This window comes from Delphinapterus leucas, chromosome 8, assembly GCF_059928025.1.
Source record: "Delphinapterus leucas isolate spDelLeu-1000000601 "Yukka" chromosome 8, BTC_Dleu_Yukka2, whole genome shotgun sequence".
NCBI classification, from domain to species: Eukaryota; Metazoa; Chordata; class Mammalia; order Artiodactyla; family Monodontidae; genus Delphinapterus; species Delphinapterus leucas.
Window position 1 is genome coordinate 47,148,536 of NC_143136.1, and position 63,299 is coordinate 47,211,834.

A 63,299-nucleotide genomic window follows, 5' to 3' on the forward strand; every position below is an offset into this window, starting at 1 on the left:
CTTGGGCACTGCAGGTATGAACTCAGTCTGCCAAGATTCGTGTGCTGATAGTAGCATGCCCCTCCTCCCTTCTCCATCACAGTCAGAGTACCAGTGGTTGAGCCCCTGCAGATTTGACTACAATCCCTGTGGGATGAGATCAGAGTAGGGGTTCTCACAAAAAGGCCCACAGTGCTGTGGGGAGGTGACTAGTTGTTCCTCTGGGTTCTCTTTTCCCACTGGAGGAACAGAGGCTCAGGGAGACCTCTGCTTATGGGGCTGTGCTGGCCTGGAGAAAGGGCAATATGGTCAACTTATGGCTGCTTCTCTTATCCTTCTAATGCAGTCTGTCTTCATGTCTGTGGTGCAGGGGGTGCTTCAGTCTCACCTCTGTTTTCTAGGATTCTCTCAGAGGTGCCTTGTCCCTGAAAAATTGTTAGTTGTTCCTCTTGTGAGGGGAGCAAAGTCAGAAACAGCCTATGCCGTCATCTTGGTGAAATCACTCTCCTAAAGCTTGTCTTGTATCTATAAAAGTAGAATTCTATTAGATTAACTCATATCCACTACAATAGTTTCATAAAGATCAATGATATTCCTTTAACATTTTTTATTATTCTTATTGCTATATTCTATTCTTCCTGGCAAAAGACCTTGGAAATTCAATAGCATCATTGCACGTGAAATTTTTAATCTAATTATCAAGTCTCTTCCTTAACTGGGAAGGGGGCCAGAGGATGAGGAAGATGAGGAGCAGAAAGAGGAGGTGAAGGTAGAGGCATCTAGTAGACTCAGCAGTAATAAAATGTAATGTCTTTGGATCCAAGAGGACACAGAGTAACATTCCTAGGGACCATGATAACTACTCACTAACAAATTATTCTTTGAACTTGCAAGATTAACTTTGTCCTTAGGACCAAGTCCTTCTTTATGTATGCTGAAATATCTGCTCCATAATTCAAAGAAAGTCAGTGGCAAGTAAAATTAGGAGTGTTTCAAAATGTATTTTTAGGGGCTTCCCTGGTGGTGCAGTGGTTGAGAGTCCACCTGCCGATGCAGGGGACACGGGTTCGTGCCCCAGTCCGGGAAGATCCCACATGCCGCGGAGCGGCTGGGCCTGTGAGCCATGGCTGCTGAGCCTGCGCGTCCGGAGCCTGTGCTCCGCAACGGGAGAGGCCACAACAGTGAGAGGCCCGTGTACAGCAAAAAAAAAATGTATTTTTAAATAAAATATGAGGGGTTTTTTTTACAATTACAATAGTCAGTACTATAATATAGCATCTGTAAAACTTTAAATTTAAAAATTAATATTGCAGAAATGTAGACTTCTTTAAACTGATACTAAGTTTGAGATTCCTCTTTGATATAAAACTACTGATATATATCATTTGTTAATAGATTTCTAAAAGCAAGTGAAACATGTTGAAACTGCCTGACAACTACAAATTGCACATGTATAATACCAAGAAGAGGCAAGCCCTATTTTAACATTTAGGGTGAACAGATCAGGTTACCAACTTACCTTGAGGGATTACTTTTGAAGTTTCTCAGGGTAGGGGCGGAGTTAGAAATAGTGTACCACTGACTAGGCACCATCAGACCTAAGAGCTCTGAGTATAAGCACTCCACCCACAAACAGCTGCATGGCCCAATTTAAGCATGTGATTTTGAGAGGGAAACGTTGGGAAAAAACAGAGTCAAAGATTGCACAATTCAGGAGATTTTTGCCAAAGTGCTCCCCAGCTTGCCTGAGACACCCTGGATCTGGCTCTCAGACATGCTGAAAGGGCTTTCCTTGATCTCCACAAAGCCAGAAGCAAGGCCGCTGTAGCAGCCAACTGATTCTCCTGGGTCACTCAGACCCAAGTTCAACAGCCTCGTAACATCTGGACTACAGCAGAGAAAGATTCTTCTCTTTTTTATTGTGTCCAACATCAGCACAGAACAAAACTAAACTAGCTAAATAATATTCTGTCTGCCTTTTGATACTTCCATGTGTGATTATCCTAAATAAAAATAAGGCAGAGTTTGTTTTTTAATCAAGTTTTAGTACTAGGCTCCCTTTTCTTTATATTGTGCTTTTCTTAAGAAAAAATTTTTAAGAAAAATTTCTCACAATAAAACATTAACTATACTTATTCAGTGGTAAACTAGTTGAAAAAATGGCCATAAATTTAAAAAATGGAATTCTTCAATGGTAAAACCTGATAAGATCAACAGAAAGTTAGAGGCAGAAACAGAATTATTAAAAACATCATTGTTCCCATGAAGATAGAAATGACCCTTTATTCTATGTTATACTCTCCATAGCAATAGATACTTAATAGCTTCAATATATTTGATTTTTTCTTTTTTAATCTGGTTGTCAAGTCCTCTTCTCTAAACAAAGAGAGTGGCCATGGGGGAGAGAAAAGAACCCAAAAAAAGAAAAAAGGAAGAAAAAGAAAACGAAGAAAGAAGGTGTAAAGCCATAATAAGATTTCCTTTCTTTAGTATCAGAGGGCTTGCAGAGAAGCTCCTGGGGATGATGACAAGCGCTTTGATAAACTATGGTGTGCTTTAGGACTTTTGTGTTTGGTTCTTCATAAGCAATAGAGAAGATGATCAGTGTATGGCTATCAGAATTGTCCTGGGGTCCTAAGAGCAAAAATTCACAACCAACATAGTTTTTTCCAGCACAAATAGGTATGTAAATATCACATATGGGAATTTCCTGGTGGTCCAGTGGTTAGGACTCAGTGCTTTCACTGCCAAGGGCCCGGGTTCAATCCCTGATCAGGGAACTAAGATCCCACAAGTCACATGGCATGGCCAAAAATAAATAAAGAGTTAAAAAAAAAAAGATGTCACATATGGCCGTAGTGTATTTTGTTTAAAATACAAAAATGCACTTTAAGACACTGATTTTCCAGTACCATTTTTACTTATTAACCCTGGTATTATCTTAAACATGAGTTTTCTCTGTCTGCACTTTGGCAGGGAACCAGCTTATTTCTCCTCTAATGGATGCCTGGATGATAGATATTTTAAGCTTCTTCAGCAATCTACAGCCTCTGCCTGCTTGAATCCAAACTGGAAATGGCTCTTGTATTTGTATAGAACCACGACACTTCCTGTGTAACACAATTAACTTTCCCCTGGAGACAGCTTAATATTTTAACATTTAATTACTTTATGCTAAGGGCATGTGCTTTATAATAGATTCACTAAATCCAGTAGTTGATCCACATGACATGGGTCTTCCTGATCATGGCCATAAGAAGATAAAAGATATAGGGAGACACTGTCTCTAAGGTAACCAGAAGATTTAAAGGAGTTCAATAAAGATATTTGTGCATCCCATACAGTTGTTCACTAATAAATAATGACTTGTTCAATCAATGAAACCTTATGTAGTCACTGAAAATGAAGATTATAAAATATACAAAAACCATGAAAATGTGTATTCTATAATATTAATTTTTAAGAAAAAGTTATATTCAAAATTAAAAGTACATATATATGTGCACTGGGTATGTGTGTGTATATACACATTTGATTGCAGTCTTGAAAATATATTGAAAAACATACAGGGAGAGAAAATGAATCAAAATGTTCACAGTGGCTATGTCAATGGTGAAGACTATACACTATTATTTTTGTTCTCTCCAGAAGTTTCGATAATTCATTTTTTTAACCTTTTTGAAAAGAAGGAATGTGGAAACCATTGTGAAAAACTTCTCAAATTATTTTTTAACAAATCCAATATGGCTCAAACAATAGGTTTTATCACGTTGGTAGATAACTCTAAAATATACCCACCATGATTCAAGTAACACTTTTTTTTAAAAAACACCTTTATTGGAATATATATAATTCCTTTACAATGGTGTGTTAGTTTCTGCTTTATAACAAAGTGAATCAGTTATACATATGTTCCCATATTTCTTCCCTCTTGAGTCTCCCTCCCTCCCACCCTCCCTATCCCACCCCTCTAGGTGGTCACAAACCACCGAGCTGATATCCTTGTACTATGTGGCTGCTTCCCACTAGCTGTCTATTTTACATTTGGTAGTGTATATATGTACATGCCACTCTCTCACTTTGTCACAGCTTACCCTTCCCCCTCCCCATATCCTCAAGTCCATTCTTTAGTAGGTCTGTGTCTTTATTCCCGTCTTACCCCTATGTTCTTCATGACCTTTTTTTTTTTCTTAGATTCCATATATATGTGTTAGCCTACGGTATTTGTTTTTCTCTTTCTGACTTATTTCACTCTGTATTACAGACTCTAGGTCCATCCACCTCACTACAAATAACTCAATCTCTTTTCTTTTTATGTCTGAGTAATATTCCATTGTATATATGTGCCACATCTTCTTTATTCATTCATCTGTTGATGGACACTTAGGTTGCTTCCATGTCCTGGCTATTGTAAATAGAGCTGCAATGAACATTTTGGTACATGACTCTTCTTGAATTATGGTTTTCTCAGGGTATATGCCCAGTAGTGGGATTGCTGGGTTGTATGGTAGTTCTGTTTTAGTTTTTTAAGGAACCTCTATACTGTTCTCCATAGTGGCTGTATCAATTTACATTCCCACCAACAGTGCAAGAGTGTTCCCTTTCCTCCACACCCTCTCCAGCATTTATCATTTGTAGATTTTTTGATGATGGGCATTCTGACTGGTGTGAGCTGAAACTTCATTGTACTTTTGATTTGCAGTTCTCTAATGATTAGTGATGTTGAGCATTCTTTCATGTGTTTGTAGACAATGTGTATATCTTCTGTGGAGAAATGTCTATTTAGGTCTTCTGGATTTTGGATTGGGTTGTTTGCTTTTTGGTATTGAGTTGCATGAGCTGCTTGTAAACTTTGGAGATTAATCCTTTGTCAGTTGCTTCATTTGCAAATATTTTCTCCCATTCTGAGAGTTGTCTTTTGGTCTTGTTTATGGTTTCCTTTCTTGTGCAAAAGCTTTGAAGTTTCATTAGGTCCCATTTGTTTAATTTTGTTTTTATTTCCATTTCCCAAGGAGGTGGGTCAAAAAGGATCTTCCTGTGATTTATGTCCTAGAGTGTTCTGCCTAGGTTTTCCTCTAAGAGTTTGATAGTGTCTGGCCTCACATTTAGGTCTTTAATCCATTTTGAGTTTATTTTTGTGTATGGTGTTAGGGAGTGTTCTACTTTCATACTTTTACATGTACCTATCCAGTTGTCCCAGCACCACTTATTGAAGAGGCTGTCTTTTCTCCACTGTATATTCTTGCCTTCTTTATCAAAGATAAGTTGACCATATGTGTGTGGGTTTATCTCTGGGCTTTCTATCCTGTTCCATTGATCTATATTTCTGTTTTTGTGCCAGTACCATACTGTCTTGATTACTATAGCTTTGTAGTATAGGCTGAAGTCAGGGAGCCTGATTCCTCCAGCTCCATTTTTCGTTCTCAAGATTGCTTTGGCTATTTGGGGTCTTTTATGTTTCCATACGAATTGTGAATTTTTTGGTTCTAGTTCTGTGAAAAATGCCAGTGGTAGTTTCATAGGGATTGCATTGAATCTGTAGATTGCTTTGGGTAGTAGAGTCATTTTCACAATGTTGATTCTTCCGATCCAAGAACATGGTATATCTCTCCATCTATTTGTATCATCTTTAATTTCTTTCATCAGTGTCTTATAATTTTCTGCATACAGGTCTTTTGTCTCCTTAGGTAGGTTTGTTCTTAGATATTTTATTCTTTTTGTTGCAGTGATAAATGGGAGTGTTTTCTTAATTTCACTTTCCGATTTTTCATCATTAGTATATAGGAATACCAGAGATTTCTGTGCATTAATTTTGTATCCTGCTACTTTACCAAATTCATTGATTAGCTCTAGTAGTTTTCTGGTAGCATCTTTAGGATTCTCTATGTATAATATCATGTCATCTGTAAACAGTGACAGCTTTACTTCTTCTTTTCCAATTTGGATTCCTGTTATTTCTTTTTCTTCTCTGATTGCTGTGGCTAAAACTTCCAAAACCATGTTGAATAATAGTGGTGAGAGTGGGCAAATTTGTCTTGTTCCTGATCTTGGTGAAAATGGTTTCAGTTTTTCACCATTGAGGACGATGTTGGCTGTGGGTTTGTCATATATGGCCTTTATTATGTTGAGGAAAGCTCCCTCTATGCCTACTTTCTGCAGGGTTTTTATCATAATTGGGTGTTGAATTTTGTCTAAAGCTTTCTCTCCATCTATTGAGATGATCATATGGTTTTTCTCCTTCAATTTCTTAATATGGTGGATCACATTGATTGATTTGCCTATATTGAAGAATCCTTGCATTCCTAGAATAAACCCCACTTGATCATGGTGTATGATCCTTTTAATGTGCTGTTGGATTCTGTTTGCTAGTATTTTGTTGAGAATTTTTGCATCTCTGTACATCAGTGATATTAGCCTGTAGTTTTCTTTCTTTGTGACATCTTTGTCTGGTTTTGGTCTCAGGGTGATAGTGGCCTCGTAGAATGAGTTTGGGGGTGTTCCTCCCTCTGCTATATTTTGGAGGAGTTTGAGAAGGATAGGTGTTAGCTTGTCTCTAAATGTTTGATAGAATTCACCTGTGAAGCCATCTGGTCCTGGGCTTTTGTTTGTTGGAAGATTTTTAATCAAAGTCTCAATTTCAGTGCTTGTGATTTATCTGTTCATATTTTCTATTTCTTCCTGATTCAGTCTGGCCAGGTTGTGCATTTCTAAGAATTTGTCCATTTCTTCCAGGTTGTCCATTTTATTGGCATAGAGTTGCTTGTAGTAGTCTCTTATGATCCTTTGTATTTCTGCAGTGTCAGTTGTTACTTCTCCTTTTTCATTTCTAATTCTATTGATTTGTGTTTTCTCCCTTTTTTTCTTGATGAGTCTGGCTAATGGTTTATCAATTTTGTTTATCTTCTCAAAGAACAAGCTTTTAGTTTTATTGACCTTGGTATAGTTTCCTTCTTTTCTTTTTCATTTATTTCTGATCAGATCTTTATGATTTCTTTCCTTCTGCTAACTTTGGGGAATTTTTCTTCTTATTTCTCTAAATGCTTTAGGTGCAATGTTAGGTTGTTTATTTGAGATGTTTCCTCTTTCTTAAGGTAGGATTGTATGGCTATAAACTTCCCTCTTAGAACTACTTTTGCTGCATCCCATAGGTTTTGTGTCGTCATGTCTCCATTGTCATTTGTTTCTAGATATTTTTTGATTTCTTCAGTGATCGCTTCGTTATTAAGTAGTGTATTGTTTAGCCTCCATGTGTTTGTATTTTTTACAGATCTTTTCCTGTAATTGATATCTAGTCTCATAGCATTGTGGTCGGAAAAGATACTTGATACGATTTCAATTTTCTTAAATTTACCAAGGCTTGATTTGTGACCCAAGATATGATCTATCCTGGAGAATGTTGCATGAGCCCTTGAGAAAAATGTGTGTTCTGTTGGTTTTGGTTGGAAAGTCCTATAAATATCAGTTAAGCCCATCTTGTTTAATGTATCATTTAAAGCTTGTGTTTCCTTATTTATTTTCATTATGGATGATCTGTCCATTGTTGAAAGTGGGGTGTTAAAGTCCTCTACTATGATTGTGTTACTGTCAATTTCCCCTTTTATGGCTGTTACTACTTGCCTTATGTATTGAGGTGTTCCTATGTTGGTTGCATAAATATTTACAATTGTTATATCTTCTTCTTGGATCGATTCCTTGATCATTATGTAGTGTCCTTCTTTGTCTCTTGTAATAGTCTTTATTTTAAAGTCTATTTTGTCTGATATGAGAATTGCTACTCCAGCTTTCTTTTGGTTTCCATTTGCATGGAATATCTTTTTCCAACCCCTCAGTTTCAGTCTGCATGTGTCCCTAGGTCTGAAGTGGGTCTCTTGTAGACAACATATATATGGGTCTTGTTTTTGTATCCACTCAGCCAGTCTGTGTCTTTTGGTGGGAGCATTTAATCCATCTACATTTAAGGTAATTATCGATATGTATGTTCCTATTCCCATTTTCTTAATTGTTTTGGGTTTGTTATTGTAGGTCTTTCCTTCTCTTGTGTTTCTTGCCTAGAGAGGTTCCTTTATCATTTGTTGTAAAGCTGGTTTGGTGGTGCTGAACTCTCTCAGCTTTTGCTTGTTTGTAAAGGTTTTAATTTCTCCATCAAATCTGAATGAGATCCTTGCTGGGTAGAGTAATCTTGGTTGTCGGTTTTCTCCTTCATCACTTTAAATATGTCCTGCCAGTCCCTTCTGGCTTGCAGAGTTTCTGCTGAAAGAATAGCTGTTAACCTTATGGGGATTCCCTTGTGTGTTATTTGTTGTTTTTCCCTTGCTGCTTTTAATATGTTTTCTTTGTATTTAATTTTTGATAGTTTGATTAATATGTGTCTTGGCATGTTTCTCCTTGGATTTATCCTGTATGGGACTCTCTGTGCTTCCTGGACTTGATTAATTATTTCATTTCCCATATTAGGGAAGTTTTCAACTGTAATCTCTTCAAATATATTCTCAGTCCCTTTCTTTTTCTCTTCTTCTTCTGGAACCCCTATAATTTGAATGTTGGTGCATTTAATGTTGTCCCAGAGGTCTCTGAGACTGTCCTCAGTTCTTTTCATTCTTTTTTCTTTATTCTGCTCTGCAGTAGTTATTTCCACTGTTTTATCTTCCAGGTCACTTATCCGTTCTTCTGCCTCAGTTATTCTGCTATTGATCCCTTCTAGAGTATTTTTAATTGCATTTATTGTGTTGTTCATCATTACTTGTTTCCTCTTTAGTTCTTCTAGGTCCTTGGTAAATGTTTCTTGCATTTTCTCTATTCTATTTCCAAGATTTTGGATCATCTTTACTATCATTATTCTGAATTCTTTTTCAGGTAGACTGCCTATTTCCTCTTTATTTGCTAGGTCTGGTGGAGTTTTACCTTGCTCCTTCATCTGCTGTCTGTTTTTCTGTCTTCTCATTTTACTTATCTTACTGTGTTTGGGGTCTCCTTTTCGCAGGCTGCAGGTTTGTAGTTCCCTTTGTTTTTGGTGTCTGTCCCCAGTGGCTAAGGTTGGTTCAGTGGGTTGTGTAGGCTTCCTGGTGGAGGGGACTAGTGCCTGTGTTCTGGTGGATGAGGCTGGACCTTGTCTTTCTGGCAGGCAGGTCCACATCTGGTGGTGTGTTTTGGGGTGTCTGTGGCCTTATTATGGTTTTAGACAGCCTCTCTGCTAATGGATGGGGCTGTGTTCCTGTCTTGCTAGGTGTTTGGCACAGGGTGTCCAGCACTGTAGCTTGCTGGTCGTTGAGTGAAGCTGGGTCTTGGTGTTGAGATGGAGATCTCTGGGAGATTTTCGCTGCTTGATATTACATGGAGCTGGGAGGTCTCCTGTGGACCAGTGTTCTGAAGTTGGCTCTGCCACCTCAGAGGCACAGCACTGACTCCTGGCTGGAGCACTAAGAGCCTTTCATCCACACGGCTCAGAGTAAAAGGGAGAAAAAATAGAAAGAAAGGAAGGAAGGAAGGAAGAAAGAAAGAAAGAAAGAAAGAAGGATAAAATAAAATAAAGTAAGATAAAATAAAATAATTAAAATAAAAAATAATTATTAAGAAAAAAAAATTTTTTAAGTAAAAAAGAAAAAACGGACGGACAGAACCCTAGGACAAATGGTGAAAGCAAACATATACAGACAAAATCTCACACAGAAGCATACACATACACACTCACAAAAAGAGGAAAAGGGGAAAAAATAATATATCTTGCTCCCAAAGTCCACCTCCTCAATTTGGGATGATTCGTTGTCTATTCAGGTATTCCACTGATGCAGGGTACATCAAGTTGATTGTGGAGATTTAATCCGCTGCTTCTGAGGCTACTGGGAGAAATTTCCATTTCTCTTCTTTGTTCGCATAGCTCCCGGGGTTCAGCTTTGTATTTGTCCCAGCCTCTGCGTGTAGGTCGCCTGAGGTCATCTGTTCTTCGCTCAGACAGGACTGGGTTGAAGGAGCAGCTGATTCGGGGGCTCTGGCTCACTCAGGCTGGGGAGAGGGATAGGTACGGATGCGGGGCGTGCCTGCGGCAGCAGAGGCCTCTATAACGTTGCACCAGCCTGAGGCGCGCCGTGCGTTCTCCCGGGGAAGTTGTCCCTGGATCACGGGACCCTGGCAGTGGCGGGCTGCACAGGCTCCCGGGAGGGGAATTGGGAATAGTGACCTGTGCTCGCACACAGGCTTCTTGGTGACGGCAGCAGCATCCTTAGCGTCTCATGCCCGTCTCTGGGGTCTGCACTGATAGCTGTGGCTTGCGCCAGTCTCTGGAGCTCCTTTAAGCAGGGCTCTTAATCCCCTCTCCTTGCTCACCAGGAAACAAAGGCAAGGAATAGTCTCTTGCCTCTTCGGCAGGACCAGACTTTTCCCAGATTCCCTCCCAGTTAGCCATGGCGCACTAACCCCTTCAGGCTGTGTTCACGCCGCCAACCTCAGTCCTCTCCCTGGGATCTAAGCTCCGAAGCCCGAACCTCAACTCTCAGCCCATGCCCGCCCCGGGGGTTGAGCAGACAAGCCCCTCAGGCTGGTGAGTGCTGGTCGGCACCGATCCTCTGTGCGGGAATCTCTCCACTTTGCTCTCAGCGCCCCTGTTGCTGCGCTCTCCTCCGTGGCTCCGAAGCTTTCCCCCTCCACCACCCGCAGTCTCCGCCCACGAAGGGGCTTCCTAGTGTGTGGAAACCTTTCCTCCTTCACAGCTCCCTCCCAGTGGTGCAGATCCCATCCCTATTCTTTTGTCTCTGTTTTTTCTTTTGCCCTACCCAGGTACATGGGGAATTTCTTGCCTTTTGGGAGGTCTGAGGTCTTCTAACAGCATTCAGTAGGTGTTCTATAGGAGCAGTTCCACGTGTAGATGTATTTCTGATGTATCTTGGGGAGGAAGGTGATCTCCGCGTCTTACTCTTCTTCCATCTTCTCAAATCACTCAGGTAACTCTTTAACAACAGATGTATACCCCAATTAAAATATACAAAATAAAAATCCCTAAATGAAATGAGTTTTTTAGTTTACAAAAGGCACAAAGTCTTTATTTATGACAAAAGTTTAGCCACGAAATGGAAATTCCCTTTTCTTCTGAAATAAGAGAATACAATTGGAATTTTTAACATACATTGCAGATGAAAACAATTTTTAAATTATTAAGAAATGTTTAATTGTATGTTTTGAAAAATTGTGTTATTTCCTGACATAACTTTTTAATTTAACCATTATTTTCCCATTTTTAAAAAATGGAGGTCATCAGTCCAAAGTGAAGAAGATAAAATGGCTACTTTTATAGAGTTTTTAATGTTTAAGGATTTCTAAGCATTTTATGCTGAAGGCTAATCCCATATCTCCAGTTCTGTCTATAATATTATCAGATATCTCCAGTTCTGTCTGTAATATTATTAGCATAATATTCTCTTAGCACAGCTTTACCAGATTGTAACCTGCCTGACACTTTTCCTGTATTTGTGCTCTGTTTAACACAGGTAAGCCTGAAGCTTCCTGTGTGATGGTGATAACATATGCCTGGCTTTGTTGTTGGCTGCTGGAGTGAAAGGGAAGACAATGCCCTTTAACCTGTGCAAAGTAGAATAAGGCTTATCAGATCCTCCCCAGATATCATTAAAGGAAATGGGCTATGAAGGTTGCCTCTGTTAGGAAACATATATTTTAGAAAACTGTCACTGCTTATCTTTTTTGTTTGGGCACTAGAAAATTACTTCTACAAATTTCAGTCCTTGTAGACAACGAAACCATACCAAGATAAACTGAAGAAAGTAACAAGAAAAGCATAACAGGCAATAAATTTTCCTCTTGCAATCACTATGGCAAATGCTCTTTACCAAAAGAATTAACTCACTATGACTATTGGAAATTAAGTCTGAAATCCATTGTGTTTAAAAAGTAAGAACTAAGGCAAATTTTTATAAACTTGTTTATAAAGTACAAATGTATAATTTTACTTATATTTAAGTTGCAGTTTGTTTATTCCCAACTAAGTTTATTTAGTCTCTCAGGATATTCTGTTAGGCAGTATATTGATGGTTGCACATTCAAATCTCCTTGCCCCCTCCCCATTTCCATCTTCACATACACAAGAATATTGTTAGTCCTAATAAACAAAGTCAGTAAATTTGCAAGACAGAAAATCAACATACAAAAATCAATTGTGTTTCTTTCTACTAACAACAAGCAGTCTGAAAGGCAATTAAGAAAACAATCCTATTTATAATAGTATCAAAAAAGGATGAAACACTTAGGAATAAACTTAACCAAGGAGGCAAAAAAACCTATATACTTAAAACTACAGAACATTGCCGAAAGAAATTAAAGTAGATGCAGATAAATAGAAAAAGATCCCATGTTCATGGATCAAAAGACATACATTGCTAAAATCTCCATCCTACCCAAAGTTATCTACAGAATCAATTCAATACCCATCAAAATCCCAATGCCATTTTTATAGAAATAGAAAAAACAACCCTCAAATTCATATGGAACCACAAAGGACCCCAAGTAACCAGAATAATCTTGAGAAAGAACAGATCAGATGCTTCCACCTTCCTGATTTCAAAACATATTGCAAAGCTACAGTAATCAAATAGCATGGTACTGGCATAAAGACAGACATATAGATCAACAGAACAGAATAGAGAGCCCAGAAATATACCCATGCATATACAGTCAACTGATTTTCAACAAAGGTGCCAAGAATACACAATGAGGAAAAAATTGTTTTCAACAATAGTTGTTGGGAAAATTAGATATCCATATGTGAAAAAATAAAATTGAAACTTTATCTTACACAATACACAAAAATCAACTCCAAATGGATTAAAGACTTAAACATAAGACCTAAAACTGTAAAACTCCTAGAAGAAAACATAGGGAAAAATCTTTGTGACATTGGTCTTGGCAATGATTTCTTGAACATGACACCAAAAGCACAGTCAACAAAAGCAAAAATACACAAGTGGGACTACATCAAACTATAAAGCTTCTTCACAACAAAGGAAACAATCAACAAAATGAAAATACAACCTATGAAATGGGAGAAAATGTTTGCAAACCATCTATCTTATAAAGGGTTAATTGCTAAACTACATAAGGAACTTCTAGAACCTGACAGCAAAAAATACAATAAAATTAGTAACCTGATTTTAAAAGTGGGCAAAAGATTTGAATAGATATTTCTCCAAAGAAGACATACAAATTGTCAACAAGTATATGAAAAGATGCTCAATATCACTTATCATCATGGAAATGCAAGTCAAAACCACAATGAGATATCACCTCACATCTGACAAAATGGCTATTACCAAAAAAAAAAAGGAAAGAAGAGAAAAGAAACCCAGAAAGCAGAAAATAATAAATGATGATGTGGAGAGTGAAAGACTTGTGCACTGTTGGTAGAAATGTAAAATGGTGTAGCCTATGGAGGACAATTTGAAAGTTCCTCAAAAAATTAAAAATAGAATTACCATATGCTCCAGCAATCCTACTTCTGTGTACAGTATTTATCCAAAAGATCTGAAATCAGGATCTCAAAGAGGCCTCTGTACGTCTGTATTCATTACAGCATTGCTCACAGTACCTAAAGTGGAAACAACCTAAATGCCCATCAGTAGATTAATGGATAAAGAAAATGTAGTATATGCATACAATGGAAAATTATTCAGCCATAAAAAAAGAAGGCAATCCTGTCATATGCTACAACACGGATAAACTTTAAGGACATTATGCTAAGTGAAATAAGCCAGTCACAGAAGAACAAATACTGTATAATTCGACTTACATGAAGTAGCTAGGTAGTCAAACTCATCAAAGCACAGAGTAGAATGGTGGTTTCCAGGAGCTGGGGGGAGGGAGAACTGTGGAGTTGCTATTTGATGGGTATAAATTTTCAGTTTTACAAGATGAAAAAGTTTTAGAGATCTGTACAATATTGTGCTTATAGTTAGCATTACCGTACTGTAGACTTAAATTTTTAAGAGGGTAAAAAAAATACTGTACTTGGGTAGCACGCAGATCATTTTGCTTAATGATATGTTTGCAATCCAAAGATGTTATTCAATAAATAATCATCGGAATAGCATTTGTATCCGTTTGTTCAATTTTTTCATAAGAATTACTCAGGTAAAATATCCTCTGTGTCATGTAATGTATAGTACTCAACAAATTTTGAACATCTTTCGAGTGTCTAATAATAGCACAGCCCTTTTTTATTGGAAAGCTCCTCCAATTGACACATCACTCCACCCCCTGCTCTTAAATTCCAGAACACTTTAAAATTCTGAGCATAAATCTGGCACACATCCATTCTAAGAATTTCTAGATTTTCAACATGATCTGGTTATTTATAGATCCTATTCTGTCCATCCTTGCACTGTTTCTGTAATCCAGATCTCTTACCTCCAGGTAGAGATGGCTTTGTTAAAATGTTACCCTGTCTGTATTTTACATTTTATATAAATAACTTCAATGTCCTGTTCGTAAAACTCTCTGTAATCTCTACTCTCAGCCTCTGTTGTCCCAACATTTAGTAAAGGATTTTGTTTGTTTCTTTGTTTGTTTGTTTAATGAACAAACAGCTCATGTGAAAAGGTAGAAAAAGGACTTCCCTTATGGTGCAGTGGTTAAGAATCTGCCTGCCAAGACAGGGGACACGGGTTTGATCCCTGGTCTGGGAAGATCCCACATGCCGCAGAAGAACTAAGCCCATGCACCACAGCTACTGACCCTGTGCTCTAGAGCCTGCGAACCACAACTGCTGAAGCCCATGCGCCTAGATCCTGTGCTCTGCAACAAGAGAAGCCACCACAATGAGAAACCTATGCACCGCAACGAAGAGTAACCCCTACCCCCCGCAACTAGAGAAAGTCCACTCGCAGCAATGAAGACCCAACGCAGCCAAAAATTAATTATTAAATTAATTAATTAATTTAAAAATAAACATCTTTAAAAAAAAGGTAGAAGGGCTTCCCTGGTGACGCAGTGGTTGAGAGTCCGCCTGCCGATGCAGGGGACGTGGGTTCGTGCCCCGGTCCGGGAAGATCCCACATGGCGTGGAGTGGCTGGGCCCGTGAGCCATGGCCTCTGAGCCTGTGCATCCGGAGCCTGTGCTCCGCAACGGGAGAGGCCACAACAGTGAGAGGCCCGCGTACCGCAAAAACAAAAAAGGTAGAAAAGAAGGTATGTGATGAATCTCACATATCCCCAAAGCATGAAGAATACATAGATTTATGGAAAGCCAAACCTAGAAACTGGAAAGTTATTAACATAAGGTTGTTCTCCATATCTCTGCTTTTCTCATTGCTTAGGAATGTGGGCCTTGAGTCACACTACCTAAGTCTAAAATCTTGTTCCACCATTTGCTAACTATATGACTTTAGATTAACTATTTATTATACCTAAGCCTTATTTTCACCATCTAAAAAATGGGAACAAAAAAGTACCTCTCTAATAAAGATATGGTGACATTAGAGATGTAAAGTTCTTAGAATAATACTTGTAGTTATGTAATAAGTGTAAGTTCTCATATTATCTCTGCTTCTTTCTTTGTGTACACTGAATCACTCAAGTTCAACATGGCTGCTGCCCAAACTCTACAATCACAACCACCTGGTCCTTCTCCCCAACTAATTCATCATCCTATTTGAGCAATACGACACAATGATATGGCTAATATTGGGTCAACTGTCCTCTGTTGCTTAAATAATTGTTGCCCACAGCTAGTCTTTTGAGGCATGAAGGGTAGCCCTGTCTAGGAGATGTGAGCATGCTGAATTCACATGGCAATGGGTCTTGGACACTGTGTCCTGAGTCTGTAAACTGCATACTCTAGGTAAGTTATTGGTCATAGTTACAGTCATTTTTCTGTTGCCGTTTCCAACAAATTGGTGGCACTTATAGGGCCAGATCCAAAGTGTACTGATTTCTACCTGAGGATTTTTTCCTCTACCCTATGCCTCTAGATAGTTATTTTATACTAAGCAAGTTATTTCACTTCTTTGATCACTGAATTTCTCAACTATATAATGTGATTTTTTTTTTTTTTTTTTTTTGGCCACGCCACACGGCTGGCAGGATGCTAGTTCCCCAACCAGGGACTGAACCCGGGCCATGGCAGTGAAAGTGCCGAGTCCTAACCATTGGACCGCCAGGGAATTCCCATATATAGTAATTTATACAGATCAGTGTTTCTCAAACTATCTCTGTGCAGCCATGGCAGATGGCAGCTCACAGGCACAACACTCTTGAACAGATGAGATGGACAACAGATAAGGAGAAATTCCTGGTACTTTCTCTATAACTTTACCCCTTTTCCTACAACTCAAAAAATATATGCATATTGGTGGGTAAATCAGGGCACTTAAAATAACATAACTAGATAATCTCTAAAACCTCTTCCATTCTAAGAGTTCTAAGACAGCTCAAGAAAAATTCAAAGAAGTTCCTTTCAGTAATCTAAAGTAGCATAAATTTGCTGCATTTCTCCTATAATCTAGTAGCCTTATTATTTTAAATGAACAAAGATTTGGGTAAGCATTCTCAAGAATAAGTGTTTTATATGCACTGGAAACAAAGGAAAGTGGTTGTTCCTTAGACTGTTGAATGGCTAATAAAATCACAAAATTATTCTTATCTATTAACATTTGCAGAATTATTTTATGAAATATTGACAAAGATATATGGAGTTTACTATTCAATCCCAAACACAGGTGACTTTATTATTCTTAGCACTATCTCAAGAAATAATTCATGGGGCTTCCCTTGTGGTGCAGTGGTTAAGAATCCACCTGCCATTGCAGGGGACATGGGTTCGAGCCCTGGTCCGGGAAGATCCCACATGCCGTGGAGCAACTAAGCCCGTGCGCCACAACTACTGAACCTGCGCTCTAGAGTCCGTGAACCACAACTACTGAAGCCTGTGCACCTACAGCCTGTGCTCTGCAACAAGAGAAGCCACCGCAATCAGAAGCCCGTGCACCGCAACAAAGAGTAGCCCCTGCTCGCTGCAACTAGAGAAAGCCTGCACGCAGCAATGAAGACCCAACACAGCCAAAAATAAATAAATAAATATTTTTAAAAAAGAAATAATTCATTGAGTATCTTATATACAAAAGAATTCATTTCTAATATCTTTCAAGTATATTTTGGGGTCATTGTTGAATATGGACACCTCAGTCAAAAACTTTGGCCCTCTTTGCAAAAGAGTTTGACAGAAAATAGACAAATCTAAAATTATCTTCCTTCTAAAGTATTAAGCTGTTTTATTAACAAGAGCATTTCATAGTTTTATGTTATCTTATTCCAATATTTCTACAGGACCAATTGCCCTGTCAGGCTATTCCCAGTGGGCACATCCCTACATTCATGGCAGAGAGAACAGTTCTTTAAGCACAGGATTTCCTGTTCAGTGGCTACAAAATTGCAAGGATCTTGGTTTGGAATAACTTTGAAACAAGTATTTAATAGTAAGTAATAATAGCATATATTTGACAGACCCCAGACAAAAATGTGATCTACCTACTAAAATAATTTTTATTCATTTTCTATTTTGCCTTAAAGACAACTTATATTCCTTCAGTTCTCCAAAGTAAATGATACATTCTAGCAACCATACTCCTATAAAAATTAACTAAAAAAACAAAAAAAGATCTATTCTTTATTTTAATATTATATATGCCTAATTCAAGATAACAAAATGTATCAGTTGAGCAACTTTATATTAACCATTATGAGACTATAATAATGGGTAGCATGGCCAGTACATTCCTATCAAGACTCATTATATTTTCTGGTTAATTCTCTCCTCTTTTTAGAGAATAATCTGAAAATTATGCTTAAATTTGACTCTAGAAGAGAATTGTAGTATCATAATCAATATATTTTTCACAATTCTGCAACCAATCCAGAAGATATTGGAGCAAGCCTAGTAAGATCTCATGACAAATCATAGTGGTGTACAATTGTAATTGTTTAAGTGAATTGATAGGTTTAAGAATTCTCCAGGAAAGTGTTTAGGTGCCAATCCATTTTATGTACAGCATGAAGTTACCGTAGAAAGTAGTAGTGGACATTTTCAAACTGTAGTAATCAGAATTCTGAAACTGTGAGCCCCAATTCCACCTTGAACTGATTTCTAGACTAGATGATACTTTCTGAGAAAGGAATGTCAGTGACTGCAAATAACATAATAAAATGGCTTAAATAACAGACATTGTTATCTCACATAATAAGAAATTTGAAGGTGGACAATTTCAAGGTTTGTTGACAAGCTAATGATGACAAGGTTCTGGAATTTTATCTCTACAGTTCTTTTGACCTTTCCTTCATGCTTGCAAGATAGCTGCCATAGTTCCAGACATCATTTGTCTAAAGCAGGATTCTGGAAGGGAGAAAGCAATGGGACTAAGAGTATGATAAATTTGTATTCCTCCCTCCTTTTTATGAGAGGGAAAAATCTTACCTAAATGTTCTCTAACAGACTTCTCCTTTCTTCTTATTTGTCTGAACAGTTTCATATGCTCATTCTTGGGTGCAAAGAATTATGGGAAAGGAACTACTTGGCTGAGGAAAATGTGATTGCCATGACTGGCTCATACCACTTTTGAGTCTGCACAAGTAAATTTGAGATTCCATTAGCATTTAAAGAGGGTGAGTCTCAGAAAAAAAAAAAAGTTTTGATAACGTAGAGGAAAATAAGGAGTGAGAAATTGTGGAACCAAAATGAACCAAGTAAAATTTTTATTTTCAAGTAAATTTTGTGAAACAGTTGATAGGCATTTGTGTTCTTTGAAACAATGGACAGTCTTCAATATCTGTTCTAAAATTTGAATGGTGATTTGCTACTACCTTGAGCCCATTATCTTAATGTGGTTAACTTGAGAGGTCAGTTAGAGGTCAAGAGTACTCTGTTGGGTTAGCTTTTCAATGTGCAGCAGCACCACCAAACTTCCCAAGCTTGTTAGTTGAAGATTCACGCATAATCCCCTTATAAACACATCACTTCTGCTGAGTAACCAAAGTTAACCTCTCAAAACAAAGCATTTTTATTAAAATCACTTGTTTGGCACATAATTAGGGTTGTACTATTATTAGTTCCAGGCAAACAGATGTCTTCCTGGATGAAATCCAAGCCAGGCATCTTTTTTTTTTTTTTTTGGCAAGTGGGTGAGATGCTAAATTATACTTTTTCCAGCTCAGTAAGTTTTTAGCATTAGGAAGAGATAAAATCTTGCAATTCCATTTGATTTGAATCATAATCTACTCTTTTACAGTAAATACTACAGCAATTTGATTCTTCACAAAAGCAAGATAGTAAACTCCATGCTTTCTAAAAATGTAGATATACTGGCTGATGACATAAAAGTTCAAGACCAGAATATTTATAACCCTTTTGAGAGTATCAATATCCATTTCTAATGAAAAATATGTGCAATTATTATTTCTAAAATGTGCATAGTAATATCAGAAATTAAAGCATCCCTCAGGAGTACTACCATGTGTGAAGGACTTTAAAATGTTCTAAACACTTACACTGCAACTTTTTCTTTTAATATAGAAGCAGAAATTCCCTTTTCTCTTTTTCCATATAAATAAAGATGTATTTTAGCAATGTTTTCCATAGTAAGAGTAATTTTAAAAATTTACTCTATTTAAGTTTGTACATCTAAAAATTAAAAGAAGTAAGTATTGCAAAGACAACTACTTTTCCCATTATGCATTCTCACCTTTTTCCTTTTAGTAATACAATCCTCCTGAACACATCATAACCCAGGTAGATGCCATACTTCTCAGCTTCCTTTGCCACCAGAGATGGTCATATGACTATATTTTGGCCAATAGCTTATGAACAGAAGTGATGTATGCTACTTCTGGATCATTTCCTTAAACAGAAGTTGCTTTTTCTTTTTTTTTTTTCCTTCTTCTTCTGTGTCCTCTTTTCCCCTCTGTGGGCTGTTGCCAATTAGCTAGCTTTGGCACTAGGAAACAAGAAACAATATAATAGAAGGAACCTCAAATTCTGATTGACCTTAAGAAGAAGAGCCACTTACATTACCTAAGCTTCTTACTTATCTCTGGAATGTTGTTCTTAGAGGGACTGAACCACTGTATATTTAATTTTCTTTGTTACAGCTGCTTAGCCTATTTGATGCATCAGTTTTTAATCAGTACAAATATAATATATGAACAATATCATATTATTTTGTCTGATAATCTATTTGGGGGTATTTTCAATCCATGTAATTCAGGTAGGGATGCCTTTATCACCAGCCTTTTCAACAAGGATACAGAGAACCGAGATCTGGTCACTCACAGTATTGCAACATGCTGACCATCATGAATGTTTTATGGCTGGAAACATGGCCCGTGCCAGGCCCATAAAAGCCTTCCCAGCTTTTTTTCGTTTAAAATGTCAGCAACAAGATCCATCTCCTTCAGAACTTAAAGGCAAGCAAGCTTGGATTCTTGAGGCTCTCTTGGCCACCAAGTGGGGAACATCCACCTAGAAGTTCAAATGCAGCACAAAAGAAAACATAGCCGAGAGAAGAAGAAAGAAAAGGTCTTGATGATATTATTTAGGCTCCTGCATCCAGCTGTGGTAAAGCCACATGCATCCTGGGCTTCCCACTTTTCTGAGCCAATAATTTCCCACTTCTCTTAAAACTAATTAAAGTTGGATTTCTATAATTTGCAATAACTCTTGACTAAAATAGCTGTTAATTAGTCATTTTAATTGACAGAAAATGTCAAGACTTTTAATCTAAAAATACTTCTTAACTTCAAAGTCATCCCCATGTTCCCAAGAATGTCAGTTGGAGATTCTTATTTTACATGATCATTCTGGCTTATTAAAAACTAAATCTGTGACATGTTTAACTCCATGACACCAAGTCTGATCAGCAGTTTTAGGCTATTACTTCTCTACCATAATCCAAACACATAAATACTCTTTAACACATGATGGCATAAACAAATAATTCAAGTATGGTATATAGAATGTAATTTAATAACATTATCATTTGAATTAAGCTTTTTTTCTGCTATTTTGTAGCATCACCATCCTTTATTTTAGGTGATGAAAGAGATAAGATTTATTTGCAAGAGAGCTTTCAAACTGAATTATATAAGCATAAGTATATAACTGGAACCTATTTTTGTTCCATTCTATGTGGCGTGAACAAAGAATTCATAAATTCAAATAGGCATTATTACAGATTGGCAATTCAAATTAGTTCCACTAAGTTAAGACTCAGGAGTCTTGGATACTTCCAATCACTGCCAACTCATTCAACACAAAATACTTGAGCACCCTATGGCAAACAGGGTTCTAAGCATTGAGAATACTGTATTGAAAAAAACAGTCAAGCTCTTATTCCATAAGAGGTGAGTTTTCTTAGAGGTTTTGAATCCCCTCATACCACCTGATGGGAGGTTCTCTTCAGGATCCATCCAATCACAGTCATTGTTGTCTTGAATACGTTTCTAAAAGTCATGAATCCTGAGGAGAAACTAAAGTCACAGATAGTTGGCCTCATTGGACAGCTGACATCACCTAAGTCTTCTGTCTGCATCTACTTAGAACCTTCAAACCTGGCAGGATTAATCCCATTCTATGGCTGTTTATCCTGTTCAGCACAAAATTCAGACCCCTTACTGAGCTTTCCTTTCATATGCTCTCATTCCTGGACCACTCAATGCTTCTTCAACCCTCACTGCCAATGCTCTTGTCTTTCCCAACACTTTCCTTTCTATAATATGTCCTAGAATTATTTTTCATTGTTTTGTTGTTTTCTAATTAGTTTTTGTAACAATGAATAAATATCACTTATGTAGAAGGCAGTGTTAAATATGGATTTAATTCCTATTTTGTTATTTTTATAAATACTGAGCAAAATTGTTAGCGTAACAACGTGGGATGAGACAGATGGGAATGAAAATTTTGGTATTAGCAATATAACTCAACTATTGAACTCCTTTCAAGTTATTTGCCAACTATCACAGTGATTTATTATCAAAAAGTGTATTTTAATGATCAATTAGCTCCTTTAATTGTTTTGAAAGTGAAAGCTAGAAATGCCTTAACTTTCAAAAAGATTTGTTTCTGAGCCACTAAAGACATTCATTTTCTTACCACCAATACAAATTTTGCTTTTGTTTGGTGTCCCAGTGATTTTCACACCCTGGGGTGATGAACACCAGATTGGATCTAAGATATGATTTTGTTTTCTAAAGTGAGAGAAGTATGATTGCAAAGGAAGTGGAAAAGGAAGACAAAGTGTGATGTTTTAACTCAAGTTCTCAGGCCGATTAATATTAGAAAAGAGTATATATGGGATATGGGATCAGGACACTGAATCTCTTAAAATTATTCTAAGCCCATGTACTCTGTAAAGTCTTCGTGAACTTTAAGAAGTACACATATCTCAATTTGAAGACTGCTGGTCCACTACCCCGTTAAATCCCACCTGTAGGTCAGCTGGCTTTAGCAACATTAAGTGCCATGTTTTCTCTCTCCCTTTCTTTGAATATTTGTATTCCATCAAAATGTAGTCTACAGTATATATTCACTATCTTCACTTACTCACTTTTCACATATTCCTCAGTCATACTGTAAACAGTATGACTGCCTCAAAATGGCAAAATCTGAACTCATCGTCTTTCCTGCCAAACTTGTGCCTCTTCCCAGGGTCTCAACTTTTAAAGAATGCCACTACGAAGCCTTCTAAATTAGAAAACCCAAATAGTCTTTCTCAATTTCTCAACCTTCTGTTCCATACGTGACCAAGTTTTATTGATTAAATCACACATGTATCTTCTCTATTCATGTCTGTTAATTTATCCTTTTAACAAATATTTATTACATACCTGTTATGTTCCAGGTACTAGTCTAATCATAATTAACAGAAAATAAATATAGACATGTTCCTTGTATTTCTAAATGTGTATATGGATATGCATATGTATGTGTGTATATATACCCTTCATCTTAGAGTTGTATCATAATATTTATTCAACTTAAATTTTTAAAAGATTGTTTTGCCAAAAAAGGAAGGCGTTTAGAGATATCAGTTTACCTAATATTTCTCTATACTCTTTCCCTACGGTATAGAATAAGTTAATATCCTAAAATTTATATAGTTTACATCATTTGATATTGGCTTTTTATTATGTAATTGACCAATATTGTGAGTAAATTAACACTGAACATAAGTCTTTTACTATGAAAAACTAGCATGAAGGAGTGGAAATTCCTGTGAATTTCAAGGAAAATTTTCAAAGAAAAATGACAAGATTATAACCCAAAATTAATTGAGATTTATAATACTTTATAAAATCAGAATACATTGCCACAGGATCCCCCCCTACCTTCTGTGGCTGAAAATTTATTACAATGTTGACCACATTAAAAACAAGTGCCCAAAATGGTGCACTTTAATGCATTTCTATGTACTGTTATTTGAAAAATAATTCAGCATGTCATTTTTTTCCTCTAAAATATAGTAACAATTGTATTAAGCAAAATGACAGTTTTTGCATACTAAGGAAAACAACTCAATATGAAATAACTTTCACAAATATAAAGTTATTTCTGGCCTTTGAAGATATGACCTAAGGCACATCTTCACTATTTAATGTAAGATGAAACTGATGTTCAGATGAATTAAGGTGAAGTCAACATAAAGCCAAAACCAGAGATGCTACATTGGGTAGTAATAGGCGGAAAAAATAAGTTAAAAATATCTAACTCATAAATTACCCAACACATCCTCTTAACAAGAAAGTTTACCAGTCAGCATGACACTAAGCTAGTCAATTATTGCTCATATCCCTTAAAGCATATTTAAAAACTAGATAACAGAAGGGAGAAGTGTCATATTTTTGATCTTCTCTATTGGTCAAATGTCTTTTATAACCTACTGAAGGAAAAAGCCACTGACAAAACCCAAAATACAGATGCAGGAAGCATACTCATGACTGTCATTCCTGTGTGTGATTGCTTTCTTTTTCTATTCCCTTGATGTAGATTACCACCCCAGCAGCTGACATTAATTTGAATAGGAAAAACAAAAATGAACATTTGGGTAGACAATAATTATTATAACCACACAAACTGATTACATTATTAAATCTACATTTCATATCATCATTCTCAGAAAGATGAATAAAAACATGTTTATGAACAAGCAATGATTTAATAATTGTTCACCAGCAACATTCAGATTCACAGTGCTATGCTGACACCTAGTGGAATAAAAACAGGAGTCCAGGGCTGCCAAGAAACCTGTTTTTAAGCTTTTCACACTTTAACCTACGCAGTAAACAACACACACACACACACACCCGATACACATATAATATATGCCGAAAGACAATATGGTCTTGGGGCCAATTTAATAAGAAAGCAATTAAAAACAGATGCTATTGGATCTCAAATAATAATACCTTACCAAATCCTGTGAAAATTATATTTATTTAAAAGTAGCCATGAATTTTTCTTTATTTTAACCAAAGTTTAAATGAATATATTTATAAGAATCAATGTTTATTAGGACAAAAATTAGCCTCTGCCCCCTCTACATCCCATTTCTCCTTCCCCAGAGGCAAATATTTTAAGTTATTTTACTAGTTGATTCTTTTTATTTTTATGTCTGTATCTTCAAATGACTTTTTAATTTTTCCATTTACTTCCCACAATGGAATTTAAAGGTAAAGCTTTAACTTTAACTAATGGAAGTTAAAGGTTTAGCTTTTGCTCACCCCTATACTACCAACACACAGTTACCCTTACCATCCTCTCATTCTCACAAAAGAGTTCCAGCATACTTTTATTTAGGTCATTATTCAATGTGTTAAAATACTGTGTCATGAATGTGTAAATGCTAATCAGAGTAAAGCCATGTAGTAAACTACAAATATGTTTTGCATTTCTGTACATTATTTTCACTCTTAGAACTAGTATTTGTTGAAGAAGTGTTGGTTGGTTTGCCTCTAATCCTGGTTCCCTAGAAAACCAAGCCTAAGGTGAAACTTGTATGCCAGTATTTTACTGGGGGGTGAAAACCCAGAAACACAGGAATAAAGGAAAGGAGAGAGGGGCAGGAAAATAGTATAAGCAAATATGAGGGAATGAAATATTGAAACTGATCTCTGCTTGATATCAAGCACAGCTGATTGCTCCATCTTGCAGGACCATCTTCAGAGTCTGTATTTCAGGAGAGTATGGAGCCAGGGCAGGGAAACAACTTATCCACCAGTTCCTGTCTCCCATTAGTCTTCCCAGGGATGTTAAATTCCCAGCATTTCCAAGCCCCAGTCATACTGACTTGCCCATGGTTTTACCCAGTTGAGAGTTGAAAGTCCTGCTTCCTGGGCACCCCTCTCAGATCTGGGCAAACCAGGACAGTTGGTCACCTGAAGGACATCTCATACCTAACAGCAATAGGTCAGACTGAGGAATCCAGGGCTGGAGAAGAGGTGCTGTCAGATTGGACCCACATAAGGAAACAGTTACCCAAAAACCACCAAAAGAATTGTAACCAAGATAACCTGAGGTGACACATAAGTGTTCTGATAAAGTTTACTCCTTAATTTTCTGTTCCTATCACTGATTTAACCAGAAACTCTGAAAATAATATCAAAAAACCCTCTCAAAACTTTTAGACACATCACATATTCTATGACATATTCTATCAATTTTATCTTTTTGAAAAAAATCTCCTGATGTTTCCTCAACTGATCCAGTCTAGACTGTTTTTCTTCTACTCCTTGTGCAGTTATTATCCTGGGTATTCCCTCTATGTATATCTTCTGTTAGAATTCCTATGTCCAATAGTGTGTGTGTCTTTCTCTTTATTAGTTTACTTCTGTGTTTTGCTGGAGCATATGCTCCAGTAGCTTCCTTAGGGGGAAAAAACTGATGGAAGGTAAACATTCCAAAATCTTGCATGTCTGAAAATGTTTTTATCCTATCCGCACAATACTAGATATGGCTAGTTATAGATCTCTAGGTTTGAAATCACTTTTCTTTAGAATTTTGAAGTCCATGTCTTATAGTTTCAGTGTTGTTGATGAAAAGTAAAATTCTGATTCCAGATCCTTTAGTCAGATGCGCTCTCTCTCTCTCTCAGTCTTTTCTCTCTCTCTCCCTCTCTCTCTCTCACACACACACACACACACACACACACACACACACACAGTGTAAAATCTTCTCTCTGATTCCATGATTATGAAATTTTACATTCATGGGCCTTGGTACTAGGCATCAGGGCCACCATATGCAGCACACATATCAGCATTGCACAACTCCACTTATGTATATAGCGTGCCCCCTTAGGGTGATTCAATGCCCAACCTATATACCCACCTCAGCAGATGTGCTTTTACACTTTATAAGCCCTTTTCAATCAGTTAATTCATGCCTTTCAGTTCCAGCAAATATTTTGTATCGTTTGTTTAATGTTTTCTTCTTTCTTTTCTTTGGTCTTTTTCTGGAATTTCTATTTATGAGGTATTACATCTCTTGTACTATCTTACAGTATTATTTTCTCACTTAAATTCTCTTCCATTTTTTGGTGGTGGCGGTGGTGGTTAGTTGGGTTTTGTTGTTGTTGTTGTTTTGTTATGTTTGTTTTCTCTGGGGGGTAAATTTCCTCAGTTCTTACAATCCTCTTGTGTCATATTTTAAATTGCTAAAAGCTATTTTTTTGTTTTCTTAATGATAGCATTTTGTTCTTTTTTTTAAGGTTCCGAAAGACTTATTTCTCTGAAAAGATGGTGCAAAACTTTTCATATTTTCTTCTCCCTGCTGAGTCTCGGTTTCTTTCTCAAAGTTTTTTGCTTTTAGCTATTTGATCTCTATCTCTTATGTTAAAGGTCTCCCTTAGGTTTCTAATCCTTAGTTACCAGCTCATATTTAAGAATGGGTGATGGAAAATCCCAGTTTGAAACTCTGAGTGTGCAGGTGGGGCTTTTTGCTGACTGTAAATAGCACTGCAAGTGATCTGGCTGGGCCATGTCATTGTCACTGGGGAGCCCCTGTGGTCAATGTTTAGGTCTTTCATCTTGGGGAAGTTTCCCTAGAGAAGACTCTTCCTTCCTTCTTCTTGGAAAGTAAATATCTGACAACAGTGATCTAGTTGTGGATAGAGTAAGGGGCTGGGATTCAGCCTCTAATACATATATGCTTACTTAATACCTCTCTTTTCAGTATGATACTACCACCCTTGATTATTCTTGGGATCCCCCAATGTAGATCCCTTCTGTTTTACCTCCTGCAGAGAATAAATCTCTGCTGATTTACCTGGGTGGAGGAAGTTGTCTGAATGTTCAGAATAAGGAAGGGGAACTGGGGATATAACTCCTTCCTAAGCAGCTTTTAATCAATTTTTCTTATTTTAGAATATCATCCCACTGCATCTTCCAACTGCCAGGGGTAGTTGATCCCATTAATCCTTAGGCTCTTTTGGAATTCTTCAAGGTAAACTGGACTGGTTCTCACTTTTTGCAGCACAGGTTCAATATACAGCTATCACCAGCTGGCTATGGCAGCTACCACTTTCCAAAATTATGTTGCTGCCGTGTCCACTCTCATCCTTTTGTACTTGTGGGTTCATTCCTTTTAAAACGTTCCTTTACTATAACGTCACTGGGGTTTTGGAAGGTAGCTTAGTGAGAGTCATATGTTTCATTTATCAAGCAGCAACCTTGCATTCTATTCAGCTAGTAGATTTTTTTTTTTTTTTTTTTTTTTGCCACTTAGGGCCCTGAGAAGGAAAACCAAAATATATTACAGATATCAGTTTATACGTGTTTCAGTGCAACAGAACTAAAGATGATATTTACAGAGTCCAGCTGTCCACGTCCACACCTGAATCACCTTGGAGGCATCATAAGCTCATGACTGATTCCTCAAGTTTGTGCCTCTAGAAACATAATTTTATTGGTGGCTCAGAATTGCTCAGTCCTTTGGCAACTAGCTCACACTAACAAAAAATTTCACAAAGGACTCCTGTATAAAAAAGGGTTATAATTTATTGACTTATAGTAAGAAATATACTATCAAGTGAATAAAATATTCAAGTTTTATGAATTACAATTCTGTGCTCAAAGTACGGAAGGTCAAATAGTATGTATTAAAATAATATGATTATTTTAAAAGAATGAAAGCTTAATTAATAATGGTATGTTGCTATATTAGTTTGATGTACTCTTACTATGTCAATTTGCAGATCAAATCATTGTCAAAATCCTTAGTTATAAATAATTCAACATAAAAATGTTTCATGACAATTAAGTCTTATTTCTGGGGGAAAAAAGAATATTGCATTAAGATGAGTCCAAACTAATGTATCCAACTTTTTAATATGCATCTTCATTGAATGTCCCACAGGCACTACAATCTTAACATGTTTAAACCTGTACTTGACATGTTTAAATCTGGACTCAAGATCTTTCTGCCCAACTCTTTCTTCTGTGTTATCTCTCCCAAGGGTTTGAGACTCATCTTTGACTCTTCCCTCTTGCTATCATCCATATCTCATTGGTTTCTAAGGCATTTTGATTCTATGCTTGAGACCCATTCTTTCTTCTATATCTCGACAACCACTAAGTTAATGAAGAGCCTCATTTTACGTACAAAAAAGTTACCTTATTTGGTAACAAAAAAGCAGAGACTCACTTGATAAGGTCTTTCCATTTGAAGGTAAGTTCTCCCCCTTTGTTTTAGGAAATACCTTTTAGTAAATCTTTGATAATTTCCTCACCTTCATTCTACCCTTTGGAAATCTTAATAGTCTGAATTTGTCCATCTTACATTAATCCTCTTTCTTTCTTTCTTTTTAATATTTATCATCTTGCTTCCTTTCTGCTTTATATTCTGGATTATTGACTTCATCTTTCAAAACTTCTATTGAACTTTTTATTTGACAATCATTTTTAATACTGAAAAGCTCTTTCTTATTCTCTGAGTGTTACTTTTGACTGGCCAAACCATTTTTATCTCTCTCCTCTTACCCATTTTGGTAGCTCTCCAATTTGTTAATACCCCCTTTCCATATTTCTGAGATTTTTTTTTTCTTTTGGCCTCTAGATTGTAAAGACATGACTAGCTTCTGCCAAGACTTGAAAGGCAGAAGAGAAGCTTTTGAGACCACCCAGCCCAACTAGCAATCACAGTTAAAAAGTCCTTTGGTTTTTCTGTAGCAATAATAGTGGAAGTACTGATATCTAATCCTTAACTTCTAGAGTGACTGGGAGGGATTTCCAAAGGAAAAATCTCATGGAGTGGACAGTTTTCCTGAGTGCCTCACTTTAGAGTGGGATCATACCTTGATTCTGTAGCCTTTCTAAATATTCTGTAAGCTAACTTATATGCTATAATAAATTTCTTTATACTTAGAATCAGCCAGAGTGATTCTATTGTCAAACCCAATGCTGGCAGATAACAAGGAGTAAACTGTTCCATGTTCATACCTTCACTTATCCCCCTTTTCACCAGTCAGTACCTTCCATCCATATATATCCTGGCAGTTTGTTGAAATTTGCCAGTTCATTTTCTATTACTGTGTTAAAAATGACCACAAACTTAGTGGCTTAAAGCACCACCCATTTATTAGTTTACAGGTCTATAGGTCAGAAGTTGAGGCAGGCCTGACTACGTTCTCAGCTCAGGATATTACAAGGCCAAAATCAAGGTATCAGCTAGGCTGTAGTCTTATCTGGAAGCTCTGGGGAAGAATCTGATTTCAACCTCATTAAGCTTGCTGGCAAAACCCAGTTCTTTGTTGCTATAAGTCTAAGGTCACCATTTCCTTTCTGGCTGTTTGTCAGAGGTTGCTGTTTTCTTCCAGAGCCCCCACCACCACCACCATCACCACTGCTTTATCACATGGCCCCCTCCATCTTCAAGGCCAACAAGAGAATCATGTTTTAATCCTGGCCTCTCCTTCTGCCACCAGACAAAGAAAATTCTGCTTTTAAAGGATTTGTGAGATTAGATTAGGATGACCCAAATTATCTCCTTTTTATTAACCCAGTCAACTGATTAGTAACCTTAATTACACGTGCAAAATCTCTTTTGCCATATAACATGACATATTCACAAGAGAGGGAATTATGCAAGGACAAAGGTCATTGGGGTCATTCTTAAAACTCTGCCTATCTCAGCCCTCTCTAGTTCACTTTAATATCAGAGGTTGAAACCTTTTTTATTTTTTTATTTTCATAAGCTCTTCAGATTGAAAAGGATCTGACATTAACTACTCAGTTTTGCATCTTAATAGTATCAATCACACTCATAGTTGGTTACAAATTTATATTAGACTTGGATGTGCAAAATATTGAAGTATGTTCTCTCTATAAATGATCCAATCACTTGCTAGCCACTACTCCCCTAATGGGGGGGGAAGCATAACTTCATAAACTCATTTAGTCTGATTTAATAAAGTCTTTTTAGATAAATGGTATATATTGCCAAAGAAAAATTGCACTGGCAGAGTAAACAGGCAAAGAAGTCTATTCAAGACATTACAGCAGGGGAGAGAGATTGAGCTCAACTATACCGGAACAAAAGGTTTTGAATCCTTTGGTGAGCTAGTTGGAAAGTACTGGAGGACCTTAAGGATAAGATTGGTCACTGCGATTAGACCATTTATGTTTGCTATTTGGTGATTATCAAAGTTAGCCTCCATGCTGCCACAAAAACTGGGAGATAGGAGCAATATCTTTCTTGATTCTATTTCAAAGGGATGGCTAGCATGTTCTTGAGAAAGATATTACTAGGTTGTAAAACTGGCAAGATTCTGTGAGAAAATCTGCATCTCAAAGGGGCAGTGAAAGAATTTACAAATGAAAGTTTTCTAAAGTAAATGCTCTAAGAAAAGGGAGGTCAGGGACTTAAAGTCCAGAAGAAATCTGTCTGAAGTTTAGTCAAGGTGAGAGGAATGTTAAGGCTACTTTGGTCACTATTAAGGATAAAATGTTTAGCATTTCAGTTTTCTACCCATCACCTATTTCTCTCCACAAATGTATATGAGTGTTTGAGGAAAGTGAAGCTTATGTAACCTTGTGTCTGATGATGAAAGATGGAGACCTTGAATCCATACAATGTCCCCTGGATTCTTGCTGGTCACTTGTGCAGTGTGGCCACTGTTGATCACCTGTTGGTAATCACTGAGTTGTTCTGGACCTATTGGATTTTTTTTTTTTAATGGAAGGTATCATGTTGGTTCCTCCAACTAGAGTCCTTGGTTCTATTTGCTTCCAGTCTTGAAGTCATTGAGTTCTGCACCCTCTTTGTATCCACTAGTATTCTGCCCTTCTTTTGTGACCATTCTCTAGGGGTAAACACAAATTCCTATATTCATTATATATCTTTACCCCTTGAGAACCAGGGCATTACCTCCAGTTCATTTATCTGTCTTCCACTGGCACCTCTGCATATTGCTTATCGTGTTTTAGGGCACTAAACTAGAAACTCAAGTTTCCTACTAGCCTGTACCTCCCTAACACTATTTCAGAAGTAAGCATACTACTACTACTACTACACACACACACACACACACACACACACACACACCCTAGATGTTCTCAGTCTTCCCAAACCCAGCTCATTGTTTCAATCCATCCCTCCACCTACTCCCACTCTTACCGCAACACACACATACCCACCCATGTTGAGAGTGGCAGCTGACTTTTTCCACTGACTTCTGTTATTCTTCTTCCCAACCCCTCAGGGCATTCTCTTTCATACAATTCCCAGGCCTAATACTCTAAGCCCAGTTTTTTATATCTTAATCTGTAGCTATAATAATTTTTAATTCCTGTCTTTTATAACCAAATTGTATTGCTAAAGGGCCTAAAACTTAGTTCATGTAATTCAAAGCTTATCAATGACTTTGTAGCACTAACCACTTCCCTCTTTCCTAGGGCATTATGCTTCAAAATGGAACTTGGAGGGGAACAATTCCCTTAAATATTTGCAAAATATTACCCCTGTCACACACTCTTAAGAGATGAAGCAAACATATGGGATAGTCACCTGGCTATAAAAATGTTTTTAAAGTCTTAACAGAGATACAAAAACAAATGTCTTATAGCTAAAGTTCTGTCTAGCAACCTGTGCTTTCTCTTTTTAATTTCCATAAAAGTATGAATACTGTTACTTTTATCATTCCCCAAAATAGAATTTATGAACCTATATTCAGTTGACATAATGACAATTGTGTCTTAAAGATGCAATCTTTTGAGAATGCTGTTTATCAGTTACACGTGTATCAAGTATTATTACCTAATTATAATAAGTAAAACAATTTACTTATTTACAAAAATAATTTGAACAATTATTTGCTATTGTTTGTTTCTTAAAGTTCCCTTCAAGGTAATTCTTAAATAACTATATACATAATATATGTAATATATATGAATATATATGTGTGTATATGGAGAGAGAGGGAAATGGTGGTTGAATAAAGTGCCTTCACTCTGAAACCTTACTCACCTTCTCATTTAGAAAGTGTAGATTGTCATTTATTTGGAGTTTTTAAAATTATAAGTATTAATAAATAAACTAAGTTAATTCAATTTATAAGTTCTTTTGGTTTCAATATGAAGTTTTTTCTTAATGCATAAAGTTTAACATCTAGCACCATTAAATTGATGGTAAAGTGGCAGTATGGTAGTACGTACATTAGTTGTTATTAGTAAAAATAGGAGAGTAGAGATAAAATTTAGTTAAGTTAAAACCTTAGACCTAGGATTAGATGCTGTTTATCCAGATGTCTCACATGTGAAAGCTGCCATTTCCATCATCTTCTTTCATACTGGGGCCTTTGGCCATTTTCTCCTTCCTGCACTTGACATAATCTAGTTGTGAGTTCCTCCCATGATAAAATGGGACAAATATCCCCCATCTTTATATTTTCGCCACCAATTGGCTATTTCCTGATTTCAATTTCTGAAAGAGATATTCCAGTAATATGGCTTCTTTACTTGACTCATACTGTATTACAGCTCTCCCCCTAGAACGTAGTAACAAAGCTCATAGACAATTTGAACTATTGAGTCAACATTGCATAGCTTATTCCTTAAATTGGGATTTGTAAATTTAGAGGGCATAGAGGCAATGGATTCCGCACCCCACCCCAAACACCCATCCCTACACAAACATGCAACTTAAAGATGCTCCCCTCGTTTAAAGACCATCCCCCCACCAACACACACATCCCTACTTAAGAGTCTAACTTCCCAGGTTAAAATCCTGTCTTCCACATCATTGATCTTCCCCCAGCGCTTCATTCAGATTATGCACCTAGTACGCAATCGGAAAATGTTTTTGGAACACTGTTGAATGTCAACAGTCACTCTTTCGGATAAAAATGACGAATCATCACAGGATCATTTCAGCATCCAGAGCCCAAACTGTAACCGGGGGGTTGTGCGACTATCCTAACACAGAATTCACAAGCCCCCGCCTGCGGGGAACCAGCAGAAGGAACGCGAGAGATTTGACAGCGATGACTTTGGCCACCAGCTTTTAAATCAGCCAGTTGGGTATTAGAAACACTCTACAGTCAGGATTGTTGCTTCAGGAAGGAGTGGAAGCGGGGGTGAGCTGCGGAAACAAACCTCCGCGCAAGGCACTCTGGGACACTGCGACTCAACCGCCGTCTCCAAGGCAACCGGCGGGCACGCGGTTGTCATGGAGACCGGCGGGCGACTCAGAAAGCGGAGGGGCTGCCTTCGCCCCTACCCAGACAAGATGCGTCGCGGAAGCTGTAAGGCCTCTGAAAGGCGAAGACACTTTAGCGACCGCCTCAACTGGCAACAAGACCAGGCGCTGAGCAGCAGCATCTACCTTCTACGAGAGATGGGCCCCACCTCCTTTCTACTGAGAGAGGAAGAGCCGGAAAACAGGGATTTCCGAGTAACTACCCCCCACAACCCGCCTCGGCTCCCTGCCAGGCCGACCCGCGCGGTACCCCCAGGCCCACCTTGTATGTAGCCACTTGCTGCCGAACCCCACCCGCGAGTGTTCCAGACTCTAAATATGTGCACATTGCAGATTGAAACAGTATTTGTTAGAAAAGTTCCATTATTGGAGGTTAGGACTCCAAATTGCATCCACCTCTCCTGAGATTATGGCCTTTGATCTCTGGACTTAAAAACGGGAGACATTTTATCTGAATATATGGTTTGCATTTACGTGCGTTCTCAGATCCGTTAGCAGTCACTAACCCTGTAACTCAAACGAAATGAAAATCGTACAATCTGTTTACAAGCCGTATATATTTGCTAAATAAATAAAATCAGGTTTTCTTTACTTTTTAGTCAGTCTGAAGCTATAACAAGACCCTTTTAAAGTATGGCTTAAATGGTGATTCCTTGGAAATGTCTTAATGAATAAAAATTCTTTTTAATTTTGCTGAAAGACCACAGATATTTCATATTTGCATATCCTACTCTCACCACTCAAAAGTCAGCCACCACTCTACCTCCCTGGAGTTGACTTGAAAATTTTTAATTTAGTGTCATGCTGCGTATGTCAGACGTCCTTTTTTCACTTTATAACCCTTAGGGCATTTAATAAATAGTTTAAGCCAGTATAGACTTGGTGAATAAAATTAGTTTTCTTGAATAAAATTAAATAAAGTAAACTCACCAATTGAAACGCACAAAACAAAAACCCCAGAAGAACTACTTTACAAAAGGTCTTTAGCTCCATTGCAAAGTAGAATTTCCTTTCAGTTAAAAATTTATAGATTTTTTTTCAAGTTTTTAAAATTAGATTTCTTTTCACTTGCCTGAAGGTAGGTCTCTTAAAAACAGTCGTAGCTGACAATGCAATTTGTTGAACAAGGCAAAGAATAAGGAAGTGAAAAATTAGACTTGTGTCAAGAATTAAGATGTTCCAGTAGACTATGTTCAACCTTTTGGAGTCACCTAAACTAAAATATCTCTTGAAATCTCTTTTAATCCAATTATCTATTAATTTTACTCTATAACTCTAAAAACTGGAACTTTTTTTTAAGTATGCATTTTTCCATTTTTCTTTTGAAGGTTTCTCTAGGAAATCCTCATGTTTGTAATTGTTCCATATTTCTGAAAGGAGGGGAACTTTGTAAGCATATATGCTGGTAAGTGACATTGTAATGAAGATCTTCCACAAAGGAACATCTTGGTATATTACATGTTTTGCCTTTTTCATGGCTTGAGTACTGCAAGATTAAAGAAATTTGGTGTTGGGAGAACTTAAAGGTAAAATGGTTGTAGCTTGTCAATATTGTTTTGGATATTTTATTTCATTCCCCAAATTAAGTGAGGTTTAAAAATTAAGTGAGGTTTAAAAATTAAGTGAGGTTTAAAAATTAAAGTGAGGTAAGCATACTACCACCTCTATATGTTTGGAATGTTATTGTTTTTAATAAGAAAAAAAATCAATGTTTAGATTTTCATTATGTACAAAGGTGAATGTAACAATAAAACAAAAAATCTCCCCTGTTCACATCACTGATGATAATTGCATGGTTCATTATGATATTTTTAAATTTTACTATTTTCCTTTTCAATAAGCATTTGACTCTGAATCTTTTAAGATTAAAATAGGACTCTGCTGAAGATTACTTCTGTCAAATCTAAAATTTTTCCTCTAGAGTCAGATCCTGTTTGTAGGTGATCCCAGAAATGAAAAACAAAAAAATTCCTTCCATGTAATTTAAACCCACATCAACTCATTTGTTTACCTACTATACTTATACCAACAAATCACTAATTATATTATTATAGAAAGTTTGTAATTGATATTTTAAGAGAAAAAATCAAACAAGAAATTAAGAAAAGTGTGTATCATATTTCTAATGCTTTTCTTTATAGGTTAGAAAACAGTATATAACATATAGCTGTTATTTTTAATGCTTTTATTTACCAAGTTTTTTGTTATTTTGATCAGTTTTTATTGAGCATTTACTAACACAAGTTATTTGCTGTAGTTAGCATAAAAATATAAAATATGGTCCCTTCAAAATTTGCAATTTGGTTTTATTATTATACATAAAATAGGTTTTTTCCATTTTTATTTTATGCCAGCTTCCTCAGAGCAAGGGCATTCTGTTCTGATTTTTATGTAATGTAACTTATTTTTTACAGTATATTTACCATAAACTTAATGGAAATATAATCCAAGTATTTAACATACTAAGGTATATTTAATATATTTAAGTAAGAATTTAATATATATTTACCACTTTTTTTAAAAAGTCATATTCCATTTTAATTGGTGATATTTGAAAGTATTTTTCTATCATACGTTAAAGTGGTATGTATAGGAAAACAGTCATTTGTTACTCTATCCAGAAAATTCCTCCATATCTAAGAGTAAGAAACTTTCAGGGAAGTTTAAAAAGAGTGCTGCGAATAGATTCCCTCACTAACCTCTCTTTGTGAGCTACTCTATGTCATAAAGAAATACATGGACTCTCTCCGACAAATCTCTTTACTGCAAATGTCTTTGGTTTCCATGTATCATACTTTTTACACATATGCTTATTTTAAAACAAAAATTTAACGACTCTTGTAACAGAAAACTGATGAGAATTTTAAGTTTATCCCTAATACTTTCAGCAATATAAATTCTGTAATGCCATTCGTATTCTAAAATTAATAATACCTTTTGAGGTTATGTCAGAAATAAATGTTTTATTTTGTTTTTCTACTTCTGAATATTAGGGTCTTGTTGAAAAAATTCAGGCTTCCAAGGAATCATGAATGTAAGTTGCATTTGTGTGTTTTTACTAATTTGAATTTAACAAATTTAATAATTGTTTATTTAGACATATTCTAAATTTAGATAGTTATTGTCCAGACAGTCTGAAAACTGTAACACAGTTTGTTACATTTAAGACAGTTGGAACATTTTTCTTCCTATTTACCAAAAAAATGTAACTTTATATGCCATTTCACATTAAAAAGCACTTAATAAAAAATGAGGTGAAATAATGGCCAGGTTTTCAGTAGAAAAACTTTCCCTCATGAATTCTAAGCAAGAATTTACAGTAGTTTCTGTATCTAAATTTATTTTAATTATGAGAAAAATGACAAATGTAATTTTTCAGGTCACAAATAGTTGACATGATACATAATTTCATTTAAAAATGTTTACTGACAAGTTTTTATGCAAAAAATATATGTATTTTACAGTTAAATAGTTTTTATGTCAGTACCTACATTGAGTTTAAAGTCAGGCATATGACATTTTTTATAATTTTCAATTTGAAATTTAATTTAAAATTAAATTCTAGAGTCCTCAAAAATAAAAGAGAAAGAAAAATAATTCTATCACAGGTTATTTCGATTTATACATTTTATAATTAAGATGCTATCATTATGGAAATGTTTCCTGCAAAGATTTATTTAACCTATACTAGATTCATCTAAGAACTGCAAAGGCATTTAACATTTATTAATAAATGTTTATAATATTCATAAAGAATTAAAGTGATAATCAGTTTTCAATTTTTTTTCAATTCAGGTTATTAGTTCTGTTTAGGCAACTATTATATAAGTACAAGCACAGTTGACATTTAAAAGTCCTACTAGATAATAAATTAATATTAGTGTTTCACAGGGATTTTTCTTTTGTATTCTTCTCTCTACCCATTTTCTTAGAAACATCTCATATTTTCTGTCTCCACCTGTTACCTCTATAACAGTGATTTCCACATCTTATCAGCAGACCAGTATTTCCAGCTGCCTTCTGAGCACCACAATTTTGGAGGTCCCACAGGCATTTGGAATAGTAAATTCCCCCCGATATGTGCTCTCCTGTTGTATTCCCTATCTCACATATTGGCTTTCCTTTTTCTTTAGTCTCCAAAGCTAGAAACCTTGGCATTCTCCTTGTTTTTCCTTTCTCATCCTCTTCTCTCATAAACAAATCCTGTTTATGTTACATCCTACCTACTTCTCAACAGTGATTTTACTTCCCCATCCTCATTCTTACCTTTGTTCAACCATCATCAGCCCTTAGTACTGTTCTTTGTAGCCTCTGTTTCCAGCATCTGCACTTTGTTGCTTTCTCCTTCACATTGTAGACAAAAGGTTCTTTCTGAAATGTCACCTACTCTACTTCTTCCTCTCTCCCAATCCCTTCATACACAATAATTAGGTTGGATGAGTTCATGGATATTGTTTTCTTCTCTATTTCTCCATTGTATACACCTGAAGTTAAATGGTCACATCCTCTTCAAAGTCTTAGTTATTATCTACACTATTTTCCATATCATTTTCACAAGCTTCTATACTAGGGCTACCCAACAGAAATATGATGTGAACCACATATGTAATTTTCTGGTAACATATTATAGAAAGTAAAAATAAACAGGAAAGTTAGTTTTAATAACATTTTAATTTAACCCAGTACATCAAAATATCATGTCAGCATGTAATCAATATAAAAATTATGTTATTTTAATGTTTTTTCATACTGCCTTCAAAATCTAGTGTGTATTTTACATTTACAATGCATCTCACCTCAGACACTATATTTTCATTGGAAATACTTGATCTGCATTTAGACATCGTAAAATATTCAGTTGAAAAATAAATTCATATAATACACAAATTGTTATAAACATAAATTTTCCAGAAACTATAGATTATCAGTTTTCCATTTAAATTTAAATAAGACAAAATTTAAAATTCAATTTTCAGTCACACTATCCACATTTCAGGTGCTCAGTAGCCACATATGGCTGATGGCTACCATATTGAACAGTGCAGCTCTACCCAATTACATTCAACAAATATTTATTGTACTGCATATTAGTCAGGAATTCAACTAGGTGATTTTTTAAATAAATTGAATCATATGAATTGCCAATATTTTTTCATCTACAAAAATAGCAATTTCATATGGATCAATCTAATACTTTATATCATATTATCCTTTGTGCTCTTGAAGGCAGAAACCACATCTTATTCTTATTATAAATATCCCTATTTTATTAGGAAATTTAGTAGGAAATTTTTTGTTTAAATTTGATCCTATATATTAATTTTGAAAAATTACATTTCCTACTAAAATAAAATATTTTTTATACCTCATAGTTAAAAGACGTTTTAGCTACTCAACACTGAGGAAATCCTTTGTGCACAAATATTCAAAGAAAGTATAAGTCTCAATAATGTTGAAATTTATCATTTAAATGAAAGTTTGAAAATTAAAGTAATTCAAAGAAAGCTATAAACAATTATTCAATAATATTATGTAAAGTATGTACATAAGTGTGGAGAAGAAGGTAGTGAAGCAGAAGCATTTTGAACATCATTCATAGATTCTTTTCTAAAACAAATCTGGAAACAATTATTTGTGCCCTAGTGTTGCATACAAGAAACCTGAGACTCTCTTTTATTTTTGAAGACCTATAAAGATGATTACATAGGAATTTTTTATAAAGATATCAGTTTTTGAACACTGAATATTATTTTCCATCACCCAACAAATGCTTCCCAGTAAAACCTAGCTTTATTACCTAATGGTTTTTCCTAAATACAACGTCTAGTAAATGCCATCTTGTCCTTTTCTCAATTAAATATTTATGGATAAAATAAAAACTGCATTTTAGGAAAATTTTTTAAATCCCCACCACAAAGATATAATAAACTTTTTATTTTCTATTTTCTTTTTTGACCTTGTATTTATGTATACCTAATAGTCTGTGGGAATTCTGTGTTCTGCTTTTGTCACACACTGTTACTTTATTTCAGTGCTATGTAGTCTCTCTCATTCAAGTCATCAGTGAATGTTAAATAAACTATGATATACCATGTTAGTGTATGGTATATCATAATTTATTTAACATTCTTCCATTTGAGGTGTTTAATTTACTTCTGACTACCTGTTATATTCTTTGTAAATGAAACTTTTTCTCCTCTCAATTATTTCTGTAGCCTGAAGTCTCATTAACTGGATCTTGCAGTAAAACTATTATTTTTTACTGAGATATAATAGACATATGACTTTATATTAGTTTTGGGTGTACAACATAATGATTCAGTGTAAGTATATATTGCAAAATGATCAACACAATCCAGTTAACATCCATTACCACACATAGTTACAATTCTTTTTTCTTGAGATGAGAATTTTTAAGATTTATTCTTTTAGCAAACTTCAAATATGCAGCAGAGTACTATTAACTATAGTCACCATGCTGTACATTATGTCCCCATGACTTACTTATTTTATAAGTGGAAGTCTGTACCTTTTGACCACCTTCAGCCATTTCTCCTACCTCCTAGCCGTCCCCTGACCCAACATCTGGCAACCATCAATCTGTTTGTTCTCTGTATCTGTGAGTTCGAGTTTTTTTTCCTTTTTTTAAGTATTAATATTTTTATGTCTGTCACCCATAGGTATTGCTTTATAGCAATATTTTTGCTGATTTATGATTTCAGCAATATATCAATTTTCTGCTAGCTTTGCTTTTTGGATTCATGTTTTAGGCATATTTAACCATATTACTTAAGCATAAAATGGAAGACATTAACAGCATATTTAAGTCTCCAAAGAAAATAAAGATACATGGAAATATTTTGAAAAGCTAATATTTCTATAATATTAGAAAAAAAGACTAAGTCACACAAAGTGGGAAAAAATAACAGATACAAAGTTCATAGTAATCTATTCATTCCTAGTAAATTAAGTAAGAAAATAGTTTTCATTCTTCCATACATCTAACATACCCTTAGAATCTAAAATGCCCTGAAATAACTTTTTCAAATAAAAAGAGAAAATAACATAAGGCAAACAAGAGGTAACATTCTATTTATTTATTACCTTTTATTTAGATTTATTCTGTGTCTGCACCTCATTTTGATTTTAACTCACTTTTCTTTTGATATTAATGAAATTGAACATCTGTTGACTTTAATATTTGTACTACATGTGTAAATTAAACTTTGGCTATTTATTTATTGGGATAAAACTACACACTCTTCCTAAATATAGGGATTACCCCTCTTTGCAAATGTTTTTCTGATGTCATAATTCTTTTTTATATGGTTTCATTAAATTTTGTTTTATGTATATGGATTTTTGTGTGTTGCTAAATCTGACCATTTTTACTTTTCATGTATATTGTTTTGATACTTTGAAAGTTGTCTATCTTCCATAGTATTTTAGAGATTTTTTTTTTCTGCTAGCTTTTCTATTTTATTTTTATTCTTCTTTATAGCATCCATGTGTAGTTGTATTGATATAAATTGGAGGTTGGTATTTAGTTTGAAGTAATTAAATTTTCTCCATATTTCTACCTAGTTATCTCAATAACAGCTATTAAATAGTGCTTTTCATCCTTGTTTCATAATTTTTATAGTGAGTTTTGTTTTTTTATAATACATTATGATATCTGATAAGGTTAGCTGTCTTGCTCTCCTTTATGAAAGAATATTATTTTATAGTCTCATACATTAATTTTTCCAAATTAATTTCAGAAGAGTTTGTTTCTCCCTTTTATTCTCCAATTCATGTTATGCCACAAAGAACAGTTTATAGCCAACTCCTCTTATGAAATTTTATGTTTCAGTATTTCTGCTGCTCTAGAGAATCTTTATCCCCCAAAGCACAATCTTTTGTTCTTCATTTTCCTCCTCATTTTTTTAGGGAGCAGATTTTGCAGTGTCTCTGTGACAAATAGCCCTCATCCTCCAAAGTAATGGTTAATTAAAGTATGATATCCTCCCACATTCCACCTGCCATGCCACCTCAGACAAGGAACAGATTTCTGTATTGAAATGTAACTGTGATGTTTTCAGTATTGTTAATGTTTAATTGGTAATCTTTTTAGGGAAAACGGAGCTTTTCACTATCTTGCAAATGATTTTTTAATCTCTATGTATTAAAGAATATATAAAATGAATAGAACTCAAGGGGACCAATAACAACTGGCATTTAAATTATGTTAAGAAGAGGGAAAGAGGAGGGGCATGGGGATGGGCCAGAGAAAAAGGGAATCTAAGATGCCTGGATCAAAACTATACGCACTTAGTATACCATTTCTTAGAAGGACAGCAGGATGGAGAAAATTCAGAATTCAAAGACTGTGTATCCCAAATGTATAGGCAATATAGTTCCTAACAGATTGTCCTGAGGAATACTGACCAAATCTATGAAGAATGTGGCTACCGAGACACTTGTAGAGACGTAAAACTAAGGAAAATAGGCGCAACTGTGTCTTGCTCTCTCATTATCTGTTTACTAATTTATTCATCTAACAAATGTTAATTACACTAACCACTCGAATCTCTCTTCTCCTTTCTGTATTTATGCCCATTTCTTTTAATACTCCTGTATGATGATAAATATTTGTTTATGAACAAGAGAACAGATCAAAATGTAAGAGATGATTATAGCACCAATCCAAGGAGGAACACTGTCTTATAATTAATCTGAAACCTTTATAATGCACTGGTTACACTGACTCTTTTCAGTAACAGGAAAACAAGAGATAACTTCTATTCTTTTTATAAATGACTCTTTTCTGACCTTTTGGCTCTGAAAGGAATACAATAAGTGGTAAATGTCAGTGTAATAATTCAACCAAACTTTCTGATATTTGGGAAAAAAATGCTAATTTTCTGCCTAAGTTGTTTCTTTGTCTCCAATTTGCCACTGAATTTTAATACTTTGGAATTTATCGTTAGCTGCTTTGCAGTTAGGTCTTGTGGAAAGAGAAATCAGTGACTTGCTTCGAGGGATACATCGAGTTCAAACTCCCCAACAAGGAAGGAACAATGAAAATGCACAGATTGAAGAAGATGGTTACATTAAACAGAAGGAAATTAGTTCAGATGATATATGCTCTATTTGTCAAGAAGTACTTTTAGAGAAAAAGGTTCCTGTCACCTTTTGCAGGTGACATGATTTTTCTTTGGATTCTATAAACTTATGAAAAAATTCTAATTTAATATATTTGTAATATGTTATGAAACATGTTGATTGAAAAATAATACATATTTAAACAATTATACTTAATTGGCCACCTTTTATTTCCTAACATGTTGTGAGAGGTCCTGTTCTAACTCTAAATATTTCTGGGCTACATTTTAAAGGGTGAAAGTTAAAAAATAACTCCACTTTATTTACTTTTTCACTTTAAGTTATTAAAGTAGATAATTTTCATGTTTCTGTTTTATGCACATGAATAAATGCCACGGCTTAGAGTAGTTACAAACAGTTTTTCTGAAACTGAAGATTATTTTACTTTAAAATGATAAAAATTCTCTTTGGCTTTTCTAAATTTTATCTTTAAAACTAAATAATTCAAAATATCACATACATAAATGTTTATTGAGAATATTGTACTTAACTATGCTTCAAAGGCACTGTAAATTTGGACTTGGAAAATTTGGGCAACCATTTGGTATTGAACTTTACAATTCTTTTTTTTTCCTGATTATTTACCAAAATTTTCATCCACATTGTATTTTTTTCACATAGCTGCTTCTTTGGCATATTTGAAAGTTACTATTTCCCAGAATATTATTTCTCTCAGCAGATATTTATTGGGTACAACCACATTCATATTGTGTGATTTCTAGAAAAATAAGGTGACACCCCTGCTCTCAATGATGCTTTTTATTTAAAAATAATAATTATTGTTATACTTTTCCTTTTTGTTAAGACTATATGCATTCTCACTTTAAAAATGAAAAATATTATAATGATGCAAAATCTTTTACCACCATTTCATTGAAATGGGAAAGATTTTGTTTGGAATTCTGATGTACTAAATTAAATATGATAGATTAGATTAGATAGATAAAATAGTGTTTATGTGTGTAATCAAGCTATATCTGGATAATCAGTTCAGAATCTATTTTTATAGGAAATAAAGATGGTAGCACAGAAAACATATATATATATATATATATATATATATATATATATAAAACTTTGCTGTATACAAATGGTAAACTTGGATTTTATTTCTAACAGGTTTGGCTGTGGCAATAGTGTTCATATAAAATGCATGAAGATCTTAGCTAATTATCAGGATAAGATATCACACACTTCCATGTTGAAATGTCCCTTGTGTAGGAAAGACTTTGCACCATTAAAACTTATTTTAGAGGAATTCAAAAACTCTAGCAAACTTGTGGCTACAGCTGAGAAAGAGCGACTAGACAAACACCTTGGAATTCCCTGTAATAACTGTCGACAGTTTCCAGTTGAGGGGAAGTGTTATAAGTAAGTATCAATCAGTAATATTATAAATTTGTAGTCTAACTTTTTTTTTAATTTTAGGAAACTTTGAACATTAGAGTACTAGTCATTTAGCCTTCTTCGTTTCCCCCTTTATATAGTGTGTTTGCCTTAAAGATGGCTACTTATTTAGGATTTTCAGACTAGTGATCTGTGTCAGCCCAGTACCTTAAGAATTTCAGTTGTTTTATTTTCTTTACTCACACAGAGTATTGGCTTTGCATTCCAGTCTAGATTGAGAGTCTGAAGTAGCATCCTTTCTTGGAAGCTCTGAACAGGCTTTGTAGTTTGACCTAAATGAGTTTCCAAGCTCAGAGCCCTGCTAGATAGACCTCTCACCCCCTGTAACTTTCTTTGAACCACCAATGAGGTCATTGCCAAAAACTCCTAGGACTGAGCCAGAGGGATATTGACTAGATCAACTGAACTGGAGTTCCCCAACTCCAAACTGCAATGATACATGTTTTGTTTTCTTTCACATCTTACACCTTAACAACAACAAGATACTTATTAGAGAAAGAAATTTTCATTACTTTTTGAGTATTCCTCAAACTTTCCCACAATTCCACAATAAAACATCAATTAATTGCTATGCTTGGGATGTTGTGCTTTCTTAATTGAAATCTTAACTATGTTAAGGAGAAAATATTTTGCTTCAGTCTTTGTTAAAATTTTTTCTAAAATGCATCAGTTTACTTTTCAGTCTTCCTGGAATTACATTATGATGAGTCTAATTAATATTTTTAAAACCCTCTCATAAAACCATAAAGCTGTTTTTAATCACCCCCAAAGGTGAATGATACCTTTCTCCTTTGTTTTCTCAATGTGTCACATAGAAGTAAATCAACTAGAGCACCATTAGCAAAAGTCTTTATTGAAAACAGCAAGCCTGAGAAAGCTCACTTGAGGAAGAAGGGCAGAATTTTTATAAAGTTTAGCAGGAGGTGTTCAGCTAGTTTCAGGAATGTTGGTTAAAGAGAGTTCTAGAAAAAGGAAAGGCTTGATATTTGGCATTAGCAGCCATTTTTGGGGCAATCTGAATTTTTTCAAAAGGGGTGGGTAAGAACAATAAGGGGCTAAGGTAACGTGTGGAAAGGTGGGTTGGGAGGAACAGCTGGGGATGACAAAGACAGGTGAAAGCCACGGTGTAAAATTTTCAGTTTTTATAGTGATGTATTCCTCAAATTGTTAATGCGTGGGTGGCTTTGGTAAATTATCTCAAATCTTGCTTTTAAGTATTTTGTTAATGACAGTGCTCTCCTCTGTCCCTCTGACTGCTTTCTGTCCCCAAGGGTGATTCTTCCTACTACCCCTCAATACAGGCATTCTCCACTGTTCTGCTTCCTGCCTGCTGCTCTGCACTCTCCTTTCAGAATAACTTCTCTACGCATTTGGCTCACAATTATTCACATCCATATCTCCTGCCACTCCCTCAAATGCTAGCATTTCAGCCGTTAGCCTGAAAAAACTATTTCTGGTAGTTTTAGTAATGGTTTGAGTAGGATTATAAGGTAAACTAGAAAGCTTTTCAGTTCCTCTTCATTAAAGTTTCATAATATAGCTACTTACCTTTTAAGAAATTAATTCCAAAACTATCATATATATATATTAAAATATAGAGATACTTAACTTTTTGAAGCCCAGCACAATTTGATGTATTGAATAAACTGCACCATTGCTTTGATTGGTTGATGTTAATTATTAAGAATCTTCCCTGTATGTATAAACAATAATAATGAATAAATTAATACTTGCTGCTTCTAAGATGTCTGAAGGATATATTTTCCCAGATTTCTCTTGGAAATAGTCTTCTAATTCTTTGATAACTTGAGTAAGAAAATAACTTTATTTGCTTGAAATGTTATTTTTGGTGAATATTGCTGAAAGTAAATTAAAATTCTCTGCTTGTGGCAAAATTTTTATAAGTGATACATGTGTAGATTGAGCTTTGTGGAAAATGAAGTTTTTTAGTATATCAATGATTTTTATTGCAAACTTTTTATACATATACCTTTTTCTATTTTGTGAGGACAGAGAAGGAATATAGTGCAATTCCTGTTTTCAAGAAGTATTCTGCTAAGTATAACTCTAGCATTCATGAAATAATAGGAAAACACTGGGTAATCAAATGATAGAATGTCCAATAGGCTGTACATCCTAAAGGAACTTAGAAAAAGAGATAAATGAGAGATAAAGCATTCCAGGGAGACATCATGGTAGGGATATGTGGTAGGCAAAATAATGCCCTCCCAAATATATCCACATCCCCATGCCCAGAACCTGTATGTTAGGTTACATGTTGTAGGGGGATTAAGGTTGCAGATGAAATTCAGGTTGCTAATCACCTGACCTTGAAATAAGGAGGTTATCTTGGATTGCCTGGGCTCAGTGTATAATCACAAGAGTTCTTAAAAGTGGAAGAGGCAGCAAAGAAGAGAGTCAAAGGGATATGTGAATATGGAAGAAAGGCACAGAGAGATGCTGCATTGCTTGCTTTGAAGTTGGAGGAAAGTGCCACAAGCTAAGCTAAGGAATGTGGGCAGCCTCTAGAAGAAAGGGCAAAGAAACAGATCTCTGTAGCCTCCAAAAAGAAATGCCATTCTGTGGACCCCTTGATTTTAAACCCATTGAGACCCATGTCAGACTTCTGACGTACAAAACCGTAAGATAATAAAGTGTTGTTTAAGCTGCTAAATTTGTTGTAATTTGTTTCAGTAGCAACAGGAAGCTAATATGGGGTGAGATTTAAGATGGGCCTTGTCATATCTGCATAGTTCCCAGGAAATCTTGGCCAGAATTTTTCACCAAAAACAATCAAAATAATTGGATTTTTTCTTGTATGTTTTGGTGTTTTGCATTTTTAGGTGTACCAAATGTATAGAATATCACTTATGCCAGGATTGTTTTGATAGCTGCTGCCATCTTTCTCACTCATTTACATTTCGTGAGGTACAGTATCCATCTTGAATTTCATATAGTGTTTGTATTTTCCTACTGTAAATCTAAGTAAAATCTAAGAATAGGTAACTCTCTGGAATAGAGCTGACTGTGTTTGAATAAAAACCAAAGACCATAATTTTTGGAGAACTCTTTTTCATAAGGATTTATAGGCAATCAGTTTTTACATTGGTAATTTATAAAATCTAATACAATAACAAATATGTAATGATATACATAAATCTTAAGGACAGAAATTACAGCCATCAAGCTTGAAAATTCATTTTAAAAAAAGACCTCAACACTACAAAATGACTTAAAATGCTACTGACAACCATTTACGGTTTTAAAATTTCTTACATCATGGAATTTTATTGCTATCATTTGAATCTAACAAGTAAATAAGTATCTCCTGATGCTGAATAATAATGCTACCTTCTATTTACTACACAAGATAAAACATCCACAATTACCATTATTGATTAATAGATAAATATTTTTACCTTAAAAAGTAATGTTATAGTAGCTGTGCAACAGTATATTAGACTCACTAATAATTTGCAAATTCTTTAATGTGTTAAAAAGCTATCTTTTAAAATGATGAGTCTTTATTTACATTATTATGTTATTGATACACAGCCTACTGATTTAATGCACAAGATAAAAGCTTCCACAATTTACAAAGTAACATTCACCTTTTACCTATTACAGAAGAGAAATCAAAAATGGAGATTGTTGGAAAAAAGATCAGATGAAACTGTAAAATATATAGATATTAAAAATGAGATAGAAAAGATGCCACATTTTCGAGAAAAGCAAGGGTGAGATTCTCAGTGAAATTTATATTTCTTAGGATATTTAAACAATTTTTCAGTTCAGATCAGTTTTATTCATTTCTTTATTCAATAAATATGTATTGAGTACTTATATATACTAGGTGACATAGTATTCAAGTGAAGAGCAAGGCTCTGGAGTCAGAATGCTTAAATCCAATCCTAGTACAACCATAAGTTGGCTATGCAACTTTTGGGCTAGTTACTTCACATCTCCTTGCCACATTTTTATCTTTAAAATGGGGATAATTATAAAACCAGTCTCATAGTAATGTTGTGCATATGAAATGAATTAATACACACAGTAAATATTCAAATAATGCTGTCTATTATTATTATTAATTCTACCAGAGATTGTACTAGGTATTAGGGATATCTAGTTTCCTCAGCAATTAAGTGATCATCTAAATAAATGTAAAATTAAAACTGATATATGTTATGTAAAGAAAAAATACAGGGAGCTTTGAGATTTGCTTTGAAGTAAATGACCTCTATGGGAAGGAAGTCTTTCTTTCCTTATTGCCCTCTATTCCACCCCCAGGGAAGGAGAGTGCTAAGGGGATTGGTTGTATGTCAAAACCCTGACTAGTGGACAGTCGTCCAGACCTTTTGCCATACTTGGTATCAATTAAAGAAAATTAAACGTACCGTGTATAATTAACATATTAGGTACACTATAAAATATATACAAAGCTCATTTTAATAGGATGGGATTAAATTGAAATATTTTTTAAAGGACCATTTCAATGAATTAACCAAACAAAAATTGTGCTTGTTTATACATATATATGTGTGTATATATGTATTTCTATCCCACATATATATAGTAGATAGATAGATAGATTTCTATCCAACCCAGTGGATATCTAACCCATGCCCTGTGGGTGCTCCACAAACTTCAGAGACCACAACTCTTGTGGAGCATAAAATGCTTTGTGGGTATGAAAGGAGCCTATACAAAGGCTCTCCATCTCCATTTCCCTTGGCCCTGGCTGGGTATCACACTTCAACCTATTAGAATGATAAATTGTATAACTAATGGTTTAGGAGATATTGTAGGGGGAGATAAGAGAATATTAGGGGTAGAAGGACATTCTAGGCAGAGAAAATGGAATAAATAAAAGGAGAGAGTTTCAAGATTTTTTTAAAAAAGTGATTAACAACCTGAAATAATAGAAACACACAGATTTTTTTAGTTGACAATTAAATGACCTTGGTAAAAGCAATTTTTGTAGCATTATGAAAGTTTATCTGAAGAGTAATGAGAAGTATAAAGTTGTCTAAAGAATATATTTGAGCTTTATTCTGAATGACTTTTGAATAATAGGAATGCATCTAACCTTTTAACCAAGATTTTGTTTTTAAATATTTGTTTTATGTGTTTTATCAGTTGCTAGTGGCATCAAATTTACATTGTGTAATCTTAGTTATGTTTGTTGGTACTTTTGGTAGAAAAATGGGCTTTGTATCTTTAGAGTTCATTAACATGGTCTAACAATACAGAATTAATAAGCATATACCCCAAGTGAAATAAGTCTCCTCATAGATTATGACCTACCAGTTTATAATAGTAGCCTGGAATATTTAATATGGTTTACCACGCATCTTACTTCCTACCAGATGACAGAGTGAATTGGGTTGTATTTTTCTAAACACAAGCCTGTGTGTTGGCTCAGTCTGAAATAATTTGAGTATATGGTTCTCAAAATTATGTTCTGGTTTCACTGATGTTAAAAAGTGCAAATCAAAAAAATTCAGGTTAGTATTTTTATTTGAAATGACTAAATTAAATTTTGTTCCTTATGAAGTTGATGTTGAAGTTGGATCCATCTTGTTCAAGATCAATACAATAGATTTTGTAACTTTATAATGTACGAGATTTATTATCTTCAGTTCTAGAAGGCACTGGGTTCATTTGCATTATTTATTTGGAGGTTATTACCTGTACTATTTATTGATTACTTCCTTATCTATGATCACATATGACCATTCATGTCTCTCTGTTTATTCTCATTTAGCCAAGTTTACACACCAAAACACGTGGTAAGGTCACTGCCTCTCTTACTGATCACAAAGAATAGTAAGCTGCTTGCTCCAGGCTACCAGTGTCGACTTTGTTTGAAGGCATTTTGTCCTGGTCAGCATACAAGATTGCTACCATGTACTCACAAGGTAGAAGTCACATCATTTTAGTTTGACTTTCCCTGTAGGGCCAGTTTTCACAAATGAAGTGGCAATTTAAGTCTCTCCTTTTACTTTTTAGTTGAATTATGAGCAGAGATGTTCAAATTGAACAGTGTGTGCAGAAAGCTAGAGCAGAGACTATTGAGAAGGCAGTTCTGCCCCCCCAAGGATGGATTCCTATTAATTAGGATTCATTTCTGTATAAACTATTGCGGAAAGATAAAATGGCACTTTAAGTTAGATTCTTTTATCTACTTTAGTTACCTGTAAAAGGAAAAGGCTTATAGAATACTAACTTTTTAATGTTAATTTTATGATTCTTTAGATGAAACAGAAATGCTTAATTTGACATAGTTTATTATTATTTCAAATGAACTTACTGGAATCAAAGTATAAAGTTGCTGAATCACTATGTAGTGGTAACCAGGTTTTTTCTGAGATGAAGTTGTTTTAATAAATAAACTTTTATAGCTTTAGAGTCACCCTTACTTATAATGACTGAAAATTTGTTTTCTTCCCAAAAGGTGATTTGTCACATTATGTCTTACCATCATCATATCAATTTTCAACTCTAGTTGGCTATGACATTTTTATTACTTAATAATTTTCATTCATTAGAAAGCAACAGTGAAATTAATGGCTTGAATAAGTAGTGAGTTTTTAATGAAATTGAAAAAATGACATCCATAGAAGGCTTTTCATTTTAATATGGAAAATGAAGATCAGTCTCTAACCAATTACATTTTTAAGAGAACTTCAAAATATTTCCATAAAACTTGATGAATTTTATTACCTTCCAATATTATGAAACAGGGTTAAAAGTAACACAGTAATGAAAGTGGGGAAATTTTACATAGATAGTATACATTATAAACAAGATAATATATCTCTGATTAACTTATAACTTTTTTTTAAGTTTCATAGGAAATGTATTGACAGTTGGTTACTCCACAAGTGCAATTCATGCCCTATTGATGGACAAGTTATATATAACCCTTTAATCTGGAAAGATAGAGCAGTGAATGGACATGCACATCAATCTGTTTCACACACAAACATCATTCATCTGTCAAAACAGGAAGAACCAGAACTTTTTATTCCTGGTACTGGATTAGTATTAAAACAAAATGGACTTGGAATTTTACCTATCATACCTCAGCATAATTCTGAAAAGTTGAATACACCTCAAAGTCCAATAGATACTTATCAGAATATAACAATAGATGATCTGTATTCTGTCAAAGTAGATGATTCAAATTCAAGAAAATCAATCTATGAATATAAAATTAGCCAACATTTCCCCAGCTATCTCCGAGATTTACCCACTGGATCCTTTGGAAAAATATCATCTCAAACGTTTTTTCCTTCTATTGATCACAAGAATATTATATATCCAACTGGAGCGGAAAACCCATGTATCAGTAAAAAACACCATGCCAGTCAAAGCCAGAAGATAAACAAAGACTGTAAATGTGTTAACCACAATTCAAAGAAGACTCTTGGTAATAAAATAAGAGAGGACAACACGAGACCAAATACTTTGCTTCCAGAAGATTTAAATCTTATTGTCAATCGGGGTACAGCTAAGCTTAGTTTGTCTAAGAGGTATAATAATTGTATGGGGAAAATTAGACCAAAATGTAGTCATTTATCCAGAAGGCCTATATCTCACCCCTTAAGTACAAAAAGTACTGAGTTATCTTTAATATTGGAAGGAGTTCAGTTATAAAAATGTATTTTATTAAAATCAGAAAATATTTGAATATTGAACATAAAATTTTTTTGTAGAACATAAAAACACTATATACTCTTGACAAATATTCTCTGTTGTTATTTTGCCTACTTGTCTATGAATAATGACCTACAGCTAAAGGAAATGGCCTCATTCCTTATAAGACTTAAAGAATTAGGTATCTTAATGAGTATGTTCAGTATGTTATGAATTATAAATAATTTTTAGAACTTTCACATATGACTTTACACTAATTAAAATAATTGTTTTTAATTAAGGAAATAGATTTTCCATGCCCTGAGTCACTATTTTCAAACATTTCACTTGATGACATGTAACATACAGGGATTCTTTCCAGGTATTTTTACATTTTCTTGCACTAATAATCACCACAAACCTATAGGAAAATCCAGATGGTGGTTTTCTTTTTTACTTTATTCCTTAAAGGAGGTTTCTTGTATAGGAAATGAAATAAAATATCCTTACAATGCTATAAGCTCTGCCACATTTATAGTGGTTTTACTGGGTTTTTTTTTCATCAAGAAATATATAAGTACTACCAAATTCCCCCTCTTTTATTGAAGTATAGTTGATTTATAATATTGTGTTAGTTTCAGGTGTACAGCACAGTGATTCAGTATTTTTGCAGATTATATTCCAGAATAGGTTGTTATAAGATAATGAGTATAATTCCCTGTGCTATTCCATTATAGATTATTACAAGATAATGGGTATAACTCCCAAGTATAGCCTTGTTGCTTATCTATTTTATATATAGTAATTTGTATTTGTTAATCCCATATCCCTAATTTGTCCCTCCCTGCTTCCTCCCCACTTTGGTCACCACAGTTTGTTTTCTATATCTGTGAGTCTGTTTCTATTTTGTATATAAATTCATTTTATTAGTTTTTAGATTCCACATATAAGTGATATCATGTAGTATTTCTCTTCTGTAACTTATTTCACTAAGCATAAATAACATTTTCTCTAGGTCCATCCACATTGCTGCAAATGGCAGTATTTCATTCTTTTTTATGGCTGAGTAATATTGCATTATACATATATATATATATATATATATACACATACAGACACACACACACACACACATACCACCTCTTATTTATCCAGTCACCTGTTGATGGGCACTTAGACTGCTTCCATGTCTTAGCTATTGTACATAGTGCTACTCTGAACATTGGGAAGCATGTATCTTTTCAAATTAGTGTTTTAATTTTTTCTGGATATATACCTAGGAGTGGGATTGCTGGATCATATGGTAGTTCTATTTTTAGTTTTTTAAGGAATCTCTTCCACAGTGGCAGCACCAATTTACATTCCACCAAGTGTACAAGTGTTCCGTTTTCTCCACATCCTCTCCAACATTTGTTGTTTGTAGACTTTTTGATGACAGCCATTCTGACAGGTCTGAGGTGATACCTAATTGTGGTTTTGATTTGTATTTCTCTAATAATTAGCAATGTTGAGCATCTTTTCATGTGCCTGTTATCCACCCGTATGTCTTCTTTGGAAAAAATGTCTATTCAAGTCTTCTGCAGATTTTCTGACTGGATTATTGTTTTTTTGATACTGAGTTGTATGAGCTGTTTACATATTTGGATATTAACCCCTTGTTGGTCATATCATTTGCAAATATTTTCTCCCATTCCTTAGGTTGTCTTTTCGTTCAGTCAGTAGTTTTCTTTGCCATGCAAAAGCTTTTAAGTTTAGTTGGGTCGCATTTTTTTGTTGTTGTTGGCTTTTTTGGATTGATGAATTGAATTTTATTTTGTTGGAGTAAAAAACTTTCCTTTGAGAGCATTTGCTTTTTGTTCAACATGTATTTGTCAAGTTTTCTTTTAATGTAAGATGTTGGAGTAGAAGGACTTGAGCTCACCTCCTTCCATGAAAACAACAAAATCACAACAAACTGCTGAACAACCACCAATAAAAATGACTGGAACCTGCCAGAAAGATGTTCTACATCCAAAGACAAAGAAGAAGCTACAACAAGACAGTAGGAGAGGCCCATTTGCAATAAAATCAAATCCCATAGCTGCTGGGTGGGCAACGCACAAACTGGAAAATAATTATATTGCAGAGGTTCTCCCACAGGAGTAAGAGTTCTGAGCCCCACATCAGGCTCCCCAGCCTGGGTGTCTGGCATTGGAAGGAGGAGGAGAATCCTGAGCATTGGGCTTTGAAGGCAAGTGGGGCTTGATCACAGGAACTCCACAGGACTGGGGGAAACAGAAACTCCATGCTTGGAGTACGCACACAAGGATTTGTGTCCCCTGGGACCCAGAGAAAAAGCAGTGACTTCATAGGAGCCTGAGCCAGACCCACCTGCTGCTCTTGGAGGGTCTCCTGGGGAGGCAGAGGCAGCTATGGCTCACTGTGGGGACAAGGATACTGGTGGTGGAGGTACCAAGGAGTACTCATTGGCATGAGCTCTCCTGGGGGCCACGATTTTGACACCAAGACCTGGCCCCACCCAATAGCCTGTAGGCTCCAGTGCTGGGACACTTCAGGCCAAACAACCAATAGGGTGGGAAAAGAGCCCCACCCTTCAGCAGACAGGCTGCCTAAAATCTTCCTGAGTCCACAGCCATCTCTTAACACACCCCTTGACACGGCCTGCCCACCAGAGGGATAAGACCCAGCTCCACCCATAAGGGGACAGATACCAGAAGCAAGAGGAGCTATAACCTCTGAAATGGAAACCACAATCACAGAAAGTTAGACAAAATGAGATGGCAGAGGAATATGTTCCAGATAAAGGAACAAGATAAAACCCCAAACGAACAAGTAAGTGAAGTAGAAATAGGCAATCTACCTGAAAAATAATTCAGAGTAATAATAGTAAATGATCCAAGATCTCAGAAAAAGAATGGAGTCATGGACCAAGAAAATACAAGAAATGTTTAACAAAGAGCTAGAACATATAAAGAACAAACAAACAGAGATGAACAATATAATAATTAAAATGAAAAATACACTAAGAGGAATTAATAGCAGAATAAGTGAGGAAGAAGAACGGATAAGTGAGCTGGAAGACAGAATGGTAGAAGTGACTGCCGTGGAACAGAATAAAGAAACAGAATAAAAAGAAATGAGGACTGTTTAAGAGACCTCTGGGACAACATTAAACACACCAACATTTGCATTATAAGGGCTCCAGAAGGAGAAGAGAGAGAGAAAGGGCCTGAGAAAATATTCAAAGAGATAATAGCTGAAAATCTCCCTAACATGGGAAAGGAAACAGTCACTCAAGTCCAGGAAGTGCAGAAAGTCCCATACAGGATAAACCCAAGGAGGAACACGGTGAGACACATAGTAATCAAACTGACAAAAATTAAAGACAAAGAGAAAGGACTTCCCTGGTGGTGCAGTGGTTAAGAGTCTGCCTGCCAATGAAGGGGACATGGGTTCGATCCCGGTCCAAGAAGATCCCACATGCCGTGGAGCAACTAACCCATGCACCACAGCTACTGAGCTTCTGCTCTAGAGCCCATGAGCCATAACTACTGAGCCTGCATGCCACAACTACTGAAACTTGCACGCCTAGAGCCCATGCTTCACAACAAGAGAAGCCACTGCAATAAGAAGCCCACACACCACAGCAAAGAGTAGCCTCTGTTCACTGCAACTAGAGAAAGCCCACACACAGCAACAAAGACCCAATGCATCCAAAAAATAAATAAATGAATAAAATTTTTAAATGCCAATCAGAATATTAAAAAAAAAGACAGAGAAAATATTAAAAGCAACAAGGGAAAAGCAACAAATAACATAAAAGGAAATCCCCATAACGTTGTCAGCTGATTTTTCAGCAGAAACTCTGTAGGCCAGAAGGGAGTGGCACAATATATTTAAAGTGATGAAATGGAAAAACCTACAACCAAGAACACTCTACCCAGCAAGGCTCTTGTTCGGGTTCAACAGAGAAATCAAAAGCTTTAAAGACAAGCAAAAGCTAAGAGAATTCAGCACCACCAAACTAGCTTTACAACAAACACTAAAGGAACTTCTCTAGGCAGAAAAGAAAAGCCCACAACTAGAAACAAAAAAATTACAAATGTGAAAGATCACCAGTAAAAGCAACAATACAGTAAAGGTAGGAAATCATCCACACACAAATATGATATCAAACCTAGCAATTGTGAGAAGAGGAGAGTACAAATGCAGAATATTAGAAATTCATTTGAAATTAAAAGACCAGCAACTTAAAATAATCTTGTATATATATAGACTGCTATATCAAAACCTCATGGTAACTGCAAACTGAAAATCTACAATATATACACACCAAAAAAAGAAAAAGGAATCCAAACACAACCTATTTGTTTGTTTTTGCTTTTATTTCTTTTGCCTTAGGAGACTGATCCAAGAAAATATTGCTAAAATATATGTCAAAGAATGTTCCACCTATGCTGTCTTCTAGGAGTTTTATGGTTTCACATCTTAAATTTAGGACTTTAAACCATTTTGAGCTTATTTTTGTATATGGTGTGAGGAAATATTCTAATCTCATTGTTTTACATATAGCTGTCCAGTTTTCCCAGCATGACTTGTTCAAGAAACTGTCTTTTCTTCACTGTATATTCTTGCCCCCTTTATCATAGATTAATTGACTGTAGATGCATGGATATATTTATGGGCTCTCCATTCTGTTCCAATGATCTGTGTGTCTGTTTTTATGCCAATATCATGCTGTTTTGATTGCTCTAGCTTTGTAGTATAGTCTGAAGTCTGGGAGAGTTATGCCTCCAGCTTTGTCTTTTTCTTCCCCCATCAGGATTGCTTTGGCAATTTGGGTTCTTTTGTGGTTCCATATAAATTTTAGGATTACTTGTTCTAGTTCTGTGAAAAATGTCATGGGTATTTTGATTGGGATTGCATGAAATCTGTAGATGACTTTGGATAGTATGGCCATTTTAATAATATTAATACTTCCAATCCAAGAGTACAGGGTATCTTTCCATTTCTTTGAATCATTTTCAATTTCCTTCATCAATGTTTTATAGTTTTCAGAGTATAGGTCTTCCATCTTCTTGGTTAAGTTTATTTGAAGGTTTCTTTTATATGATTTTAAATAGTATTTTTTTTTTTACTTCCTGATATTTCATTATTAGTGTATAGAGATTTCTTGTATACTGCAACCTTGCTGAATTCATTTATTCTAATAGTTTGGGGTTGGAGAATTTAGGATTCTCTATATAGAGTATCATGTCATCTGCAAATAGTGACAGTTTTACTTCTTTCCAATTTGGATACCTTTTATTTCTTTTTCTTGTCTGGCTGCTGTGACTAGGACTTCCAGTACTATGTTAAATAGAAGTAGTGAGAGTGGGCATCCTTGTCTTATTCCTGAATTTAGTGGGAAGGTTTTCAGCTTTTCACCATTGAGCATTATGTTGGCTGTGGGTTTGTCACAAATGGCCTTTATTATGTTGAGATATGTTCCCTCTATACCCACTTTGATGAGAGTTTTTAATCATAAATGGATTTGAATTTTGTCAAATGCTTTTTCTTCATCTATTGAGATGATCATGTGACTTTTATCCTTTCTTTTGTTAATGTGGTGTGTCCACTTTGATTGATTTGAGTATGTTGAATCATCCTTGTTACACTGGAATAAATCCAAGTTGATCCTGGTGTATGATCCTATAGTTGAATTAAGTTTACTTATAGTTTGTTGAAGATTTTTGCATCCATATTCATCAGAGACATTGGCCTGTAATTTTCTTTTTTTGTAGTGTCTTTGTCTAGTATCAGGGTACTGGTGGTCTTGTAGAATGAATCTGGGAGTATTCCCCCCTCTACAGTTTTTTGGAATAGTTTGAGAAGGATAGGTATAAGCTATTCTTTATATGTTTGGTCAAATCCCCCTGTGGAGCTGTCCAGTCCTGGACTTTTGTTTTCTGGGATTTTTTTAAATTACAAATTCAATTTCACTTCTAGTGATTGGTCTGTTCAAATCGTCTTTTCTTCTAGACTCAGTCTTGGCAGGCTGTCTTTTCCTAGAAATTTGTCTATTTCTTCTAGGTTGTTCAATTCATTGGCATATAACTGTTCATAGTATTCTTATGATTTTTTGTATCTCTGTGGTATCAGTTATTATTGCTCCTCTTTCATTTCTTATTTTGTTTATTTGGGTCCTCTGTCTTTTCTTCTTCATAAACCTGGTTAAAAGTTTATCAATTTTATCTTTTTTAAAAAACAGCTTTTGGTTTCATTGATCTTTTCTATGTTTTTTATCTCTATTTTATTTATTTCCTCTCTCATCTTTATTATTGCCTTCCTTCTGCTGACTTTGGGCTTTGTTTGTTCTTCTTTTTCCAATTATTTTAGGTGGTAGAGTAGATTGTTTATTTGATATTTTTCTTGTTTCTTGAGTATCACTATGAACTTGCCTCTTCTATGCTTTTGCTGCATCCCACAGATTTTGGAAAGTTATGTTTTCATTTTTATTTCTCTTGAGGTATTTTCTGATTCCCTTTTTGATTTCATTGTTGATCCATTGATTTTCTAGTAGCATGATGTTTAGTCTCCACTTTTCTGTTCTTTTCCCATTTTTCTTTCTGTAGTTGATTTCTAGTTCATACAGTTGTAGTTAAGAAAAATGCTTGATATAATTTCTATCCTCTTAAGTTTGTTGAGGATGGTTTTGTGATCTAGAATGTGGCTTATCCTGAAGAACATTCCATGTGCACTTGAAAAGAATGTGTATCCTAGTATTTTGTTTGTTTGTTTGTTTGTTTGTGTGGATGTAATGTCCTGTAGATATCTATTAAGTTGAACTGGTCTATTGTGTCATCTAAGAACACTGTTCTCTTACTGATTTTCTGTCTGGATGATCTATTATTGATGTCAGTGGAGTATTAAATTAAGTCTCCCACCACTATTATTGTGTTATTATCAGTTTCTCCCTTTATGTCTGTTCGTATTTGCTTCATGTATTTAGGTGCTCCTGTGTTGGGTGTATGTATGTTAATGAGTATATTATCCTCTTCTTATATTGATCCCTTTATCATTACAGAATGCCCTTCTTTGTCTTTTGTTATAGCTTTTGTTTTAAAGTCTATTTTGTCTGATATGAGTATTGCTACCCCTGCTTTATCTTGTTGTTTGATTGGTGGTTACCATGTTGTTCACATATGCTAACCCATAATTATATCAACTTGCTTTAAACTGATAATCATTTAAGTTCAAACACATTCTAAAAGATCTACATGTTTTACTCCCCTCCAGCACATTTTGTGTTTTTTGATGTATCTTACATTTTCATGCTTATCCCTTTACTGTTTATTGTAGTTATAGTTGCTTTGCTATTTTTTTTTTAATCTATGTACTGGCTTATTTAAGTGACCTCAATCCTTACTATGTATTTGCCTTTCCCATTAAGATTTTTCCCTTTCCTGTAGATTCTTACTTCTTTTCCATTTAGAGAAGACTCTTCAACGTTTCTTTTAGCATAGGCTTAGTATTGCTGAATTCTTTTAGTTTTTGCTTCTCTGGGAAATTCTTTATCATTCCTTCTATTCTAAATGATAATTTTGTTGGGTAAAATATTCTAGGTTGCAGGGTTTTCCCTTTCAGGACTTTGAATATATCATGTCACTCCCTACTGGCCTTTAAAGCTTCTACAGAGAAATCTGCTGATAGCCTTATGGGGTTCCCTTGTATATAGCTCTTTGTTTTTCTCTTGCTGCCTTTATCTTTAACTTTTGCCATTTTAATTACATGTCTTGGTGTGGGTCTGTTTGGGTTCATATTGTTTGGGACCCTCTGTACTTCCAGTACCTAGATATCTCTTTCCTTCTTTAGGTTTGGGAAGTTTTCAGCCACAATTTCTTCAAAAATATTTTTGATACCCTTCTCTCTGTATTCTCCTTCTGGAACCCCTATATTGTGAATGTTGGCATGTTTTATGTTATTCCATAAATCTTCTCTGTTTCTTGTGCTTTTTTTCATTTGTATTTGTCTGCTGTTCTGATTGAGTGATTTCCATTTTTCTGTCTTCCAGATCACATGTGCATTCTTCTGTGTCATTTAGTCTTCTATTAATTGCTTCTAGAGTGCTTTCTATCTCAGAAATTGAATTATCTATTTTTAATTAGGTCTTCTTTATAGTCTCTTATTCCTTGTTAAAATGGTCTGTGCTTAGATTCTCTTTCTTAATTGTTGACAATTTTATTACCAAATTTTTAAACTCACTGTCTGGTAGGCTGATTATCTCTTTCATTATTTTTTTTCAGAGTTTTTCTATTGCTCTTTCAATTGAAAAGGCAGGTAGTTCCTCTGCCTCTTCATTTTACTTAACTTTATCTGCCTTTATGAATTTAGGTGAAACAGTTATTTATTTTGGTCCTGAAAGAGTTTTTTTGTGGTAGCATCCCTCTGTAGACTGCTTGTGACTAATGACATTGGTGTGAGGGTTGGATTTGACATGGATGCCAGCCATGTCGTTTCTCAAGGTGTACTGTCCACTATCACCTTGATAGGAGGTGTGGCTGGTGTTAGAGGAGCTGGAGTGTGTTCAGGGTCTCAGGAGGGACTTCCTCTCTGGTCAGTGACATTCGCCACCCTGTCAGGAGTGGGGTCTGCTCCCAAGTTGCTGGAATGGAATCCCTGAGCGTCAGGCTTGAGCTGACTCTATTCCCTTTAAGTGTGTGTTTTTCCTTCTCCCCACATTGGGACATTTGCTGCCAAGGAGGGGAGTGCTGAAACAAGTGGGGCTTGTGCACTACAGAGTTCCAATGCACTGCCTGTATAGGCATCTGCAGCTCCACTCAGTTGCAGCCCAAAGTTGCATCTTTTCCTGTTGTGGTCATCTGACATCAAGTGTGAGGTTGCAGTGTAGAGTGGGTAGAGCCCAAGGATTTGCTCAGCTGAAGGTGGGATCATGGTGTGTTGGTCACAAGAGTTCAAGCAGCCGTGCTGCTTCAGAAGTCTGAGCTGCTTCTGAGGCACAGTCTGAGAAAGTGTCAACAATGGCCACAGCTGCCCCACCTGGACCACTCCCTGGGCCCCCAGTTTGCCTCTGCAACCCTAGATCAAATCTTTTCTCAGGTCTGGCTGCCCTAGATCCAGTGCCAAGCTGTGCTGTGGAGTAAGTGGGGCCCGGGTATTTGCTCAGCTCAGATTGGGGAGTGCAGCAAAGTGGCAGCCACTAAGGCAGACCTCTCCCTGCCATATCTGGTGGCAAGCCAGCACTCACACACTTCTCACAAGTGGAGTCTAGGCTTCTCCAGCCTTTCTCTCTGTCCCAACAGTTCCCCAAGCAGCCGAGGATGCTTGTCTCCTCAGCATAGGGCCCCAGGACTGGGACTTGACCCACTCACTCCCAGGGTGAGTGTCTACCCATGTGATCAGCCTTTTCCTCTTAGTTCCCTTGCAGGGACACAGGTCCTGACCCAGTGCTTTTCTTCCCATCCTACACAATTATGTGGGAATCTTTCCTGCAACCTTGGTTGTATAGGAGTTCTTTTGCCAGTTTCCAGTTAGTTTTCCATGAGAATTGTTCCACATGTAGATGTATTTTTGATGTGTTTGTCAGGGGAGGTGAGCTCCATGTCCTCTTACTCTACCGTCTTGATCCACGCCCCCCCCCCAAAAATTTCTTATTATACAATCACTATTAAAGGATCTGTTTTTTTCTTTTAAGCTGGCTCTATTTCCAAAATAATTAACCATTGTTTCAAAATGTTCATTTGAAAAATATAAGCCTTAGATTCTTATTTTTTCATTTTTAAATTCTGTGGCTCAGTAGCTTTTTAAATTTTATTATTTTTTTTAAAAATTGATGATTTCATTGATTTTATTATCTATAGCAAAGGAAAAGAACCTCACATAGTATTTGTCATGATGGTAATGGAATACATATTTCTATGAAACAAATCTTGAAGAGATCAGAAAGGGAAAGTTCTTTGAAAACAGCATTTGAATTTAAAGAAATGATTGAATAAATTGAGGTTAATTACAAACAAAAAGTAATTACTAAAATGTAGTTAGTCACAGTAACTAACTCTAATTAACAAGAGTTAATTAGAGCATGAGCAGAATTTTAAAAACAAATGGAAAGTTTGACTTGTTTCTGATATATAAAGGTAGGGCCAAAAATATACATTGTAAGAATTCTTTCTCACCACTGTCTCTTGAAGCCACTAGTTAGGCTACAGGGCAGTTGACCCTCCATCCTCAATTTGTACCCACATATTCAGCCAACCCATCCAGAAACAAAGCCCAGATTTTTTCTCTGTCAGCTGGTCATAGATATTAGCCAAAGGAGGGGCACTGGTCCAACATTATCTAACATTGCTGGCTAAAATGGAGGTCTGGGCCCTCTGTCATGCAGCTTGCCTTCTGATACTGCTCATGCCGTCTGGATGTACCACTTCCATCTTATGCTGGATTGCTGCTAGGCCTAACCAACTTTATGACATGATGAATCTGACCCACCCCAGCTCATGATTGGCTTTTGTGGATACATGATCCATCTATTGGTATCTCATGGTCAGGGGCTCCATCTCTATCAGGGCGTGCTGTGAGTTGTTTTCTAAAAGGCAAATTTCATGACCTTGCTCCAAAAACCTCAGGAACCCACATATGATTCCCCCATGTGGGCTTGCCGTGAGTTCCATAGGTCATCTGTATCATCACCAATACCTCTAACACCTCGAGACTGCGTGGCCCTAGCAGCAGAACTGCTTACATTATACTCTAGACCTGTAGCAGAAGTCCTTCCTGCTCTAGGTCCCACCAAAGCTGGTAGCCATTAGTGTCATCCAGCATATGGGCCATCAGCAGTATTCTCAGGTTTGCAATAGTAGAATATGCTGCCTCCATAACTCAAAGATACTGACCAGGTTAGTTAAGCTTCCTTTTTTGTTGTGCAAAGTGCAACACGTGATAATTTGTCTTTTATTTTGGAGTGGATATCCTGGCATGCCTCTGTCCATAGGAACCCTAAACATTTTACTAATGAGAAGGCTTTGAATCTCTTTCAGTTTATCTCCCATCCTCTAGAACACATATATCTTACCAAGGAGCATGATAGCAACATCTTGCTTATCTTCCCCAATTAATGTAATGGCATCGATGTAGTGAATCAACTAGTAATGTTCTGCAGGATGTTCAAATGGTGCAGAAGGCAGGAGAACTAACATAGCCCTAGAGCAAAAGAAGAAATGTATATTATTACCTATTCCATGTGAATGAGAAGTCCTTCTGATCCTTTTTTCTCTCTGGAAGAGAAAGGATGCATTCACCGTATCAATGTCTTTATATCATGAACCTGAGGACATATTGATCTTCTCTACCAAAAATATCACATCTTGGCATGGCCATGCAATTGGGATTATGACTTTGTTGA

General features: G+C 35.6%; 1 protein-coding gene across 1 annotated transcript; it reads left to right on the forward strand.

The window, feature by feature from the left end:
• Positions 1 to 33,689: 33,689 nt before the first annotated feature.
• ZSWIM2 (zinc finger SWIM-type containing 2) lies at positions 33,690 to 52,068 on the forward strand. Its single transcript, XM_022568272.2, has 9 exons — positions 33,690 to 33,901; positions 35,035 to 35,111; positions 36,700 to 36,740; positions 42,676 to 42,886; positions 43,970 to 44,221; positions 47,101 to 47,185; positions 47,885 to 47,994; positions 50,025 to 50,178; positions 51,107 to 52,068. The coding sequence occupies exons 1-9, from the start codon at positions 33,737 to 33,739 to the stop codon at positions 51,917 to 51,919; spliced, it is 1,908 nt and encodes a 635-aa protein (XP_022423980.1). The 5' UTR covers positions 33,690 to 33,736; the 3' UTR covers positions 51,920 to 52,068.
• Positions 52,069 to 63,299: the final 11,231 nt, after the last annotated feature.

What these genes read in the sequence shown, in the direction of transcription:
- ZSWIM2 (XM_022568272.2), top strand. Translation starts at nt 33,737, where the DNA reads ATGCGTCGCGGAAGCTGTAAGGCCTCTGAAAGGCGAAGACACTTTAGC. An exon ending in CGGAAAACAGGGATTTCCGA is followed by an intron (nt 33,902 to 35,034) that starts GTAACTACCCCC and finishes TTTCTTTTGAAG; the next exon opens with GTTTCTCTAGGAAATCCTCA. An exon ending in GCTTCCAAGGAATCATGAAT is followed by an intron (nt 36,741 to 42,675) that starts GTAAGTTGCATT and finishes ATTTATCGTTAG; the next exon opens with CTGCTTTGCAGTTAGGTCTT.